The 72,089-nt window shown below is 35.1% G+C and overlaps 2 protein-coding genes across 2 annotated transcripts; one reads left to right on the forward strand and one right to left on the reverse strand.

Annotated features, from left to right (window-relative positions):
- The first annotated feature begins 20,615 nt into the window (after window positions 1-20,615).
- On the forward strand, window positions 20,616-27,258 carry LOC141380839 (uncharacterized). The gene is made up of 4 exons (XM_073942388.1): window positions 20,616-21,375; window positions 21,496-21,918; window positions 22,162-22,233; window positions 25,297-27,258. Exons 1-4 carry the CDS (start codon window positions 20,632-20,634, stop codon window positions 26,383-26,385), a joined length of 2,328 nt encoding a protein of 775 aa, XP_073798489.1. The 5' UTR covers window positions 20,616-20,631; the 3' UTR covers window positions 26,386-27,258.
- On the reverse strand, window positions 26,398-29,142 carry LOC141380840 (uncharacterized). The gene is made up of 2 exons (XM_073942389.1): window positions 28,235-29,142; window positions 26,398-27,937 (listed from the first exon to the last, which is right to left on the reverse strand). The coding sequence occupies exons 1-2, from the start codon at window positions 29,135-29,137 to the stop codon at window positions 27,611-27,613; spliced, it is 1,230 nt and encodes a 409-aa protein (XP_073798490.1). The 5' UTR covers window positions 29,138-29,142; the 3' UTR covers window positions 26,398-27,610.
- Window positions 29,143-72,089: the final 42,947 nt, after the last annotated feature.

Below are 72,089 nucleotides of genomic sequence, written 5' to 3' on the forward strand. Positions count from 1 at the left end.
CAACTTGCTTTAATATGTTTAACAGTGCATGAATTGTTGTCTAAAACAAAAAAGAATGATGCATTTTATGGCTGGATCTGGTTTTATCACATTCTGAATTGAACGTTGAAAATGAGCTTTTCAGAGCCAGCAGAGGTCAAAATAAGCAGTAATGCAAACTCAGTCAGAGACAGATTTTCACTTGCAACTTGCTTTAACATGTTTAACAGTGCATGAAATGTTGTCTAAAACAAAAAAGAATGGTGCATTTTATGGCTGGATCTGTTTTTATCACTTTCTGAATTGGACGTTGAAAATGAGCTTATCTCAGCCAGCAGAGAGGTCAAATCACAGTAATGCAAACTCAGTCAGAGACATTAATTTTCACCTGCTACTTGCTTTAACATGTTTAACAGTGCATGAAATGTTGTCTAAAACAAAAAAGAATGATGCATTTTATGGCTGGATCTGGTTTTATCACATTCTGAATTGAACGTTGAAAATGAGCTTTTCAGAGCCAGCAGAGGTCAAAATAAGCAGTAATGCAAACTCAGTCAGAGACATAGATTTTCACTTGCAACTTGCTTTAACATGTTTAACAGTGCATGAATTGTTGTCTAAAACAAAAAAGAATGATGCATTTTATGGCTGGATCTGTTTTATCACTTTCTGAATTGCACGTTGAAAATGAGCTTATCTCAGCCAGCAGAGAGGTCAAATCACAGTAATGCAAACTCAGTCAGAGACATAGATTTTCACTTGCAACTTGCTTTAACATGTTTAACAGAGCATGAATTGTTGTCTAAAACAAAAAAGAATGATGCATTTTATGGCTGGATCTGTTTTTATCACTTTCTGAATTGCACGTTGAAAATGAGCTTATCTCAGCCAGCAGAGAGGTCAAATCACAGTAATGCAAACTCAGTCAGAGACATAGATTTTCACTTGCAACTTGCTTTAACATGTTTAACAATGCATGAATTGTTGTCTAAAACAAAAAAGAATGATGCATTTTATGGCTGGATCTGTTTTATCACTTTCTGAATTGCACGATGAAAATGAGCTTATCTCAGCCAGCAGAGAGGTCAAATCACAGTAATGCAAACTCAGTCAGAGACATAGATTTTCACTTGCAACTTGCTTTAACATGTTTAACAGTGCATGAATTATTGTCTAAAACAAAAAAGAATGATGCATTTTATGGCTGGATCTGGTTTTATCACATTCTGAATTGAATGTTGAAAATGAGCTTTTCAGAGCCAGCAGAGGTCAAAATAAGCAGTAATGCAAACTCAGTCAGAGACATAGATTTTCACTTGCAACTTGCTTTAACATGTTTAACAATGCATGAATTGTTGTCTAAAACAAAAAAGAATGATGCATTTTATGGCTGGATCTGTTTTATCACTTTCTGAATTGGACGTTGAAAATGAGCTTATCTCAGCGAGCAGAGAGGTCAAATCACAGTAATGCAAACTCAGTCAGAGACATTAATTTTCACCTGCAACTTGCTTTAACATGTTTAACAGTGCATGAAATGTTGTCTAAAACAAAAAAGAATGATGCATTTTATGGCTGGATCTGTTTTATCACTTTCTGAATTGGACGTTGAAAATGAGCTTATCTCAGCCAGCAGAGAGGTCAAATCACAGTAATGCAAACTCAGTCAGAGACATAGATTTTCACTTGCAACTTGCTTTAACATGTTTAACAGTGCATGAATTGTTGTCTAAAACAAAAAAGAATGATGCATTTTATGGCTGGATCTGTTTTTATCACTTTCTGAATTGGACGTTGAAAATGAGCTTATCTCAGCCAGCAGAGAGGTCAAATCACAGTAATGCAAACTCAGTCAGAGACATAGATTTTCACTTGCAACTTACTTTAACATGTTTAACAGTGCATGAATTGTTGTCTAAAACAAAAAAGAATGATGCATTTTATGGCTGGATCTGGTTTTATCACATTCTGAATTGAACGTTGAAAATGAGCTTTTCAGAGCCAGCAGAGGTCAAAATAAGCAGTAATGCAAACTCAGTCAGAGACATAGATTTTCACTTGCAACTTGCTTTAACATGTTTAACAATGCATGAATTGTTGTCTAAAACAAAAAAGAATGATGCATTTTATGGCTGGATCTGTTTTATCACTTTCTGAATTGGACGTTGAAAATGAGCTTATCTCAGCCAGCAGAGAGGTCAAATCACAGTAATGCAAACTCAGTCAGAGACATAGATTTTCACTTGCAACTTGCTTTAATATGTTTAACAGTGCATGAATTGTTGTCTAAAACAAAAAAGAATGATGCATTTTATGGCTGGATCTGGTTTTATCACATTCTGAATTGAACGTTGAAAATGAGCTTTTCAGAGCCAGCAGAGGTCAAAATAAGCAGTAATGCAAACTCAGTCAGAGACAGATTTTCACTTGCAACTTGCTTTAACATGTTTAACAGTGCATGAAATGTTGTCTAAAACAAAAAAGAATGGTGCATTTTATGGCTGGATCTGTTTTTATCACTTTCTGAATTGGACGTTGAAAATGAGCTTATCTCAGCCAGCAGAGAGGTCAAATCACAGTAATGCAAACTCAGTCAGAGACATTAATTTTCACCTGCAACTTGCTTTAACATGTTTAACAGTGCATGAAATGTTGTCTAAAACAAAAAAGAATGATGCATTTTATGGCTGGATCTGGTTTTATCACATTCTGAATTGAACGTTGAAAATGAGCTTTTCAGAGCCAGCAGAGGTCAAAATAAGCAGTAATGCAAACTCAGTCAGAGACATAGATTTTCACTTGCAACTTGCTTTAACATGTTTAACAGTGCATGAATTGTTGTCTAAAACAAAAAAGAATGATGCATTTTATGGCTGGATCTGTTTTTATCACTTTCTGAATTGGACGTTGAAAATGAGCTTATCTCAGCCAGCAGAGAGGTCAAATCACAGTAATGCAAACTCAGTCAGAGACATAGATTTTCACTTGCAACTTACTTTAACATGTTTAACAGTGCATGAATTGTTGTCTAAAACAAAAAAGAATGATGCATTTTATGGCTGGATCTGTTTTTATCACTTTCTGAATTGCACGTTGAAAATGAGCTTATCTCAGCCAGCAGAGAGGTCAAATCACAGTAATGCAAACTCAGTCAGAGACATAGATTTTCACTTGCAACTTGCTTTAACATGTTTAACAATGCATGAATTGTTGTCTAAAACAAAAAAGAATGATGCATTTTATGGCTGGATCTGTTTTATCACTTTCTGAATTGCACGATGAAAATGAGCTTATCTCAGCCAGCAGAGAGGTCAAATCACAGTAATGCAAACTCAGTCAGAGACATAGATTTTCACTTGCAACTTGCTTTAACATGTTTAACAGTGCATGAATTGTTGTCTAAAACAAAAAAGAATGATGCATTTTATGGCTGGATCTGGTTTTATCACATTCTGAATTGAACGTTGAAAATGAGCTTTTCAAAGCCAGCAGAGGTCAAAATAAGCAGTAATGCAAACTCAGTCAGAGACATAGATTTTCACTTGCAACTTGCTTTAACATGTTTAACAATGCATGAATTGTTGTCTAAAACAAAAAAGAATGGTGCATTTTATGGCTGGATCTGTTTTTATCACTTTCTGAATTGGACGTTGAAAATGAGCTTATCTCAGCGAGCAGAGAGGTCAAATCACAGTAATGCAAACTCAGTCAGAGACATAGATTTTCACTTGCAACTTGCTTTAACATGTTTAACAGTGCATGAATTGTTGTCTAAAACAAAAAAGAATGATGCATTTTATGGCTGGATCTGGTTTTATCACATTCTGAATTGAACGTTGAAAATGAGCTTTTCAGAGCCAGCAGAGGTCAAAATAAGCAGTAATGCAAACTCAGTCAGAGACATAGATTTTCACTTGCAACTTGCTTTAACATGTTTAACAGTGCATGAATTGTTGTCTAAAACAAAAAAGAATGATGCATTTTATGGCTGGATCTGTTTTTATCACTTTCTGAATTGGACGTTGAAAATGAGCTTATCTCAGCCAGCAGAGAGGTCAAATCACAGTAATGCAAACTCAGTCAGAGACATAGATTTTCACTTGCAACTTACTTTAACATGTTTAACAGTGCATGAATTGTTGTCTAAAACAAAAAAGAATGATGCATTTTATGGCTGGATCTGGTTTTATCACATTCTGAATTGAACGTTGAAAATGAGCTTTTCAGAGCCAGCAGAGGTCAAAATAAGCAGTAATGCAAACTCAGTCAGAGACATAGATTTTCACTTGCAACTTGCTTTAACATGTTTAACAATGCATGAATTGTTGTCTAAAACAAAAAAGAATGATGCATTTTATGGCTGGATCTGTTTTATCACTTTCTGAATTGGACGTTGAAAATGAGCTTATCTCAGCCAGCAGAGAGGTCAAATCACAGTAATGCAAACTCAGTCAGAGACATAGATTTTCACTTGCAACTTGCTTTAATATGTTTAACAGTGCATGAATTGTTGTCTAAAACAAAAAAGAATGATGCATTTTATGGCTGGATCTGGTTTTATCACATTCTGAATTGAACGTTGAAAATGAGCTTTTCAGAGCCAGCAGAGGTCAAAATAAGCAGTAATGCAAACTCAGTCAGAGACAGATTTTCACTTGCAACTTGCTTTAACATGTTTAACAGTGCATGAAATGTTGTCTAAAACAAAAAAGAATGGTGCATTTTATGGCTGGATCTGTTTTTATCACTTTCTGAATTGGACGTTGAAAATGAGCTTATCTCAGCCAGCAGAGAGGTCAAATCACAGTAATGCAAACTCAGTCAGAGACATTAATTTTCACCTGCAACTTGCTTTAACATGTTTAACAGTGCATGAAATGTTGTCTAAAACAAAAAAGAATGATGCATTTTATGGCTGGATCTGGTTTTATCACATTCTGAATTGAACGTTGAAAATGAGCTTTTCAGAGCCAGCAGAGGTCAAAATAAGCAGTAATGCAAACTCAGTCAGAGACATAGATTTTCACTTGCAACTTGCTTTAACATGTTTAACAGTGCATGAATTGTTGTCTAAAACAAAAAAGAATGATGCATTTTATGGCTGGATCTGTTTTATCACTTTCTGAATTGCACGTTGAAAATGAGCTTATCTCAGCCAGCAGAGAGGTCAAATCACAGTAATGCAAACTCAGTCAGAGACATAGATTTTCACTTGCAACTTGCTTTAACATGTTTAACAGAGCATGAATTGTTGTCTAAAACAAAAAAGAATGATGCATTTTATGGCTGGATCTGTTTTTATCACTTTCTGAATTGCACGTTGAAAATGAGCTTATCTCAGCCAGCAGAGAGGTCAAATCACAGTAATGCAAACTCAGTCAGAGACATAGATTTTCACTTGCAACTTGCTTTAACATGTTTAACAATGCATGAATTGTTGTCTAAAACAAAAAAGAATGATGCATTTTATGGCTGGATCTGTTTTATCACTTTCTGAATTGCACGATGAAAATGAGCTTATCTCAGCCAGCAGAGAGGTCAAATCACAGTAATGCAAACTCAGTCAGAGACATAGATTTTCACTTGCAACTTGCTTTAACATGTTTAACAGTGCATGAATTGTTGTCTAAAACAAAAAAGAATGATGCATTTTATGGCTGGATCTGGTTTTATCACATTCTGAATTGAATGTTGAAAATGAGCTTTTCAGAGCCAGCAGAGGTCAAAATAAGCAGTAATGCAAACTCAGTCAGAGACATAGATTTTCACTTGCAACTTGCTTTAACATGTTTAACAATGCATGAATTGTTGTCTAAAACAAAAAAGAATGATGCATTTTATGGCTGGATCTGTTTTATCACTTTCTGAATTGGACGTTGAAAATGAGCTTATCTCAGCGAGCAGAGAGGTCAAATCACAGTAATGCAAACTCAGTCAGAGACATTAATTTTCACCTGCAACTTGCTTTAACATGTTTAACAGTGCATGAAATGTTGTCTAAAACAAAAAAGAATGATGCATTTTATGGCTGGATCTGTTTTATCACTTTCTGAATTGGACGTTGAAAATGAGCTTATCTCAGCCAGCAGAGAGGTCAAATCACAGTAATGCAAACTCAGTCAGAGACATAGATTTTCACTTGCAACTTGCTTTAACATGTTTAACAGTGCATGAATTGTTGTCTAAAACAAAAAAGAATGATGCATTTTATGGCTGGATCTGTTTTATCACTTTCTGAATTGGACGTTGAAAATGAGCTTATCTCAGCCAGCAGAGAGGTCAAATCACAGTAATGCAAACTCAGTCAGAGACATAGATTTTCACTTGCAACTTGCTTTAACATGTTTAACAGTGCATGAATTGTTGTCTAAAACAAAAAAGAATGATGCATTTTATGGCTGGATCTGGTTTTATCACTTTCTGAATTGGACGTTGAAAATGAGCTTATCTCAGCCAGCAGAGAGGTCAAATCACAGTAATGCAAACTCAGTCAGAGACATAGATTTTCACTTGCAACTTGCTTTAACATGTTTAACAGTGCATGAATTGTTGTCTAAAACAAAAAAGAATGATGCATTTTATGGCTGGATCTGTTTTATCACTTTCTGAATTGGACGTTGAAAATGAGCTTATCTCAGCCAGCAGAGAGGTCAAATCACAGTAATGCAAACTCAGTCAGAGACATAGATTTTCACTTGCAACTTGCTTTAACATGTTTAACAGTGCATGAATTGTTGTCTAAAACAAAAAAGAATGATGCATTTTATGGCTGGATCTGGTTTTATCACATTCTGAATTGAACGTTGAAAATGAGCTTTTCAGAGCCAGCAGAGGTCAAAATAAGCAGTAATGCAAACTCAGTCAGAGACATAGATTTTCACTTGCAACTTGCTTTAACATGTTTAACAGTGCATGAATTGTTGTTTAAAACAAAAAAGAATGATGCATTTTATGGCTGGATCTGTTTTATCACTTTCTGAATTGGACGTTGAAAATGAGCTTATCTCAGCCAGCAGAGAGGTCAAATCACAGTAATGCAAACTCAGTCAGAGACATAGATTTTCACTTGCAACTTGCTTTAACATGTTTAACAGTGCATGAATTGTTGTCTAAAACAAAAAAGAATGATGCATTTTATGGCTGGATCTGGTTTTATCACATTCTGAATTGAATGTTGAAAATGAGCTTTTCAGAGCCAGCAGAGGTCAAAATAAGCAGTAATGCAAACTCAGTCAGAGACATAGATTTTCACTTGCAACTTGCTTTAACATGTTTAACAGTGCATGAATTGTTGTCTAAAACAAAAAAGAATGATGCATTTTATGGCTGGATCTGTTTTATCACTTTCTGAATTGGACGTTGAAAATGAGCTTATCTCAGCCAGCAGAGAGGTCAAATCACAGTAATGCAAACTCAGTCAGAGACATAGATTTTCACTTGCAACTTGCTTTAACATGTTTAACAGTGCATGAATTGTTGTCTAAAACAAAAAAGAATTATGCATTTTATGGCTGGATCTGTTTTATCACTTTCTGAATTGCACGTTGAAAATGAGCTTATCTCAGCCAGCAGAGAGGTCAAATCACAGTAATGCAAACTCAGTCAGAGACATAGATTTTCACTTGCAACTTGCTTTAACATGTTTAACAGTGCATGAATTGTTGTCTAAAACAAAAAAGAATGATGCATTTTATGGCTGGATCTGGTTTTATCACATTCTGAATTGAACGTTGAAAATGAGCTTTTCAAAGCCAGCAGAGGTCAAAATAAGCAGTAATGCAAACTCAGTCAGAGACATAGATTTTCACTTGCAACTTGCTTTAACATGTTTAACAATGCATGAATTGTTGTCTAAAACAAAAAAGAATGGTGCATTTTATGGCTGGATCTGTTTTTATCACTTTCTGAATTGGACGTTGAAAATGAGCTTATCTCAGCGAGCAGAGAGGTCAAATCACAGTAATGCAAACTCAGTCAGAGACATAGATTTTCACTTGCAACTTGCTTTAACATGTTTAACAGTGCATGAATTGTTGTCTAAAACAAAAAAGAATGATGCATTTTATGGCTGGATCTGGTTTTATCACATTCTGAATTGAACGTTGAAAATGAGCTTTTCAGAGCCAGCAGAGGTCAAAATAAGCAGTAATGCAAACTCAGTCAGAGACATAGATTTTCACTTGCAACTTGCTTTAACATGTTTAACAGTGCATGAATTGTTGTCTAAAACAAAAAAGAATGATGCATTTTATGGCTGGATCTGTTTTTATCACTTTCTGAATTGGACGTTGAAAATGAGCTTATCTCAGCCAGCAGAGAGGTCAAATCACAGTAATGCAAACTCAGTCAGAGACATAGATTTTCACTTGCAACTTACTTTAACATGTTTAACAGTGCATGAATTGTTGTCTAAAACAAAAAAGAATGATGCATTTTATGGCTGGATCTGGTTTTATCACATTCTGAATTGAACGTTGAAAATGAGCTTTTCAGAGCCAGCAGAGGTCAAAATAAGCAGTAATGCAAACTCAGTCAGAGACATAGATTTTCACTTGCAACTTGCTTTAACATGTTTAACAATGCATGAATTGTTGTCTAAAACAAAAAAGAATGATGCATTTTATGGCTGGATCTGTTTTATCACTTTCTGAATTGGACGTTGAAAATGAGCTTATCTCAGCCAGCAGAGAGGTCAAATCACAGTAATGCAAACTCAGTCAGAGACATAGATTTTCACTTGCAACTTGCTTTAATATGTTTAACAGTGCATGAATTGTTGTCTAAAACAAAAAAGAATGATGCATTTTATGGCTGGATCTGGTTTTATCACATTCTGAATTGAACGTTGAAAATGAGCTTTTCAGAGCCAGCAGAGGTCAAAATAAGCAGTAATGCAAACTCAGTCAGAGACAGATTTTCACTTGCAACTTGCTTTAACATGTTTAACAGTGCATGAAATGTTGTCTAAAACAAAAAAGAATGGTGCATTTTATGGCTGGATCTGTTTTTATCACTTTCTGAATTGGACGTTGAAAATGAGCTTATCTCAGCCAGCAGAGAGGTCAAATCACAGTAATGCAAACTCAGTCAGAGACATTAATTTTCACCTGCAACTTGCTTTAACATGTTTAACAGTGCATGAAATGTTGTCTAAAACAAAAAAGAATGATGCATTTTATGGCTGGATCTGGTTTTATCACATTCTGAATTGAACGTTGAAAATGAGCTTTTCAGAGCCAGCAGAGGTCAAAATAAGCAGTAATGCAAACTCAGTCAGAGACATAGATTTTCACTTGCAACTTGCTTTAACATGTTTAACAGTGCATGAATTGTTGTCTAAAACAAAAAAGAATGATGCATTTTATGGCTGGATCTGTTTTATCACTTTCTGAATTGCACGTTGAAAATGAGCTTATCTCAGCCAGCAGAGAGGTCAAATCACAGTAATGCAAACTCAGTCAGAGACATAGATTTTCACTTGCAACTTGCTTTAACATGTTTAACAGAGCATGAATTGTTGTCTAAAACAAAAAAGAATGATGCATTTTATGGCTGGATCTGTTTTTATCACTTTCTGAATTGCAAGTTGAAAATGAGCTTATCTCAGCCAGCAGAGAGGTCAAATCACAGTAATGCAAACTCAGTCAGAGACATAGATTTTCACTTGCAACTTGCTTTAACATGTTTAACAATGCATGAATTGTTGTCTAAAACAAAAAAGAATGATGCATTTTATGGCTGGATCTGTTTTATCACTTTCTGAATTGCACGATGAAAATGAGCTTATCTCAGCCAGCAGAGAGGTCAAATCACAGTAATGCAAACTCAGTCAGAGACATAGATTTTCACTTGCAACTTGCTTTAACATGTTTAACAGTGCATGAATTGTTGTCTAAAACAAAAAAGAATGATGCATTTTATGGCTGGATCTGGTTTTATCACATTCTGAATTGAATGTTGAAAATGAGCTTTTCAGAGCCAGCAGAGGTCAAAATAAGCAGTAATGCAAACTCAGTCAGAGACATAGATTTTCACTTGCAACTTGCTTTAACATGTTTAACAATGCATGAATTGTTGTCTAAAACAAAAAAGAATGATGCATTTTATGGCTGGATCTGTTTTATCACTTTCTGAATTGGACGTTGAAAATGAGCTTATCTCAGCGAGCAGAGAGGTCAAATCACAGTAATGCAAACTCAGTCAGAGACATTAATTTTCACCTGCAACTTGCTTTAACATGTTTAACAGTGCATGAAATGTTGTCTAAAACAAAAAAGAATGATGCATTTTATGGCTGGATCTGTTTTATCACTTTCTGAATTGGACGTTGAAAATGAGCTTATCTCAGCCAGCAGAGAGGTCAAATCACAGTAATGCAAACTCAGTCAGAGACATAGATTTTCACTTGCAACTTGCTTTAACATGTTTAACAGTGCATGAATTGTTGTCTAAAACAAAAAAGAATGATGCATTTTATGGCTGGATCTGTTTTATCACTTTCTGAATTGGACGTTGAAAATGAGCTTATCTCAGCCAGCAGAGAGGTCAAATCACAGTAATGCAAACTCAGTCAGAGACATAGATTTTCACTTGCAACTTGCTTTAACATGTTTAACAGTGCATGAATTGTTGTCTAAAACAAAAAAGAATGATGCATTTTATGGCTGGATCTGGTTTTATCACTTTCTGAATTGGACGTTGAAAATGAGCTTATCTCAGCCAGCAGAGAGGTCAAATCACAGTAATGCAAACTCAGTCAGAGACATAGATTTTCACTTGCAACTTGCTTTAACATGTTTAACAGTGCATGAATTGTTGTCTAAAACAAAAAAGAATGATGCATTTTATGGCTGGATCTGTTTTATCACTTTCTGAATTGGACGTTGAAAATGAGCTTATCTCAGCCAGCAGAGAGGTCAAATCACAGTAATGCAAACTCAGTCAGAGACATAGATTTTCACTTGCAACTTGCTTTAACATGTTTAACAGTGCATGAATTGTTGTCTAAAACAAAAAAGAATGATGCATTTTATGGCTGGATCTGGTTTTATCACATTCTGAATTGAACGTTGAAAATGAGCTTTTCAGAGCCAGCAGAGGTCAAAATAAGCAGTAATGCAAACTCAGTCAGAGACATAGATTTTCACTTGCAACTTGCTTTAACATGTTTAACAGTGCATGAATTGTTGTTTAAAACAAAAAAGAATGATGCATTTTATGGCTGGATCTGTTTTATCACTTTCTGAATTGGACGTTGAAAATGAGCTTATCTCAGCCAGCAGAGAGGTCAAATCACAGTAATGCAAACTCAGTCAGAGACATAGATTTTCACTTGCAACTTGCTTTAACATGTTTAACAGTGCATGAATTGTTGTCTAAAACAAAAAAGAATGATGCATTTTATGGCTGGATCTGGTTTTATCACATTCTGAATTGAATGTTGAAAATGAGCTTTTCAGAGCCAGCAGAGGTCAAAATAAGCAGTAATGCAAACTCAGTCAGAGACATAGATTTTCACTTGCAACTTGCTTTAACATGTTTAACAGTGCATGAATTGTTGTCTAAAACAAAAAAGAATGATGCATTTTATGGCTGGATCTGTTTTATCACTTTCTGAATTGGACGTTGAAAATGAGCTTATCTCAGCCAGCAGAGAGGTCAAATCACAGTAATGCAAACTCAGTCAGAGACATAGATTTTCACTTGCAACTTGCTTTAACATGTTTAACAGTGCATGAATTGTTGTCTAAAACAAAAAAGAATTATGCATTTTATGGCTGGATCTGTTTTATCACTTTCTGAATTGCACGTTGAAAATGAGCTTATCTCAGCCAGCAGAGAGGTCAAATCACAGTAATGCAAACTCAGTCAGAGACATAGATTTTCACTTGCAACTTGCTTTAACATGTTTAACAGTGCATGAATTGTTGTCTAAAACAAAAAAGAATGATGCATTTTATGGCTGGATCTGGTTTTATCACATTCTGAATTGAACGTTGAAAATGAGCTTTTCAAAGCCAGCAGAGGTCAAAATAAGCAGTAATGCAAACTCAGTCAGAGACATAGATTTTCACTTGCAACTTGCTTTAACATGTTTAACAATGCATGAATTGTTGTCTAAAACAAAAAAGAATGGTGCATTTTATGGCTGGATCTGTTTTTATCACTTTCTGAATTGGACGTTGAAAATGAGCTTATCTCAGCCAGCAGAGAGGTCAAATCACAGTAATGCAAACTCAGTCAGAGACATAGATTTTCACTTGCAACTTGCTTTAACATGTTTAACAGTGCATGAATTGTTGTCTAAAACAAAAAAGAATTATGCATTTTATGGCTGGATCTGTTTTATCACTTTCTGAATTGCACGTTGAAAATGAGCTTATCTCAGCCAGCAGAGAGGTCAAATCACAGTAATGCAAACTCAGTCAGAGACATAGATTTTCACTTGCAACTTGCTTTAACATGTTTAACAGTGCATGAATTGTTGTCTAAAACAAAAAAGAATGATGCATTTTATGGCTGGATCTGGTTTTATCACATTCTGAATTGAACGTTGAAAATGAGCTTTTCAAAGCCAGCAGAGGTCAAAATAAGCAGTAATGCAAACTCAGTCAGAGACATAGATTTTCACTTGCAACTTGCTTTAACATGTTTAACAATGCATGAATTGTTGTCTAAAACAAAAAAGAATGATGCATTTTATGGCTGGATCTGTTTTATCACTTTCTGAATTGGACGTTGAAAATGAGCTTATCTCAGCGAGCAGAGAGGTCAAATCACAGTAATGCAAACTCAGTCAGAGACATTAATTTTCACCTGCAACTTGCTTTAACATGTTTAACAGTGCATGAAATGTTGTCTAAAACAAAAAAGAATGATGCATTTTATGGCTGGATCTGTTTTATCACTTTCTGAATTGGACGTTGAAAATGAGCTTATCTCAGCCAGCAGAGAGGTCAAATCACAGTAATGCAAACTCAGTCAGAGACATAGATTTTCACTTGCAACTTGCTTTAACATGTTTAACAGTGCATGAATTGTTGTCTAAAACAAAAAAGAATGATGCATTTTATGGCTGGATCTGTTTTATCACTTTCTGAATTGGACGTTGAAAATGAGCTTATCTCAGCCAGCAGAGAGGTCAAATCACAGTAATGCAAACTCAGTCAGAGACATAGATTTTCACTTGCAACTTGCTTTAACATGTTTAACAGTGCATGAATTGTTGTCTAAAACAAAAAAGAATGATGCATTTTATGGCTGGATCTGGTTTTATCACTTTCTGAATTGGACGTTGAAAATGAGCTTATCTCAGCCAGCAGAGAGGTCAAATCACAGTAATGCAAACTCAGTCAGAGACATAGATTTTCACTTGCAACTTGCTTTAACATGTTTAACAGTGCATGAATTGTTGTCTAAAACAAAAAAGAATGATGCATTTTATGGCTGGATCTGTTTTATCACTTTCTGAATTGGACGTTGAAAATGAGCTTATCTCAGCCAGCAGAGAGGTCAAATCACAGTAATGCAAACTCAGTCAGAGACATAGATTTTCACTTGCAACTTGCTTTAACATGTTTAACAGTGCATGAATTGTTGTCTAAAACAAAAAAGAATGATGCATTTTATGGCTGGATCTGGTTTTATCACATTCTGAATTGAACGTTGAAAATGAGCTTTTCAGAGCCAGCAGAGGTCAAAATAAGCAGTAATGCAAACTCAGTCAGAGACATAGATTTTCACTTGCAACTTGCTTTAACATGTTTAACAGTGCATGAATTGTTGTTTAAAACAAAAAAGAATGATGCATTTTATGGCTGGATCTGTTTTATCACTTTCTGAATTGGACGTTGAAAATGAGCTTATCTCAGCCAGCAGAGAGGTCAAATCACAGTAATGCAAACTCAGTCAGAGACATAGATTTTCACTTGCAACTTGCTTTAACATGTTTAACAGTGCATGAATTGTTGTCTAAAACAAAAAAGAATGATGCATTTTATGGCTGGATCTGGTTTTATCACATTCTGAATTGAATGTTGAAAATGAGCTTTTCAGAGCCAGCAGAGGTCAAAATAAGCAGTAATGCAAACTCAGTCAGAGACATAGATTTTCACTTGCAACTTGCTTTAACATGTTTAACAGTGCATGAATTGTTGTCTAAAACAAAAAAGAATGATGCATTTTATGGCTGGATCTGTTTTATCACTTTCTGAATTGGACGTTGAAAATGAGCTTATCTCAGCCAGCAGAGAGGTCAAATCACAGTAATGCAAACTCAGTCAGAGACATAGATTTTCACTTGCAACTTGCTTTAACATGTTTAACAGTGCATGAATTGTTGTCTAAAACAAAAAAGAATTATGCATTTTATGGCTGGATCTGTTTTATCACTTTCTGAATTGCACGTTGAAAATGAGCTTATCTCAGCCAGCAGAGAGGTCAAATCACAGTAATGCAAACTCAGTCAGAGACATAGATTTTCACTTGCAACTTGCTTTAACATGTTTAACAGTGCATGAATTGTTGTCTAAAACAAAAAAGAATGATGCATTTTATGGCTGGATCTGGTTTTATCACATTCTGAATTGAACGTTGAAAATGAGCTTTTCAAAGCCAGCAGAGGTCAAAATAAGCAGTAATGCAAACTCAGTCAGAGACATAGATTTTCACTTGCAACTTGCTTTAACATGTTTAACAATGCATGAATTGTTGTCTAAAACAAAAAAGAATGGTGCATTTTATGGCTGGATCTGTTTTTATCACTTTCTGAATTGGACGTTGAAAATGAGCTTATCTCAGCCAGCAGAGAGGTCAAATCACAGTAATGCAAACTCAGTCAGAGACATAGATTTTCACTTGCAACTTGCTTTAACATGTTTAACAGTGCATGAATTGTTGTCTAAAACAAAAAAGAATTATGCATTTTATGGCTGGATCTGTTTTATCACTTTCTGAATTGCACGTTGAAAATGAGCTTATCTCAGCCAGCAGAGAGGTCAAATCACAGTAATGCAAACTCAGTCAGAGACATAGATTTTCACTTGCAACTTGCTTTAACATGTTTAACAGTGCATGAATTGTTGTCTAAAACAAAAAAGAATGATGCATTTTATGGCTGGATCTGGTTTTATCACATTCTGAATTGAACGTTGAAAATGAGCTTTTCAAAGCCAGCAGAGGTCAAAATAAGCAGTAATGCAAACTCAGTCAGAGACATAGATTTTCACTTGCAACTTGCTTTAACATGTTTAACAATGCATGAATTGTTGTCTAAAACAAAAAAGAATGGTGCATTTTATGGCTGGATCTGTTTTTATCACTTTCTGAATTGGACGTTGAAAATGAGCTTATCTCAGCGAGCAGAGAGGTCAAATCACAGTAATGCAAACTCAGTCAGAGACATAGATTTTCACTTGCAACTTGCTTTAACATGTTTAACAGTGCATGAATTGTTGTCTAAAACAAAAAAGAATGATGCATTTTATGGCTGGATCTGGTTTTATCACATTCTGAATTGAACGTTGAAAATGAGCTTTTCAGAGCCAGCAGAGGTCAAAATAAGCAGTAATGCAAACTCAGTCAGAGACATAGATTTTCACTTGCAACTTGCTTTAACATGTTTAACAGTGCATGAATTGTTGTCTAAAACAAAAAAGAATGATGCATTTTATGGCTGGATCTGTTTTTATCACTTTCTGAATTGGACGTTGAAAATGAGCTTATCTCAGCCAGCAGAGAGGTCAAATCACAGTAATGCAAACTCAGTCAGAGACATAGATTTTCACTTGCAACTTACTTTAACATGTTTAACAGTGCATGAATTGTTGTCTAAAACAAAAAAGAATGATGCATTTTATGGCTGGATCTGGTTTTATCACATTCTGAATTGAACGTTGAAAATGAGCTTTTCAGAGCCAGCAGAGGTCAAAATAAGCAGTAATGCAAACTCAGTCAGAGACATAGATTTTCACTTGCAACTTGCTTTAACATGTTTAACAATGCATGAATTGTTGTCTAAAACAAAAAAGAATGATGCATTTTATGGCTGGATCTGTTTTATCACTTTCTGAATTGGACGTTGAAAATGAGCTTATCTCAGCCAGCAGAGAGGTCAAATCACAGTAATGCAAACTCAGTCAGAGACATAGATTTTCACTTGCAACTTGCTTTAATATGTTTAACAGTGCATGAATTGTTGTCTAAAACAAAAAAGAATGATGCATTTTATGGCTGGATCTGGTTTTATCACATTCTGAATTGAACGTTGAAAATGAGCTTTTCAGAGCCAGCAGAGGTCAAAATAAGCAGTAATGCAAACTCAGTCAGAGACAGATTTTCACTTGCAACTTGCTTTAACATGTTTAACAGTGCATGAAATGTTGTCTAAAACAAAAAAGAATGGTGCATTTTATGGCTGGATCTGTTTTTATCACTTTCTGAATTGGACGTTGAAAATGAGCTTATCTCAGCCAGCAGAGAGGTCAAATCACAGTAATGCAAACTCAGTCAGAGACATTAATTTTCACCTGCAACTTGCTTTAACATGTTTAACAGTGCATGAAATGTTGTCTAAAACAAAAAAGAATGATGCATTTTATGGCTGGATCTGGTTTTATCACATTCTGAATTGAACGTTGAAAATGAGCTTTTCAGAGCCAGCAGAGGTCAAAATAAGCAGTAATGCAAACTCAGTCAGAGACATAGATTTTCACTTGCAACTTGCTTTAACATGTTTAACAGTGCATGAATTGTTGTCTAAAACAAAAAAGAATGATGCATTTTATGGCTGGATCTGTTTTATCACTTTCTGAATTGCACGTTGAAAATGAGCTTATCTCAGCCAGCAGAGAGGTCAAATCACAGTAATGCAAACTCAGTCAGAGACATAGATTTTCACTTGCAACTTGCTTTAACATGTTTAACAGAGCATGAATTGTTGTCTAAAACAAAAAAGAATGATGCATTTTATGGCTGGATCTGTTTTTATCACTTTCTGAATTGCACGTTGAAAATGAGCTTATCTCAGCCAGCAGAGAGGTCAAATCACAGTAATGCAAACTCAGTCAGAGACATAGATTTTCACTTGCAACTTGCTTTAACATGTTTAACAATGCATGAATTGTTGTCTAAAACAAAAAAGAATGATGCATTTTATGGCTGGATCTGTTTTATCACTTTCTGAATTGCACGATGAAAATGAGCTTATCTCAGCCAGCAGAGAGGTCAAATCACAGTAATGCAAACTCAGTCAGAGACATAGATTTTCACTTGCAACTTGCTTTAACATGTTTAACAGTGCATGAATTGTTGTCTAAAACAAAAAAGAATGATGCATTTTATGGCTGGATCTGGTTTTATCACATTCTGAATTGAATGTTGAAAATGAGCTTTTCAGAGCCAGCAGAGGTCAAAATAAGCAGTAATGCAAACTCAGTCAGAGACATAGATTTTCACTTGCAACTTGCTTTAACATGTTTAACAATGCATGAATTGTTGTCTAAAACAAAAAAGAATGATGCATTTTATGGCTGGATCTGTTTTATCACTTTCTGAATTGGACGTTGAAAATGAGCTTATCTCAGCGAGCAGAGAGGTCAAATCACAGTAATGCAAACTCAGTCAGAGACATTAATTTTCACCTGCAACTTGCTTTAACATGTTTAACAGTGCATGAAATGTTGTCTAAAACAAAAAAGAATGATGCATTTTATGGCTGGATCTGTTTTATCACTTTCTGAATTGGACGTTGAAAATGAGCTTATCTCAGCCAGCAGAGAGGTCAAATCACAGTAATGCAAACTCAGTCAGAGACATAGATTTTCACTTGCAACTTGCTTTAACATGTTTAACAGTGCATGAATTGTTGTCTAAAACAAAAAAGAATGATGCATTTTATGGCTGGATCTGTTTTATCACTTTCTGAATTGGACGTTGAAAATGAGCTTATCTCAGCCAGCAGAGAGGTCAAATCACAGTAATGCAAACTCAGTCAGAGACATAGATTTTCACTTGCAACTTGCTTTAACATGTTTAACAGTGCATGAATTGTTGTCTAAAACAAAAAAGAATGATGCATTTTATGGCTGGATCTGGTTTTATCACTTTCTGAATTGGACGTTGAAAATGAGCTTATCTCAGCCAGCAGAGAGGTCAAATCACAGTAATGCAAACTCAGTCAGAGACATAGATTTTCACTTGCAACTTGCTTTAACATGTTTAACAGTGCATGAATTGTTGTCTAAAACAAAAAAGAATGATGCATTTTATGGCTGGATCTGTTTTATCACTTTCTGAATTGGACGTTGAAAATGAGCTTATCTCAGCCAGCAGAGAGGTCAAATCACAGTAATGCAAACTCAGTCAGAGACATAGATTTTCACTTGCAACTTGCTTTAACATGTTTAACAGTGCATGAATTGTTGTCTAAAACAAAAAAGAATGATGCATTTTATGGCTGGATCTGGTTTTATCACATTCTGAATTGAACGTTGAAAATGAGCTTTTCAGAGCCAGCAGAGGTCAAAATAAGCAGTAATGCAAACTCAGTCAGAGACATAGATTTTCACTTGCAACTTGCTTTAACATGTTTAACAGTGCATGAATTGTTGTTTAAAACAAAAAAGAATGATGCATTTTATGGCTGGATCTGTTTTATCACTTTCTGAATTGGACGTTGAAAATGAGCTTATCTCAGCCAGCAGAGAGGTCAAATCACAGTAATGCAAACTCAGTCAGAGACATAGATTTTCACTTGCAACTTGCTTTAACATGTTTAACAGTGCATGAATTGTTGTCTAAAACAAAAAAGAATGATGCATTTTATGGCTGGATCTGGTTTTATCACATTCTGAATTGAATGTTGAAAATGAGCTTTTCAGAGCCAGCAGAGGTCAAAATAAGCAGTAATGCAAACTCAGTCAGAGACATAGATTTTCACTTGCAACTTGCTTTAACATGTTTAACAGTGCATGAATTGTTGTCTAAAACAAAAAAGAATGATGCATTTTATGGCTGGATCTGTTTTATCACTTTCTGAATTGGACGTTGAAAATGAGCTTATCTCAGCCAGCAGAGAGGTCAAATCACAGTAATGCAAACTCAGTCAGAGACATAGATTTTCACTTGCAACTTGCTTTAACATGTTTAACAGTGCATGAATTGTTGTCTAAAACAAAAAAGAATTATGCATTTTATGGCTGGATCTGTTTTATCACTTTCTGAATTGCACGTTGAAAATGAGCTTATCTCTACGGAACCCCGGAAGGGACGTAGTGGGGGAGAAAAAAAATGGGTGGGTGAAAAAAAAAATGGGTGAAAGAAAAAAAAAATGGGTGGGAGGAAAATATATATTTCTAAGTTTTTTGCGTTCTCTCGCAAAGTTTTGCGTTCCCTCGCAAAGATGTTTTGCGTTCCCTCGCAAAGATGTTTTGCGTTATCTCGCAAAGATGTTTTGCGTTCCCTCGCAAAGATGTTTTGCGTTATCTCGCAAAGATGTTTTGCGTTCCCTCGCAAAGTTGTTTTGCGTTCCCTCGCAAAGATGTTTTGCGTTATCTCGCAAAGTTGTTTTGCGTTCCCTCGCAAAGATGTTTTGCGTTATCTCGCAAAGATGTTTTGCGTTCCCTCGCAAAGATGTTTTGCGTTATCTCGCAAAGATGTTTTGCGTTCCCTCGCAAAGATGTTTTGCGTTATCTCGCAAAGTTGTTTTATGTTCGCCCGCGAGACGTGTATTCTCACGAGACACTTGTTCGCGGTTGTTTTCATTTGGTGTTTGCACTTGCACAGCGTCAACATCACTTCACTTTAATGATCTTGAATGTTAACACTCCGCAGTTGGATCGGAGAAAGGTCATACTTTTGCGGTGAGTTATCATATTAAACTCTTTTTGATTGGATTGCGTGGAAGATCCTTTGAGTAAGTTAAACTAACTTAAACTTTTATGTGATTGATTGTCATCTCATCACAACGGAGACGCAGCTAGCGCTAATTGTTGTAGCTCTATGATGGAGGATGATCTACAACAGTTTTTGAGGTCAAGAGACGTCCCAGAACAGGACATCATTCTCATGAAAAGGGACAAGGTTAGTAATGTTTCATTAAAAGCAAGTTTTAGCAATTACGTTAACAACATACACAACCCTGTAACGTGTATCCCTGTATATGTAAACATTTAATAATATCCTTAAATATGGCCACATTTATTACACAGATATTAATAAAGGTGTCATTTAGGTTCTATGTCTGTGTAAGTTTGCACATAATTAAAATGATTATATTACCTTGTTTTATTTAGAACTGTCCTTTTGAAACTTTACATAACCGAACATACATTTATTCCACAATAACATAAATACAACCGTGGCTGTTCAAAAATATGCTAACAGATTCACTTAACAGGAACTGCAAGTAGGTATTGTCTATATAGATTAACTGTACCCTCAATATTAATAATTAACTTCATTCTAGAACTATGTCTTGTGAAGTAATTAAAACATTTTTTGTAAATGATTAAAATAATAAACATTGCAATATACACATTTTTTATATTTATAAAGTTTTAGTGCATAAATTCATGTTCTTTCAAAAGCCACCCATATATTAAATTAAATCTTCAATCACCGCTTTTTCAGATTGACAAGTCTGTGCTGTCTGTCATGACTGATGAGCAAATGGCAAAGTATGTTAGTTCATATGGTGACCGACTAGCTATCGTCTCCTTCTGTCAACAAACAGCAGCCTCCTCTGATAAAGAATCCCTTTTAAAGAACCTGAGAGACAAAATTGAAGCAAGGAAACTTGGTTCATCTAAAACTTTCCGAGGAAAAAGGTGTGTTATCCCTAAGGAAAGGAATGCCATGGCAAGAAACAAAAATTCATCTGCAGAAAGAACCACCAGGAGAATTGAAATTGGATGGCTTCACTATGGTCGTAATGGATACCAGCAAGTGAGGACCAATAATGGTGGTGGGACAAGACATTTGACAGTTCAAAAAGAGACAACTGTTGAACAAATAATGGAAATGGGAAAGAATCTTTTTTTTCCAAATGGGGAGTCTCCAAAAGGTCCAGAAGCAGACTTCACATTTCATGTTTGTGATTTCAAAAGAAACCCAATTGTTTTGGACAGTACTGTTGGAAATCTGTATGAACAAACCAAGCTGAAATTGTTGAGGTTTTATATTTGCACTAAACAAGAGGTTTACCTCACAGACGAAGAATCTTTATCTGAAGAAGATAAAGATGGGTTTAATGACCACTCATTACGACAGGATGGATCAGACAGTGATACAGAAAGACCTGCTGCATCATTGTCATCGCATGGATGTGATAGTGATGTTGATCATGCAAGCACACACTTACTGGATTATAGACTTTCATCTAATGAAAAAAGCAAGAAGGTATTTTGCACTTAAAAATAGATTAAGAACAGAGCTGTTCAAGATTTGATTTAGAATAAATGTTAGTAATTTAGTGTAATGTTTATGTTTAGTAATATTAGTAAATTTTTTGTTTCTCAGAGACGAGTGACAACAGAAACCCAGAGACCAGGGGAATTGGAGGATGTTGCACAAAGTGGCTTTACCGCAGATGCACCTAGCACTTCATACTGCTTTCATTCACTCTTGAATGATATCAAAAAAGCACATGTCGTCCAAAGAGTCGCAAGCAGCTCAAGTGATGAGGAGACTGGTAAATTGTTCAATTACAGTTTGCAGCAATCAAAAAGTCCACAGGATTTACATGAGCACTGTGATTTTCAAAGAGACTGTGAATTGATTGACTTGACAAATCAGATCCCTCCATTACAAAACAACAGAGTTGAATCTCTTGGATTTGATATGGAAGAGACAGTTGAGTGGAGGGAAGGGGATGAACTTGGAAACAGAATTGAAGATGAAGAAATTGTAGTAACATGGGATCTGAGAGAGGAAATCATTGAGGTAATGTAATCCTGATTAGCAAAGTGTCTCTGTAAAAAAAAGTTATATTTAAATTTAAAGCCTTAAAACTATACTAGATTTAGTTTTTATAAACTTAAGGGGCATTATTATAGGTACAATACATCAGATATACTATGCTTTGTGCTTATTAAGTTACATTAGAATTGACAACATTGAACTATATTGACACAGACTTTTTGGTGACAATTTCATACTTTCTTTTTTGGTATATAATTCATCCAGAATGCTGAGCTGACTGACGCTGAAAATGAGGAGCCATCACTACCCTTAAGTAACAGCCATCATGTATTGCAGGTATGACTTACAAAACATGTTTTTAAAGTTTTCCTTTCTTGTAAGCACTTTAGAACATAGATAATCAGGCTCTATACACCAACACAATGGATTTGAAATGAAATGAACAAGATGTGCTTCACTTGAAATCAAAAGTTTACATACACTTTTTACTTTTTAGAATCTTGAAACATGCTATTTATTGTACAACACTAAGAGAGCTCATATAAACTGCATTTTTCGATTAAGTACTGACCTGAGTAAGATAAACAAAATTATGTATACACAAAAGTCACACAAAAGCAGTTAATATACAGTTTAGATACATTGAAGTCCATGAGAGAAAGTAGTACGTAAATGTATACATTATATTTAAAATTGTGTTGTATCCTGAATGTTATTGAGTGCCTTTTTTGTGCTAAATAGTTAAACTGCCTGCTTGATATTCAGAGAATTCCTCGAGGTCACACAGATTCAGCAATGTGTGTATTTGAACCCTTTCCAATGTTGACTGGTTTATAGATTGATCTTTAAAATAAAAGAAAAACATATGCAATTACTGACAACTACAGAATGTTTAAATGCTCACTGATACTCCAGAGAAAACAGCATGTATTAAGAGCATCGTTTTTTGTTTTCTTTGTTTATGAAGCATCAGTGAGCATTTCTTTAACAAGAATTCTTTAACAGTTACATATGAATATCTCAGTGTAAAAACAAGGATTTAAAATCATACAGTCATTTTTAGAAAGGGTTCTAATGCACACAGTTGTTGGAAAAACTAAGATGTTGTGATCTCTGAAGGATTTCTGAAGAACAGCAGGCAATTGAACAATTCAGGTAAAACAAGAGACTCGAAATTATTGCAAAAAAGTAGAACGTCCAGGAAACCACAGAGTATTAGGAAGTAAGTGTGCATTAAACGGTAATTTTTGTAAATTCAGCTTATTTTTTGTGAATATTACAGTGGCCAGCAAAAATGAGTACACCCCTCACAGATCTATATCTAATTCGTATTTTGTTTAGGATGCTTTAGAATATATTTACATGTTCATAAACATTATTAGCCAGTACCAAAGTCAAAACTTAAACTAATGAAACAAAAAGGTAAGATCACCGTTTCAAAATTAATTCAAAATTAGAACACCCAATTGAATATGTTGTGAAACATATAAAAGTTTTAATAAACAGGAAAAATCAAGATAAACATAAACATGAATTTATTTGTTAGATTGTTGTGGTTGTTTTGTTGCAATAACTTGTTATAAAAAATGTGTTTTCTTCCTATTCCTAAAAATCTTAGGTGACTAAACTTTTATTTTAATTGATATAACTGTATAATAAAAGGTAAATAAAAGTTTACTTTAAATGGACCAACGTATATCTATTGTCTATATTCACTGACAATTTAATAAAAAATATTAGCTTTCAACAGGGGATGCATTCATTTATGCTGAGCACTGTATGTGAATGTCTTTTATTTGGAAAATTTATTTTTCAGGTCAGTACTATACGGTACATAAAATATCAGTTATGAGTCTTTTTATTTTGGTACTATGATGAACATTTCCTCAATGTACATGCAGTTTCAAATAAATGAAGAATAGCATATTTTGGTAACACTCTACAATAAGGTTGTATTACTTAATGTTCATTAATGCATTATTTAACATCCATTAACAGTAAGCATCACATCTGTTGAACATTACTTAATCTTTGTTAATGTTAACTAAATGTATATAAATGTATAATTAAATTTTAAACATTAACTTATAGTGAACAAAGTCTTCATTCAGTGTTAAAGAATCTTTATAAATGTTAACTTACTCATGTTATAATCTTTACATTAACAGCTTAATTAGTTGCGTCAGTTACATGTGTACTTTTACACACACTAATGCATTTGTTCCGGGGCCAGATAACATGACCTAACAATGCGAAACACATCTATGTAGCAAAACTAAATTTATATAAACTATAAACATATTGATGTGTTAGTTAATGCATCGGTTAACACATAAGTTAACATGAACAAATAATTAACAGATGTTAGTAACACATTAGATAATGTTGGAGTAGGGTAAACTGCAATAAGGTTCTTAATTCATTTTACTTATGCTTTGTTAGTGTTGAATCATGTAAGTAAAAAGTCAACAAACATGAATAACATTGCTGTTTTGGTGCATTAAAAAAAAGTAAAACATCTGCTTGCATGATATTCATGTTTCTTGATTCACTAACATCATAACAAAGCATTTGTTAAGGTAATTGTAAACTTTATTGTAGGGTACAGTACTTAAACATTATCTAATGTGTTACAAATATTTGTTCATCGTTTTATGTTAATAATGCATTAACTAATAACTAAATAACACAGTAACATGTTTAGTTAACATCAATAAAAATATAGTTTAACAAATGTGTTTTTCACTGTTAATTCATGTCAACTAATCAATTAACTAATACAATCTTATTGTTAAGTGCTACCCATATTTTAAAGTGAGAGTAATTAATCCTTCGATTGCATACAGAATATAATTAGTATAGGTCAAAGACTATAGATAATTTAAAAATGCATAGGCTAAGAACCAACCTTTTGAAACCTAGCTAAAACCTGAAATTATCATTATTAAATTTTTAATTGTCAATGCTGTTCCTAAATTAGATGTCACTCCAAACCTGTGACTTTTCTCCTGTGTCTAAAAATGTCTGGCAAATTGGCAGCTTATAGAATATGACTGGAATGATTACTCGACTGTTTGTGTAAAATATATCTTAAATCATTACTCCAGTGATAATTTCTGTTCTCAGCTTTTAAATGCAACTACATTGTATCTTCAGCAAATTAAATGTTTTGAAGACAATTGAAAAACCTAGAACTACACTAAATACTCATCCAAATCTAACTAAAATAAGTATATAAATGATCAAAAAGAGTACACAATGACACAAAAGAGTTTAGAACAACATTAGGGTTAGAAAAGCATTTTACTATACATATTGCTTGAATACTTATGAATACAGAAATTAAAAAAAAAAGTTTAAATATTTTTCGTAAATATTTTTATTTTTACTTTCATCTAGATGGGTTCCGAAATGCCTTCAACCCCAGACAGTCTGCCATCCCATTTAAGAGACCAAATTTCTTCTTCATTTGGAAACTCTGCAAATCTAACAGAAGTGCAAGCTTTAATACACAGGGTAAAGGTGGTAGAAGATCTTTTGTCTGTGTTCATGGACAGAAGCATAATTCAGTCTACTTTGAAAATGGAATTTGTAAATGAGATTGCTGTAGATGATGCTGGAGTATCCAGAGAAGTTTACACTGCATTCTGGGATCAGTTTCTTGAGCAGTGTGAAGGGGAAGATGAGCGTGTTCCAAGACTGAGACCAGATTTCTCTGAACCTGAATGGGAGGCAGTAGGACGGATCTGGGTAAAAGGATTTCTTGACCTTGGTGTACTGCCTGTGAGACTTGCCAGTGCTTTCATACTAGCATGCATGTATGGAATTGACTCAGTGGATGATGAGTTATTGTTGTCATCTTTCCACAACTACCTCTCTTTGACAGAACGAACTGCCATTGCAAAGGCTTATGAGGGCACGCTGGATGAATCAGACGAAGAGGATTTGCTTGACCTCTTCACGAGAATGGGCTCTCACAGAATCCCTTTTAAAAACTTGCAAAATATGAAAATTGCCATCCAAACAATGGCTCATAAAGCCATACTTCAAGAGCCCAAGTTCATAATAGACTGTTTCTCAAAAAACATGCCATTGGCACTGCTGAAAATACCAGACCAGAAAAGTCTAGTGTCTCTGTACGAGAAAAAGAAGGCCACTGGCAAAAAAGTAGCGCAGCTACTGCAAACAACACAGGATGTCCGGTCTCAGAAAGAACAGATGGTATTCCATCATCTGCAACGTTATGTCAGAAACGCAGACCAAACCAAAGCAGAAAAATTTCTGCGGTTCTGCACTGGCTCTTCCGTCATATGTGTTGAACAGATCAAGGTAAGCTTCAATGCTGAATCTGGCCTTAGCAGAAGGCCAGTAGCTCATACATGTGGCGCTACACTTGACTTGCCATACACTTACAGTTCATACCCAGACCTCCGCACAGAGCTTGATAACATTCTGTCTAGTGATTGCTTCGAAATGAACATCCTGTGAATTTTTTTTTTTCAGGATAGTTTATTGTGTTCATGGTACATTTATGGAACAATCTGTAACTTTTATTAACCTGTTGGTAGCTGTATCAGTGGTACCTGTGTAGATTTTTATACCATGGGGAAAAGGAACACTCATATTTTGTTTAACTATTGATTGGAATTCACCCCATATAGTATTAATTTGTTTTTCATTTGATTGTCAGGAAAATTAAACTTTTATTTTGAATTGATTGGCTAAAACAATCTTTATATGATGCAATGTCATTATTGTTAGTGTAGAAATAATTCTGAATCATATTTTGGTTAATTGCATAAAATTGAAGTTTATCCATATAAAGTGGACAAAGTGGTATGTATTCTTGCATAATTTCACTTTAACAGTTCATTGCAGCAAATATTACAGACGCATTGTTTTGTATGCATTACTTTCTCTCTAAAAAAAGGGTAAACAATTTGAGATTATATATTTAAATATATTTGTGCTGCTCAAAGTTTTTCAATGGAAATTTTAACTAGTGTTCCGTTTTCTCGAACTTAATTGTTAGTAAGAAGTTTTTTGAAATTGAACCTTGTTTATTCTAAAAGGTTTAAACTGTTTACATGGTTATAGAGATTCGAAAGGTTTGAAATTGACAGATTTAGCCATAGCCGTTCAATAGTTATAAAGTTTTAAAATATTGATTATTTACCTTAATACAGTTTAAAGTTGTTTTTTAATTGAAACAACACTGGGAATTATACAAATGTTTTATTTTTATTTTTTTATTCACTGCAATACAACATTGTGAGTAAGGAAAGTTATTGGAATCTTTAATCTTTATTTATGTTCTGTCCTGTTATATACAGCTTTGTTTACAATAAAGTATTATGCAAATGTTTGTTTCATTTTTAATGAGTTTGTCATTTCAAGACACATCAATGTTCTCTCTACAGTACACATTTAAGTACTTTAAACAATTCATCAATATTACAGGGTTGCCCAGGAGAAAGTCTACAGCAGGGATGTCAAACTCAATTCCTGGAGAGCCGCAGCCCAGCAAAGTTTAGTTCCAACCCTTATTAAACACACCAGATCAAACTAATTGAGTCATTCAGGCTTGTTTAAAACCTACAGGTAAGTGTGTTGAAGCAGGGCTGGAACTAAACTGTGCAGGGCTGCGGCTCTTGAGGAATTGAGTTTGACACCCCTGGTCTACAGGCTTTGTAAACTTTTAGTTATAAAGGACTTACAGCAATGTCTTGATCGTATCTCTTAAGTGCATGTACAAATTCACAGCTTGAAATGGATCTCTTGGAACGTTCAACTGAGACTCAAACATGATAATATTACACAGGCTATTTACATCTGGATCACATGGTATGGGGCGTCGGAAAGTGCATTCATTTTTGCACAACTGAATACTTTCACTGTCAGCTGAGGTGAGGAAGTCTCTGGTCTGGTACAGTTCAGGCAGTCCATACATTACATTGGGCCGACCACTGGGGCTGCTGATGTTCTTCGATTGCCGAATTGTGTGTGCATTCCACACCTGTGCAGTGTCATCCAGCTCATCCTTTAAAACGTTACAAGAATAAAAAATATATATTATAATTATTAATAATAAAAACAACTATAATTTTCACTTTACATATAAATAAATTACAAAAATAAGAATACACTTTACAGACAAATAAATCAACATATTGTGTATTAAATTCTAAATAATAAACGTTTTGTGTCATTATAAGCGTTTTGTTGTATTATAGGTTTTGTATTTTGTGTGCGTTGTTTGGGACTCCGTGAGGTGAGTAATGACATCACTTTCAGTTTGTTTCATACTTAAAACACATATATGCATCTTTAAACTTACTTGAATGAGTCCCATGCAGCAGAACTGGAGCAAACTTTTGTCCAAAAATCCTCCATCGAAGAATCCCTTGTCTCTGAGATCAGCAAACAGGGAAATCCAGAATTCCACACATTCCTTTCGCAGAACACCCCACCAGTGCTCAATCCTCTGATTAGCTGTACTTGCACCTTCCAAATAGCTGTCGAGGCTTTCATCTTCGTGACTTACATAGAGAAAACGTTGAAAGTCTCTAACGTGACCATTTTCAGTCCCAAGATCCCCCCTAACAACTCTAGGGCATCCTCCCAAACGCTCCACTGCTTCCATATAATATGCTCCAATAAGTTTTGGATCACTGCTGGTTGTGTACGCGTTCAGCCAAATAATCTTACGCGAAAACCCATCAATACAGCCATTTATACAAACACCATATGGTTTCAGTTTATCGTATGAGTCCAAATGCCATATAAAGTTTGGTCCCTTAGCAAAGTAGTTGCGCCTCCTGAGCCGTCTTGCTCTCCTCACTGAAACACCTACAGGGTCCAGTTCCTTCAGCACAAAGCGCACATCTTCTTTTCTCACACGTAGACCATTTTCTCTACATTTCGTGTACATCCATCGGTACCCATGAAGTTGCCCAGAGAATTGCAGCTGATTTTGGATGAAATCAACAAGAACAGCTAAAGCAGAGTACCTTTTCCGTCGAGACAGTCCTTTTTCGCGCAATATCCTTTTCAAATGTCTTTCACTTATATCAAAACCGTGCCTTAAACTAAGCATTGAGCATATATCTTTATACTTAAGCCCAAGTTCAAAATAAAGCTCTATGAAGCCGTCCATCGTGAACGCAAGGAGCCTAAAATGAAGAAAGAGGAAGTGTTGTTTTGAACAGAAAGTGTTTATTTGCGAGATAACGCAAAACATCTTTGCGAGGGAACGCAAAACAACTTTGCGAGGGAACGCAAAACATCTTTGCGAGGGAACGCAAAACAACTTTGCGAGGGAACGCAAAACATCTTTGCGAGATAACGCAAAACATCTTTGCGAGGGAACGCAAAACATCTTTGCGAGGGAACGCAAAACATCTTTGCGAGGGAACGCAAAACATCTTTGCGAGATAACGCAAAACATCTTTGCGAGATAACGCAAAACATCTTTGCGAGGGAACGCAAAACTTTGCGAGAGAACGCAAAAAACTTAGAAATATATATTTTCCTCCCACCCATTTTTTTTTCTTTCACCCATTTTTTTTTTCACCCACCCATTTTTTTTCTCCCCCACTACGTCCCTTCCGGGGTTCCGTATATCTCAGCCAGCAGAGAGGTCAAATCACAGTAATGCAAACTCAGTCAGAGACATAGATTTTCACTTGCAACTTGCTTTAACATGTTTAACAGTGCATGAATTGTTGTCTAAAACAAAAAAGAATGATGCATTTTATGGCTGGATCTGGTTTTATCACATTCTGAATTGAACGTTGAAAATGAGCTTTTCAAAGCCAGCAGAGGTCAAAATAAGCAGTAATGCAAACTCAGTCAGAGACATAGATTTTCACTTGCAACTTGCTTTAACATGTTTAACAATGCATGAATTGTTGTCTAAAACAAAAAAGAATGGTGCATTTTATGGCTGGATCTGTTTTTATCACTTTCTGAATTGGACGTTGAAAATGAGCTTATCTCAGCGAGCAGAGAGGTCAAATCACAGTAATGCAAACTCAGTCAGAGACATAGATTTTCACTTGCAACTTGCTTTAACATGTTTAACAGTGCATGAATTGTTGTCTAAAACAAAAAAGAATGATGCATTTTATGGCTGGATCTGGTTTTATCACATTCTGAATTGAACGTTGAAAATGAGCTTTTCAGAGCCAGCAGAGGTCAAAATAAGCAGTAATGCAAACTCAGTCAGAGACATAGATTTTCACTTGCAACTTGCTTTAACATGTTTAACAGTGCATGAATTGTTGTCTAAAACAAAAAAGAATGATGCATTTTATGGCTGGATCTGTTTTTATCACTTTCTGAATTGGACGTTGAAAATGAGCTTATCTCAGCCAGCAGAGAGGTCAAATCACAGTAATGCAAACTCAGTCAGAGACATAGATTTTCACTTGCAACTTACTTTAACATGTTTAACAGTGCATGAATTGTTGTCTAAAACAAAAAAGAATGATGCATTTTATGGCTGGATCTGGTTTTATCACATTCTGAATTGAACGTTGAAAATGAGCTTTTCAGAGCCAGCAGAGGTCAAAATAAGCAGTAATGCAAACTCAGTCAGAGACATAGATTTTCACTTGCAACTTGCTTTAACATGTTTAACAATGCATGAATTGTTGTCTAAAACAAAAAAGAATGATGCATTTTATGGCTGGATCTGTTTTATCACTTTCTGAATTGGACGTTGAAAATGAGCTTATCTCAGCCAGCAGAGAGGTCAAATCACAGTAATGCAAACTCAGTCAGAGACATAGATTTTCACTTGCAACTTGCTTTAATATGTTTAACAGTGCATGAATTGTTGTCTAAAACAAAAAAGAATGATGCATTTTATGGCTGGATCTGGTTTTATCACATTCTGAATTGAACGTTGAAAATGAGCTTTTCAGAGCCAGCAGAGGTCAAAATAAGCAGTAATGCAAACTCAGTCAGAGACAGATTTTCACTTGCAACTTGCTTTAACATGTTTAACAGTGCATGAAATGTTGTCTAAAACAAAAAAAGAATGGTGCATTTTATGGCTGGATCTGTTTTTATCACTTTCTGAATTGGACGTTGAAAATGAGCTTATCTCAGCCAGCAGAGAGGTCAAATCACAGTAATGCAAACTCAGTCAGAGACATTAATTTTCACCTGCAACTTGCTTTAACATGTTTAACAGTGCATGAAATGTTGTCTAAAACAAAAAAGAATGATGCATTTTATGGCTGGATCTGGTTTTATCACATTCTGAATTGAACGTTGAAAATGAGCTTTTCAGAGCCAGCAGAGGTCAAAATAAGCAGTAATGCAAACTCAGTCAGAGACATAGATTTTCACTTGCAACTTGCTTTAACATGTTTAACAGTGCATGAATTGTTGTCTAAAACAAAAAAGAATGATGCATTTTATGGCTGGATCTGTTTTATCACTTTCTGAATTGCACGTTGAAAATGAGCTTATCTCAGCCAGCAGAGAGGTCAAATCACAGTAATGCAAACTCAGTCAGAGACATAGATTTTCACTTGCAACTTGCTTTAACATGTTTAACAGAGCATGAATTGTTGTCTAAAACAAAAAAGAATGATGCATTTTATGGCTGGATCTGTTTTTATCACTTTCTGAATTGCACGTTGAAAATGAGCTTATCTCAGCCAGCAGAGAGGTCAAATCACAGTAATGCAAACTCAGTCAGAGACATAGATTTTCACTTGCAACTTGCTTTAACATGTTTAACAATGCATGAATTGTTGTCTAAAACAAAAAAGAATGATGCATTTTATGGCTGGATCTGTTTTATCACTTTCTGAATTGCACGATGAAAATGAGCTTATCTCAGCCAGCAGAGAGGTCAAATCACAGTAATGCAAACTCAGTCAGAGACATAGATTTTCACTTGCAACTTGCTTTAACATGTTAAACAGTGCATGAATTGTTGTCTAAAACAAAAAAGAATGATGCATTTTATGGCTGGATCTGGTTTTATCACATTCTGAATTGAATGTTGAAAATGAGCTTTTCAGAGCCTGCAGAGGTCAAAATAAGCAGTAATGCAAACTCAGTCAGAGACATAGATTTTCACTTGCAACTTGCTTTAACATGTTTAACAATGCATGAATTGTTGTCTAAAACAAAAAAGAATGATGCATTTTATGGCTGGATCTGTTTTATCACTTTCTGAATTGGACGTTGAAAATGAGCTTATCTCAGCGAGCAGAGAGGTCAAATCACAGTAATGCAAACTCAGTCAGAGACATTAATTTTCACCTGCAACTTGCTTTAACATGTTTAACAGTGCATGAAATGTTGTCTAAAACAAAAAAGAATGATGCATTTTATGGCTGGATCTGTTTTATCACTTTCTGAATTGGACGTTGAAAATGAGCTTATCTCAGCCAGCAGAGAGGTCAAATCACAGTAATGCAAACTCAGTCAGAGACATAGATTTTCACTTGCAACTTGCTTTAACATGTTTAACAGTGCATGAATTGTTGTCTAAAACAAAAAAGAATGATGCATTTTATGGCTGGATCTGTTTTATCACTTTCTGAATTGGACGTTGAAAATGAGCTTATCTCAGCCAGCAGAGAGGTCAAATCACAGTAATGCAAACTCAGTCAGAGACATAGATTTTCACTTGCAACTTGCTTTAACATGTTTAACAGTGCATGAATTGTTGTCTAAAACAAAAAAGAATGATGCATTTTATGGCTGGATCTGGTTTTATCACTTTCTGAATTGGACGTTGAAAATGAGCTTATCTCAGCCAGCAGAGAGGTCAAATCACAGTAATGCAAACTCAGTCAGAGACATAGATTTTCACTTGCAACTTGCTTTAACATGTTTAACAGTGCATGAATTGTTGTCTAAAACAAAAAAGAATGATGCATTTTATGGCTGGATCTGTTTTATCACTTTCTGAATTGGACGTTGAAAATGAGCTTATCTCAGCCAGCAGAGAGGTCAAATCACAGTAATGCAAACTCAGTCAGAGACATAGATTTTCACTTGCAACTTGCTTTAACATGTTTAACAGTGCATGAATTGTTGTCTAAAACAAAAAAGAATGATGCATTTTATGGCTGGATCTGGTTTTATCACATTCTGAATTGAACGTTGAAAATGAGCTTTTCAGAGCCAGCAGAGGTCAAAATAAGCAGTAATGCAAACTCAGTCAGAGACATAGATTTTCACTTGCAACTTGCTTTAACATGTTTAACAGTGCATGAATTGTTGTTTAAAACAAAAAAGAATGATGCATTTTATGGCTGGATCTGTTTTATCACTTTCTGAATTGGACGTTGAAAATGAGCTTATCTCAGCCAGCAGAGAGGTCAAATCACAGTAATGCAAACTCAGTCAGAGACATAGATTTTCACTTGCAACTTGCTTTAACATGTTTAACAGTGCATGAATTGTTGTCTAAAACAAAAAAGAATGATGCATTTTATGGCTGGATCTGGTTTTATCACATTCTAAATTGAATGTTGAAAATGAGCTTTTCAGAGCCAGCAGAGGTCAAAATAAGCAGTAATGCAAACTCAGTCAGAGACATAGATTTTCACTTGCAACTTGCTTTAACATGTTTAACAGTGCATGAATTGTTGTCTAAAACAAAAAAGAATGATGCATTTTATGGCTGGATCTGTTTTATCACTTTCTGAATTGGACGTTGAAAATGAGCTTATCTCAGCCAGCAGAGAGGTCAAATCACAGTAATGCAAACTCAGTCAGAGACATAGATTTTCACTTGCAACTTGCTTTAACATGTTTAACAGTGCATGAATTGTTGTCTAAAACAAAAAAGAATTATGCATTTTATGGCTGGATCTGTTTTATCACTTTCTGAATTGCACGTTGAAAATGAGCTTATCTCAGCCAGCAGAGAGGTCAAATCACAGTAATGCAAACTCAGTCAGAGACATAGATTTTCACTTGCAACTTGCTTTAACATGTTTAACAGTGCATGAATTGTTGTCTAAAACAAAAAAGAATGATGCATTTTATGGCTGGATCTGGTTTTATCACATTCTGAATTGAACGTTGAAAATGAGCTTTTCAAAGCCAGCAGAGGTCAAAATAAGCAGTAATGCAAACTCAGTCAGAGACATAGATTTTCACTTGCAACTTGCTTTAACATGTTTAACAATGCATGAATTGTTGTCTAAAACAAAAAAGAATGGTGCATTTTATGGCTGGATCTGTTTTTATCACTTTCTGAATTGGACGTTGAAAATGAGCTTATCTCAGCGAGCAGAGAGGTCAAATCACAGTAATGCAAACTCAGTCAGAGACATAGATTTTCACTTGCAACTTGCTTTAACATGTTTAACAGTGCATGAATTGTTGTCTAAAACAAAAAAGAATGATGCATTTTATGGCTGGATCTGGTTTTATCACATTCTGAATTGAACGTTGAAAATGAGCTTTTCAGAGCCAGCAGAGGTCAAAATAAGCAGTAATGCAAACTCAGTCAGAGACATAGATTTTCACTTGCAACTTGCTTTAACATGTTTAACAGTGCATGAATTGTTGTCTAAAACAAAAAAGAATGATGCATTTTATGGCTGGATCTGTTTTTATCACTTTCTGAATTGGACGTTGAAAATGAGCTTATCTCAGCCAGCAGAGAGGTCAAATCACAGTAATGCAAACTCAGTCAGAGACATAGATTTTCACTTGCAACTTACTTTAACATGTTTAACAGTGCATGAATTGTTGTCTAAAACAAAAAAGAATGATGCATTTTATGGCTGGATCTGGTTTTATCACATTCTGAATTGAACGTTGAAAATTAGCTTTTCAGAGCCAGCAGAGGTCAAAATAAGCAGTAATGCAAACTCAGTCAGAGACATAGATTTTCACTTGCAACTTGCTTTAACATGTTTAACAATGCATGAATTGTTGTCTAAAACAAAAAAGAATGATGCATTTTATGGCTGGATCTGTTTTATCACTTTCTGAATTGGACGTTGAAAATGAGCTTATCTCAGCCAGCAGAGAGGTCAAATCACAGTAATGCAAACTCAGTCAGAGACATAGATTTTCACTTGCAACTTGCTTTAATATGTTTAACAGTGCATGAATTGTTGTCTAAAACAAAAAAGAATGATGCATTTTATGGCTGGATCTGGTTTTATCACATTCTGAATTGAACGTTAAAAATGAGCTTTTCAGAGCCAGCAGAGGTCAAAATAAGCAGTAATGCAAACTCAGTCAGAGACATAGATTTTCACTTGCAACTTGCTTTAACATGTTTAACAGTGCATGAAATGTTGTCTAAAACAAAAAAGAATGGTGCATTTTATGGCTGGATCTGTTTTTATCACTTTCTGAATTGGACGTTGAAAATGAGCTTATCTCAGCCAGCAGAGAGGTCAAATCACAGTAATGCAAACTCAGTCAGAGACATTAATTTTCACCTGCAACTTGCTTTAACATGTTTAACAGTGCATGAAATGTTGTCTAAAACAAAAAAGAATGATGCATTTTATGGCTGGATCTGGTTTTATCACATTCTGAATTGAACGTTGAAAATGAGCTTTTCAGAGCCAGCAGAGGTCAAAATAAGCAGTAATGCAAACTCAGTCAGAGACATAGATTTTCACTTGCAACTTGCTTTAACATGTTTAACAGTGCATGAATTGTTGTCTAAAACAAAAAAGAATGATGCATTTTATGGCTGGATCTGTTTTATCACTTTCTGAATTGCACGTTGAAAATGAGCTTATCTCAGCCAGCAGAGAGGTCAAATCACAGTAATGCAAACTCAGTCAGAGACATAGATTTTCACTTGCAACTTGCTTTAACATGTTTAACAGAGCATGAATTGTTGTCTAAAACAAAAAAGAATGATGCATTTTATGGCTGGATCTGTTTTTATCACTTTCTGAATTGCACGTTGAAAATGAGCTTATCTCAGCCAGCAGAGAGGTCAAATCACAGTAATGCAAACTCAGTCAGAGACATAGATTTTCACTTGCAACTTGCTTTAACATGTTTAACAATGCATGAATTGTTGTCTAAAACAAAAAAGAATGATGCATTTTATGGCTGGATCTGTTTTATCACTTTCTGAATTGGACGTTGAAAATGAGCTTATCTCAGCCAGCAGAGAGGTCAAATCACAGTAATGCAAACTCAGTCAGAGACATAGATTTTCACTTGCAACTTGCTTTAACATGTTTAACAGTGCATGAATTGTTGTCTAAAACAAAAAAGAATGATGCATTTTATGGCTGGATCTGGTTTTATCACATTCTGAATTGAATGTTGAAAATGAGCTTTTCAGAGCCAGCAGAGGTCAAAATAAGCAGTAATGCAAACTCAGTCAGAGACATAGATTTTCACTTGCAACTTGCTTTAACATGTTTAACAATGCATGAATTGTTGTCTAAAACAAAAAAGAATGATGCATTTTATGGCTGGATCTGTTTTATCACTTTCTGAATTGGACGTTGAAAATGAGCTTATCTCAGCGAGCAGAGAGGTCAAATCACAGTAATGCAAACTCAGTCAGAGACATTAATTTTCACCTGCAACTTGCTTTAACATGTTTAACAGTGCATGAAATGTTGTCTAAAACAAAAAAGAATGATGCATTTTATGGCTGGATCTGTTTTATCACTTTCTGAATTGGACGTTGAAAATGAGCTTATCTCAGCCAGCAGAGAGGTCAAATCACAGTAATGCAAACTCAGTCAGAGACATAGATTTTCACTTGCAACTTGCTTTAACATGTTTAACAGTGCATGAATTGTTGTCTAAAACAAAAAAGAATGATGCATTTTATGGCTGGATCTGGTTTTATCACTTTCTGAATTGGACGTTGAAAATGAGCTTATCTCAGCCAGCAGAGAGGTCAAATCACAGTAATGCAAACTCAGTCAGAGACATAGATTTTCACTTGCAACTTGCTTTAACATGTTTAACAGTGCATGAATTGTTGTCTAAAACAAAAAAGAATGATGCATTTTATGGCTGGATCTGTTTTATCACTTTCTGAATTGGACGTTGAAAATGAGCTTATCTCAGCCAGCAGAGAGGTCAAATCACAGTAATGCAAACTCAGTCAGAGACATAGATTTTCACTTGCAACTTGCTTTAACATGTTTAACAGTGCATGAATTGTTGTCTAAAACAAAAAAGAATGATGCATTTTATGGCTGGATCTGGTTTTATCACATTCTGAATTGAACGTTGAAAATGAGCTTTTCAGAGCCAGCAGAGGTCAAAATAAGCAGTAATGCAAACTCAGTCAGAGACATAGATTTTCACTTGCAACTTGCTTTAACATGTTTAACAGTGCATGAATTGTTGTTTAAAACAAAAAAGAATGATGCATTTTATGGCTGGATCTGTTTTATCACTTTCTGAATTGGACGTTGAAAATGAGCTTATCTCAGCCAGCAGAGAGGTCAAATCACAGTAATGCAAACTCAGTCAGAGACATAGATTTTCACTTGCAACTTGCTTTAACATGTTTAACAGTGCATGAATTGTTGTCTAAAACAAAAAAGAATGATGCATTTTATGGCTGGATCTGGTTTTATCACATTCTGAATTGAATGTTGAAAATGAGCTTTTCAGAGCCAGCAGAGGTCAAAATAAGCAGTAATGCAAACTCAGTCAGAGACATAGATTTTCACTTGCAACTTGCTTTAACATGTTTAACAGTGCATGAATTGTTGTCTAAAACAAAAAAGAATGATGCATTTTATGGCTGGATCTGTTTTATCACTTTCTGAATTGGACGTTGAAAATGAGCTTATCTCAGCCAGCAGAGAGGTCAAATCACAGTAATGCAAACTCAGTCAGAGACATAGATTTTCACTTGCAACTTGCTTTAACATGTTTAACAGTGCATGAATTGTTGTCTAAAACAAAAAAGAATTATGCATTTTATGGCTGGATCTGTTTTATCACTTTCTGAATTGCACGTTGAAAATGAGCTTATCTCAGCCAGCAGAGAGGTCAAATCACAGTAATGCAAACTCAGTCAGAGACATAGATTTTCACTTGCAACTTGCTTTAACATGTTTAACAGTGCATGAATTGTTGTCTAAAACAAAAAAGAATGATGCATTTTATGGCTGGATCTGGTTTTATCACATTCTGAATTGAACGTTGAAAATGAGCTTTTCAAAGCCAGCAGAGGTCAAAATAAGCAGTAATGCAAACTCAGTCAGAGACATAGATTTTCACTTGCAACTTGCTTTAACATGTTTAACAATGCATGAATTGTTGTCTAAAACAAAAAAGAATGGTGCATTTTATGGCTGGATCTGTTTTTATCACTTTCTGAATTGGACGTTGAAAATGAGCTTATCTCAGCGAGCAGAGAGGTCAAATCACAGTAATGCAAACTCAGTCAGAGACATAGATTTTCACCTGCAACTTGCTTTAACATGTTTAACAGTGCATGAAATGTCTAAAACAAAAAAGAATGATGCATTTTATGGCTGGATCTGGTTTTATCACATTCTGAATTGAACGTTGAAAATGAGCTTTTCAGAGCCAGCAGAGGTCAAAATAAACAGTAATGCAAACTCAGTCAGAGACATAGATTTTCACTTGCAACTTGCTTTAACATGTTTAACAGTGCATGAATTGTTGTTTAAAACAAAAAAGAATGATGCATTTTATGGCTGGATCTGTTTTATCACTTTCTGAATTGGACGTTGAAAATGAGCTTATCTCAGCCAGCAGAGAGGTCAAATCACAGTAATGCAAACTCAGTCAGAGACATAGATTTTCACTTGCAACTTGCTTTAACATGTTTAACAGTGCATGAATTGTTGTCTAAAACAAAAAAGAATGATGCATTTTATGGCTGGATCTGGTTTTATCACATTCTGAATTGAACGTTGAAAATGAGCTTTTCAGAGCCAGCAGAGGTCAAAATAAGCAGTAATGCAAACTCAGTCAGAGACATAGATTTTCACTTGCAACTTGCTTTAACATGTTTAACAGTGCATGAATTGTTGTCTAAAACAAAAAAGAATGATGCATTTTATGGCTGGATCTGTTTTTATCACTTTCTGAATTGCACGTTGAAAATGAGCTTATCTCAGCCAGCAGAGAGGTCAAATCACAGTAATGCAAACTCAGTCAGAGACATAGATTTTCACTTGCAACTTGCTTTAACATGTTTAACAATGCATGAATTGTTGTCTAAAACAAAAAAGAATGATGCATTTTATGGCTGGATCTGTTTTATCACTTTCTGAATTGCACGATGAAAATGAGCTTATCTCAGCCAGCAGAGAGGTCAAATCACAGTAATGCAAACTCAGTCAGAGACATAGATTTTCACTTGCAACTTGCTTTAACATGTTTAACAATGCATGAATTGTTGTCTAAAACAAAAAAGAATGATGCATTTTATGGCTGGATCTGTTTTATCACTTTCTGAATTGGACGTTGAAAATGAGCTTATCTCAGCCAGCAGAGAGGTCAAATCACAGTAATGCAAACTCAGTCAGAGACATAGATTTTCACTTGCAACTTGCTTTAATATGTTTAACAGTGCATGAATTGTTGTCTAAAACAAAAAAGAATGATGCATTTTATGGCTGGATCTGGTTTTATCACATTCTGAATTGAACGTTGAAAATGAGCTTTTCAGAGCCAGCAGAGGTCAAAATAAGCAGTAATGCAAACTCAGTCAGAGACAGATTTTCACTTGCAACTTGCTTTAACATGTTTAACAGTGCATGAAATGTTGTCTAAAACAAAAAAGAATGGTGCATTTTATGGCTGGATCTGTTTTTATCACTTTCTGAATTGGACGTTGAAAATGAGCTTATCTCAGCCAGCAGAGAGGTCAAATCACAGTAATGCAAACTCAGTCAGAGACATTAATTTTCACCTGCAACTTGCTTTAACATGTTTAACAGTGCATGAAATGTTGTCTAAAACAAAAAAGAATGATGCATTTTATGGCTGGATCTGGTTTTATCACATTCTGAATTGAACGTTGAAAATGAGCTTTTCAGAGCCAGCAGAGGTCAAAATAAGCAGTAATGCAAACTCAGTCAGAGACATAGATTTTCACTTGCAACTTGCTTTAACATGTTTAACAGTGCATGAATTGTTGTCTAAAACAAAAAAGAATGATGCATTTTATGGCTGGATCTGTTTTATCACTTTCTGAATTGCACGTTGAAAATGAGCTTATCTCAGCCAGCAGAGAGGTCAAATCACAGTAATGCAAACTCAGTCAGAGACATAGATTTTCACTTGCAACTTGCTTTAACATGTTTAACAGAGCATGAATTGTTGTCTAAAACAAAAAAGAATGATGCATTTTATGGCTGGATCTGTTTTTATCACTTTCTGAATTGCACGTTGAAAATGAGCTTATCTCAGCCAGCAGAGAGGTCAAATCACAGTAATGCAAACTCAGTCAGAGACATAGATTTTCACTTGCAACTTGCTTTAACATGTTTAACAATGCATGAATTGTTGTCTAAAACAAAAAAGAATGATGCATTTTATGGCTGGATCTGTTTTATCACTTTCTGAATTGCACGATGAAAATGAGCTTATCTCAGCCAGCAGAGAGGTCAAATCACAGTAATGCAAACTCAGTCAGAGACATAGATTTTCACTTGCAACTTGCTTTAACATGTTTAACAGTGCATGAATTGTTGTCTAAAACAAAAAAGAATGATGCATTTTATGGCTGGATCTGGTTTTATCACATTCTGAATTGAATGTTGAAAATGAGCTTTTCAGAGCCAGCAGAGGTCAAAATAAGCAGTAATGCAAACTCAGTCAGAGACATAGATTTTCACTTGCAACTTGCTTTAACATGTTTAACAATGCATGAATTGTTGTCTAAAACAAAAAAGAATGATGCATTTTATGGCTGGATCTGTTTTATCACTTTCTGAATTGGACGTTGAAAATGAGCTTATCTCAGCCAGCAGAGAGGTCAAATCACAGTAATGCAAACTCAGTCAGAGACATAGATTTTCACTTGCAACTTGCTTTAACATGTTTAACAGTGCATGAATTGTTGTCTAAATCAAAAAAGAATGATGCATTTTATGGCTGGATCTGTTTTATCACTTTCTGAATTGCACGTTGAAAATGAGCTTATCTCAGCCAGCAGAGAGGTCAAATCACAGTAATGCAAACTCAGTCAGAGACATAGATTTTCACTTGCAACTTGCTTTAACATGTTTAACAGTGCATGAATTGTTGTCTAAAACAAAAAAGAATGATGCATTTTATGGCTGGATCTGGTTTTATCACATTCTGAATTGAACGTTGAAAATGAGCTTTTCAAAGCCAGCAGAGTTCAAAATAAGCAGTAATGCAAACTCAGTCAGAGACATAGATTTTCACTTGCAACTTGCTTTAACATGTTTAACAATGCATGAATTGTTGTCTAAAACAAAAAAGAATGGTGCATTTTATGGCTGGATCTGTTTTTATCACTTTCTGAATTGGACGTTGAAAATGAGCTTATCTCAGCGAGCAGAGAGGTCAAATCACAGTAATGCAAACTCAGTCAGAGACATAGATTTTCACCTGCAACTTGCTTTAACATGTTTAACAGTGCATGAAATGTTGTCTAAAACAAAAAAGAATGATGCATTTTATGGCTGGATCTGGTTTTATCACATTCTGAATTGAACGTTGAAAATGAGCTTTTCAGAGCCAGCAGAGGTCAAAATAAGCAGTAATGCAAACTCAGTCAGAGACATAGATTTTCACCTGCAACTTGCTTTAACATGTTTAACAGTGCATGAATTGTTGTTTAAAACAAAAAAGAATGATGCATTTTATGGCTGGATCTGTTTTATCACTTTCTGAATTGGACGTTGAAAATGAGCTTATCTCAGCCAGCAGAGAGGTCAAATCACAGTAATGCAAACTCAGTCAGAGACATAGATTTTCACTTGCAACTTGCTTTAACATGTTTAACAGTGCATGAATTGTTGTCTAAAACAAAAAAGAATGATGCATTTTATGGCTGGATCTGGTTTTATCACATTCTGAATTGAACGTTGAAAATGAGCTTTTCAGAGCCAGCAGAGGTCAAAATAAGCAGTAATGCAAACTCAGTCAGAGACATAGATTTTCACTTGCAACTTGCTTTAACATGTTTAACAGTGCATGAATTGTTGTCTAAAACAAAAAAGAATGATGCATTTTATGGCTGGATCTGTTTTTATCACTTTCTGAATTGGACGTTGAAAATGAGCTTATCTCAGCCAGCAGAGAGGTCAAATCACAGTAATGCAAACTCAGTCAGAGACATAGATTTTCACTTGCAACTTGCTTTAACATGTTTAACAGTGCATGAAATGTTGTCTAAAACAAAAAAGAATGGTGCATTTTATGGCTGGATCTGTTTTTATCACTTTCTGAATTGGACGTTGAAAATGAGCTTATCTCAGCCAGCAGAGAGGTCAAATCACAGTAATGCAAACTCAGTCAGAGACATTAATTTTCACCTGCAACTTGCTTTAACATGTTTAACAGTGCATGAAATGTTGTCTAAAACAAAAAAGAATGATGCATTTTATGGCTGGATCTGGTTTTATCACATTCTGAATTGAACGTTGAAAATGAGCTTTTCAGAGCCAGCAGAGGTCAAAATAAGCAGTAATGCAAACTCAGTCAGAGACATAGATTTTCACTTGCAACTTGCTTTAACATGTTTAACAGTGCATGAATTGTTGTCTAAAACAAAAAAGAATGATGCATTTTATGGCTGGATCTGTTTTATCACTTTCTGAATTGCACGTTGAAAATGAGCTTATCTCAGCCAGCAGAGAGGTCAAATCACAGTAATGCAAACTCAGTCAGAGACATAGATTTTCACTTGCAACTTGCTTTAACATGTTTAACAGAGCATGAATTGTTGTCTAAAACAAAAAAGAATGATGCATTTTATGGCTGGATCTGTTTTTATCACTTTCTGAATTGCACGTTGAAAATGAGCTTATCTCAGCCAGCAGAGAGGTCAAATCACAGTAATGCAAACTCAGTCAGAGACATAGATTTTCACTTGCAACTTGCTTTAACATGTTTAACAATGCATGAATTGTTGTCTAAAACAAAAAAGAATGATGCATTTTATGGCTGGATCTGTTTTATCACTTTCTGAATTGCACGATGAAAATGAGCTTATCTCAGCCAGCAGAGAGGTCAAATCACAGTAATGCAAACTCAGTCAGAGACATAGATTTTCACTTGCAACTTGCTTTAACATGTTTAACAGTGCATGAATTGTTGTCTAAAACAAAAAAGAATGATGCATTTTATGGCTGGATCTGGTTTTATCACATTCTGAATTGAATGTTGAAAATGAGCTTTTCAGAGCCAGCAGAGGTCAAAATAAGCAGTAATGCAAACTCAGTCAGAGACATAGATTTTCACTTGCAACTTGCTTTAACATGTTTAACAATGCATGAATTGTTGTCTAAAACAAAAAAGAATGATGCATTTTATGGCTGGATCTGTTTTATCACTTTCTGAATTGGACGTTGAAAATGAGCTCATCTCAGCCAGCAGAGAGGTCAAATCACAGTAATGCAAACTCAGTCAGAGACATAGATTTTCACTTGCAACTTGCTTTAACATGTTTAACAGTGCATGAATTGTTGTCTAAATCAAAAAAGAATGATGCATTTTATGGCTGGATCTGTTTTATCACTTTCTGAATTGCACGTTGAAAATGAGCTTATCTCAGCCAGCAGAGAGGTCAAATCACAGTAATGCAAACTCAGTCAGAGACATAGATTTTCACTTGCAACTTGCTTTAACATGTTTAACAGTGCATGAATTGTTGTCTAAAACAAAAAAGAATGATGCATTTTATGGCTGGATCTGGTTTTATCACATTCTGAATTGAACGTTGAAAATGAGCTTTTCAAAGCCAGCAGAGGTCAAAATAAGCAGTAATGCAAACTCAGTCAGAGACATAGATTTTCACTTGCAACTTGCTTTAACATGTTTAACAATGCATGAATTGTTGTCTAAAACAAAAAAGAATGGTGCATTTTATGGCTGGATCTGTTTTTATCACTTTCTGAATTGGACGTTGAAAATGAGCTTATCTCAGCGAGCAGAGAGGTCAAATCACAGTAATGCAAACTCAGTCAGAGACATAGATTTTCACCTGCAACTTGCTTTAACATGTTTAACAGTGCATGAAATGTTGTCTAAAACAAAAAAGAATGATGCATTTTATGGCTGGATCTGGTTTTATCACATTCTGAATTGAACGTTGAAAATGAGCTTTTCAGAGCCAGCAGAGGTCAAAATAAGCAGTAATGCAAACTCAGTCAGAGACATAGATTTTCACCTGCAACTTGCTTTAACATGTTTAACAGTGCATGAATTGTTGTTTAAAACAAAAAAGAATGATGCATTTTATGGCTGGATCTGTTTTATCACTTTCTGAATTGGACGTTGAAAATGAGCTTATCTCAGCCAGCAGAGAGGTCAAATCACAGTAATGCAAACTCAGTCAGAGACATAGATTTTCACTTGCAACTTGCTTTAACATGTTTAACAGTGCATGAATTGTTGTCTAAAACAAAAAAGAATGATGCATTTTATGGCTGGATCTGGTTTTATCACATTCTGAATTGAACGTTGAAAATGAGCTTTTCAGAGCCAGCAGAGGTCAAAATAAGCAGTAATGCAAACTCAGTCAGAGACATAGATTTTCACTTGCAACTTGCTTTAACATGTTTAACAGTGCATGAATTGTTGTCTAAAACAAAAAAGAATGATGCATTTTATGGCTGGATCTGTTTTTATCACTTTCTGAATTGGACGTTGAAAATGAGCTTATCTCAGCCAGCAGAGAGGTCAAATCACAGTAATGCAAACTCAGTCAGAGACATAGATTTTCACTTGCAACTTGCTTTAACATGTTTAACAGTGCATGATTTGTTGTCTAAAACAAAAAAGAATGATGCATTTTATGGCTGGATCTGTTTTTTTCACTTTCTGAATTGGACGTTGAAAATGAGCTTATCTCAGCCAGCAGAGAGGTCAAATCACAGTAATGCAAACTCAGTCAGAGACATAGATTTTCACTTGCAACTTGCTTTAACATGTTTAACAGTGCATGAATTGTTGTCTAAAACAAAAAAGAATGATGCATTTTATGGCTGGATCTGGTTTTATCACATTCTGAATTGAACGTTGAAAATGAGCTTTTCAGAGCCAGCAGAGGTCAAAATAAGCAGTAATGCAAACTCAGTCAGAGACATAGATTTTCACTTGCAACTTGCTTTAACATGTTTAACAGTGCATGAATTGTTGTTTAAAACAAAAAAGAATGATGCATTTTATGGCTGGATCTGTTTTATCACTTTCTGAATTGGACGTTGAAAATGAGCTTATCTCAGCCAGCAGAGAGGTCAAATCACAGTAATGCAAACTCAGTCAGAGACATAGATTTTCACTTGCAACTTGCTTTAACATGTTTAACAGAGCATGAATTGTTGTCTAAAACAAAAAAGAATGATGCATTTTATGGCTGGATCTGGTTTTATCACATTCTGAATTGAACGTTGAAAATGAGCTTTTCAGAGCCAGCAGAGGTCAAAATAAGCAGTAATGCAAACTCAGTAAGAGACATAGATTTTCACTTGCAACTTGCTTTAACATGTTTAACAATGCATGAATTGTTGTCTAAAACAAAAAAGAATGATGCATTTTATGGCTGGATCTGTTTTATCACTTTCTGAACTGGACGTTGAAAATGAGCTTATCTCAGCCAGCAGAGAGGTCAAATAACAGTAATGCAAACTCAGTCAGAGACATAGATTTTCACTTGCAACTTGCTTTAACATGTTTAACAGTGCATGAATTGTTGTCTAAAACAAAAAAGAATGATGCATTTTATGGCTGGATCTGTTTTATCACTTTCTGAATTGCACGTTGAAAATGAGCTTATCTCAGCCAGCAGAGAGGTCAAATCACAGTAATGCAAACTCAGTCAGAGACATAGATTTTCACTTGCAACTTGCTTTAACATGTTTAACAGTGCATGAATTGTCTAAAACAAAAAAGAATGATGCATTTTATGGCTGGATCTGGTTTTATCACATTCTGAATTGAACGTTGAAAATGAGCTTTTCAAAGCCAGCAGAGGTCAAAATAAGCAGTAATGCAAACTCAGTCAGAGACATAGATTTTCACTTGCAACTTGCTTTAACATGTTTAACAATGCATGAATTGTTCTCTAAAACAAAAAAGAATGATGCATTTTATGGCTGGATCTGTTTTTATCACTTTCTGAATTGGACGTTGAAAATGAGCTTATCTCAGCCAGCAGAGAGGTCAAATCACAGTAATGCAAACTCAGTCAGAGACATAGATTTTCACCTGCAACTTGCTTTAACATGTTTAACAGTGCATGATTTGTTGTCTAAAACAAAAAAGAATGATGCATTTTATGGCTGGATCTGTTTTTATCACTTTCTGAATTGGACGTTGAAAATGAGCTTATCTCAGCCAGCAGAGAGGTCAAATCACAGTAATGCAAACTCAGTCAGAGACATAGATTTTCACTTGCAACTTGCTTTAACATGTTTAACAGTACATGAATTGTTGTCTAAAACAAAAAAGAATGATGCATTTTATGGCTGGATCTGGTTTTATCACATTCTGAATTGAACGTTGAAAATGAGCTTTTCAGAGCCAGCAGAGGTCAAAATAAGCAGTAATGCAAACTCAGTCAGAGACATAGATTTTCACTTGCAACTTGCTTTAACATGTTTAACAGTGCATGAATTGTTGTTTAAAACAAAAAAGAATGATGCATTTTATGGCTGGATCTGTTTTATCACTTTCTGAATTGGACGTTGAAAATGAGCTTATCTCAGCCAGCAGAGAGGTCAAATCACAGTAATGCAAACTCAGTCAGAGACATAGATTTTCACTTGCAACTTGCTTTAACATGTTTAACAGTGCATGAATTGTTGTCTAAAACAAAAAAGAATGATGCATTTTATGGCTGGATCTGGTTTTATCACATTCTGAATTGAACGTTGAAAATGAGCTTTTCAGAGCCAGCAGAGGTCAAAATAAGCAGTAATGCAAACACAGTCAGAGACATAGATTTTCACTTGCAACTTGCTTTAACATGTTTAACAGTGCATGAATTGTTGTCTAAAACAAAAAAGAATGATGCATTTTATGGCTGGATCTGTTTTTATCACTTTCTGAATTGGACGTTGAAAATGAGCTTATCTCAGCCAGCAGAGAGGTCAAATCACAGTAATGCAAACTCAGTCAGAGACATAGATTTTCACTTGCAACTTACTTTAACATGTTTAACAGTGCATGAATTGTTGTCTAAAACAAAAAAGAATGATGCATTTTATGGCTGGATCTGGTTTTATCACATTCTGAATTGAACGTTGAAAATGAGCTTTTCAGAGCCAGCAGAGGTCAAAATAAGCAGTAATGCAAACTCAGTCAGAGACATAGATTTTCACTTGCAACTTGCTTTAACATGTTTAACAATGCATGAATTGTTGTCTAAAACAAAAAAGAATGATGCATTTTATGGCTGGATCTGTTTTATCACTTTCTGAATTGGACGTTGAAAATGAGCTTATCTCAGCCAGCAGAGAGGTCAAATCACAGTAATGCAAACTCAGTCAGAGACATAGATTTTCACTTGCAACTTGCTTTAATATGTTTAACAGTGCATGAATTGTTGTCTAAAACAAAAAAGAATGATGCATTTTATGGCTGGATCTGGTTTTATCACATTCTGAATTGAACGTTGAAAATGAGCTTTTCAGAGCCAGCAGAGGTCAAAATAAGCAGTAATGCAAACTCAGTCAGAGACATAGATTTTCACTTGCAACTTGCTTTAACATGTTTAACAGTGCATGAAATGTTGTCTAAAACAAAAAAGAATGGTGCATTTTATGGCTGGATCTGTTTTTATCACTTTCTGAATTGGACGTTGAAAATGAGCTTATCTCAGCCAGCAGAGAGGTCAAATCACAGTAATGCAAACTCAGTCAGAGACATTAATTTTCACCTGCAACTTGCTTTAACATGTTTAACAGTGCATGAAATGTTGTCTAAAACAAAAAAGAATGATGCATTTTATGGCTGGATCTGTTTTATCACATTCTGAATTGAACGTTGAAAATGAGCTTTTCAGAGCCAGCAGAGGTCAAAATAAGCAGTAATGCAAACTCAGTCAGAGACATAGATTTTCACTTGCAACTTGCTTTAACATGTTTAACAGTGCATGAATTGTTGTCTAAAACAAAAAAGAATGATGCATTTTATGGCTGGATCTGTTTTATCACTTTCTGAATTGCACGTTGAAAATGAGCTTATCTCAGCCAGCAGAGAGGTCAAATCACAGTAATGCAAACTCAGTCAGAGACATAGATTTTCACTTGCAACTTGCTTTAACATGTTTAACAGAGCATGAATTGTTGTCTAAAACAAAAAAGAATGATGCATTTTATGGCTGGATCTGTTTTTATCACTTTCTGAATTGCACGTTGAAAATGAGCTTATCTCAGCCAGCAGAGAGGTCAAATCACAGTAATGCAAACTCAGTCAGAGACATAGATTTTCACTTGCAACTTGCTTTAACATGTTTAACAATGCATGAATTGTTGTCTAAAACAAAAAAGAATGATGCATTTTATGGCTGGATCTGTTTTATCACTTTCTGAATTGCACGATGAAAATGAGCTTATCTCAGCCAGCAGAGAGGTCAAATCACAGTAATGCAAACTCAGTCAGAGACATAGATTTTCACTTGCAACTTGCTTTAACATGTTTAACAGTGCATGAATTGTTGTCTAAAACAAAAAAGAATGATGCATTTTATGGCTGGATCTGGTTTTATCACATTCTGAATTGAATGTTGAAAATGAGCTTTTCAGAGCCAGCAGAGGTCAAAATAAGCAGTAATGCAAACTCAGTCAGAGACATAGATTTTCACTTGCAACTTGCTTTAACATGTTTAACAATGCATGAATTGTTGTCTAAAACAAAAAAGAATGATGCATTTTATGGCTGGATCTGTTTTATCACTTTCTGAATTGGACGTTGAAAATGAGCTTATCTCAGCCAGCAGAGAGGTCAAATCACAGTAATGCAAACTCAGTCAGAGACATAGATTTTCACTTGCAACTTGCTTTAACATGTTTAACAGTGCATGAATTGTTGTCTAAATCAAAAAAGAATGATGCATTTTATGGCTGGATCTGTTTTATCACTTTCTGAATTGCACGTTGAAAATGAGCTTATCTCAGCCAGCAGAGAGGTCAAATCACAGTAATGCAAACTCAGTCAGAGACATAGATTTTCACTTGCAACTTGCTTTAACATGTTTAACAGTGCATGAATTGTTGTCTAAAACAAAAAAGAATGATGCATTTTATGGCTGGATCTGGTTTTATCACATTCTGAATTGAACGTTGAAAATGAGCTTTTCAAAGCCAGCAGAGGTCAAAATAAGCAGTAATGCAAACTCAGTCAGAGACATAGATTTTCACTTGCAACTTGCTTTAACATGTTTAACAATGCATGAATTGTTGTCTAAAACAAAAAAGAATGGTGCATTTTATGGCTGGATCTGTTTTTATCACTTTCTGAATTGGACGTTGAAAATGAGCTTATCTCAGCGAGCAGAGAGGTCAAATCACAGTAGTGCAAACTCAGTCAGAGACATAGATTTTCACCTGCAACTTGCTTTAACATGTTTAACAGTGCATGAAATGTTGTCTAAAACAAAAAAGAATGATGCATTTTATGGCTGGATCTGGTTTTATCACATTCTGAATTGAACGTTGAAAATGAGCTTTTCAGAGCCAGCAGAGGTCAAAATAAGCAGTAATGCAAACTCAGTCAGAGACATAGATTTTCACCTGCAACTTGCTTTAACATGTTTAACAGTGCATGAATTGTTGTTTAAAACAAAAAAGAATGATGCATTTTATGGCTGGATCTGTTTTATCACTTTCTGAATTGGACGTTGAAAATGAGCTTATCTCAGCCAGCAGAGAGGTCAAATCACAGTAATGCAAACTCAGTCAGAGACATAGATTTTCACTTGCAACTTGCTTTAACATGTTTAACAGTGCATGAATTGTTGTCTAAAACAAAAAAGAATGATGCATTTTATGGCTGGATCTGGTTTTATCACATTCTGAATTGAACGTTGAAAATGAGCTTTTCAGAGCCAGCAGAGGTCAAAATAAGCAGTAATGCAAACTCAGTCAGAGACATAGATTTTCACTTGCAACTTGCTTTAACATGTTTAACAGTGCATGAATTGTTGTCTAAAACAAAAAAGAATGATGCATTTTATGGCTGGATCTGTTTTTATCACTTTCTGAATTGGACGTTGAAAATGAGCTTATCTCAGCCAGCAGAGAGGTCAAATCACAGTAATGCAAACTCAGTCAGAGACATAGATTTTCACTTGCAACTTGCTTTAACATGTTTAACAGTGCATGAATTGTTGTCTAAATCAAAAAAGAATGATGCATTTTATGGCTGGATCTGTTTTATCACTTTCTGAATTGCACGTTGAAAATGAGCTTATCTCAGCCAGCAGAGAGGTCAAATCACAGTAATGCAAACTCAGTCAGAGACATAGATTTTCACTTGCAACTTGCTTTAACATGTTTAACAGTGCATGAATTGTTGTCTAAAACAAAAAAGAATGATGCATTTTATGGCTGGATCTGGTTTTATCACATTCTGAATTGAACGTTGAAAATGAGCTTTTCAAAGCCAGCAGAGGTCAAAATAAGCAGTAATGCAAACTCAGTCAGAGACATAGATTTTCACTTGCAACTTGCTTTAACATGTTTAACAATGCATGAATTGTTGTCTAAAACAAAAAAGAATGGTGCATTTTATGGCTGGATCTGTTTTTATCACTTTCTGAATTGGACGTTGAAAATGAGCTTATCTCAGCGAGCAGAGAGGTCAAATCACAGTAATGCAAACTCAGTCAGAGACATAGATTTTCACCTGCAACTTGCTTTAACATGTTTAACAGTGCATGAAATGTTGTCTAAAACAAAAAAGAATGATGCATTTTATGGCTGGATCTGGTTTTATCACATTCTGAATTGAACGTTGAAAATGAGCTTTTCAGAGCCAGCAGAGGTCAAAATAAGCAGTAATGCAAACTCAGTCAGAGACATAGATTTTCACCTGCAACTTGCTTTAACATGTTTAACAGTGCATGAATTGTTGTTTAAAACAAAAAAGAATGATGCATTTTATGGCTGGATCTGTTTTATCACTTTCTGAATTGGACGTTGAAAATGAGCTTATCTCAGCCAGCAGAGAGGTCAAATCACAGTAATGCAAACTCAGTCAGAGACATAGATTTTCACTTGCAACTTGCTTTAACATGTTTAACAGTGCATGAATTGTTGTCTAAAACAAAAAAGAATGATGCATTTTATGGCTGGATCTGGTTTTATCACATTCTGAATTGAACGTTGAAAATGAGCTTTTCAGAGCCAGCAGAGGTCAAAATAAGCAGTAATGCAAACTCAGTCAGAGACATAGATTTTCACTTGCAACTTGCTTTAACATGTTTAACAGTGCATGAATTGTTGTCTAAAACAAAAAAGAATGATGCATTTTATGGCTGGATCTGTTTTTATCACTTTCTGAATTGGACGTTGAAAATGAGCTTATCTCAGCCAGCAGAGAGGTCAAATCACAGTAATGCAAACTCAGTCAGAGACATAGATTTTCACTTGCAACTTGCTTTAACATGTTTAACAGTGCATGATTTGTTGTCTAAAACAAAAAAGAATGATGCATTTTATGGCTGGATCTGTTTTTTTCACTTTCTGAATTGGACGTTGAAAATGAGCTTATCTCAGCCAGCAGAGAGGTCAAATCACAGTAATGCAAACTCAGTCAGAGACATAGATTTTCACTTGCAACTTGCTTTAACATGTTTAACAGTGCATGAATTGTTGTCTAAAACAAAAAAGAATGATGCATTTTATGGCTGGATCTGGTTTTATCACATTCTGAATTGAACGTTGAAAATGAGCTTTTCAGAGCCAGCAGAGGTCAAAATAAGCAGTAATGCAAACTCAGTCAGAGACATAGATTTTCACTTGCAACTTGCTTTAACATGTTTAACAGAGCATGAATTGTTGTCTAAAACAAAAAAGAATGATGCATTTTATGGCTGGATCTGTTTTATCACTTTCTGAATTGCACGTTGAAAATGAGCTTATCTCAGCCAGCAGAGAGGTCAAATCACAGTAATGCAAACTCAGTCAGAGACATAGATTTTCACTTGCAACTTGCTTTAACATGTTTAACAGAGCATGAATTGTTGTCTAAAACAAAAAAGAATGATGCATTTTATGGCTGGATCTGTTTTTATCACTTTCTGAATTGCACGTTGAAAATGAGCTTATCTCAGCCAGCAGAGAGGTCAAATCACAGTAATGCAAACTCAGTCAGAGACATAGATTTTCACTTGCAACTTGCTTTAACATGTTTAACAATGCATGAATTGTTGTCTAAAACAAAAAAGAATGATGCATTTTATGGCTGGATCTGTTTTATCACTTTCTGAATTGCACGATGAAAATGAGCTTATCTCAGCCAGCAGAGAGGTCAAATCACAGTAATGCAAACTCAGTCAGAGACATAGATTTTCACTTGCAACTTGCTTTAACATGTTTAACAGTGCATGAATTGTTGTCTAAAACAAAAAAGAATGATGCATTTTATGGCTGGATCTGGTTTTATCACATTCTGAATTGAATGTTGAAAATGAGCTTTTCAGAGCCAGCAGAGGTCAAAATAAGCAGTAATGCAAACTCAGTCAGAGACATAGATTTTCACTTGCAACTTGCTTTAACATGTTTAACAATGCATGAATTGTTGTCTAAAACAAAAAAGAATGATGCATTTTATGGCTGGATCTGTTTTATCACTTTCTGAATTGGACGTTGAAAATGAGCTTATCTCAGCCAGCAGAGAGGTCAAATCACAGTAATGCAAACTCAGTCAGAGACATAGATTTTCACTTGCAACTTGCTTTAATATGTTTAACAGTGCATGAATTGTTGTCTAAAACAAAAAAGAATGATGCATTTTATGGCTGGATCTGGTTTTATCACATTCTGAATTGAACGTTGAAAATGAGCTTTTCAGAGCCAGCAGAGGTCAAAATAAGCAGTAATGCAAACTCAGTCAGAGACATAGATTTTCACTTGCAACTTGCTTTAACATGTTTAACAGTGCATGAAATGTTGTCTAAAACAAAAAAGAATGGTGCATTTTATGGCTGGATCTGTTTTTATCACTTTCTGAATTGGACGTTGAAAATGAGCTTATCTCAGCCAGCAGAGAGGTCAAATCACAGTAATGCAAACTCAGTCAGAGACATTAATTTTCACCTGCAACTTGCTTTAACATGTTTAACAGTGCATGAAATGTTGTCTAAAACAAAAAAGAATGATGCATTTTATGGCTGGATCTGTTTTATCACATTCTGAATTGAACGTTGAAAATGAGCTTTTCAGAGCCAGCAGAGGTCAAAATAAGCAGTAATGCAAACTCAGTCAGAGACATAGATTTTCACTTGCAACTTGCTTTAACATGTTTAACAGTGCATGAATTGTTGTCTAAAACAAAAAAGAATGATGCATTTTATGGCTGGATCTGTTTTATCACTTTCTGAATTGCACGTTGAAAATGAGCTTATCTCAGCCAGCAGAGAGGTCAAATCACAGTAATGCAAACTCAGTCAGAGACATAGATTTTCACTTGCAACTTGCTTTAACATGTTTAACAGAGCATGAATTGTTGTCTAAAACAAAAAAGAATGATGCATTTTATGGCTGGATCTGTTTTTATCACTTTCTGAATTGCACGTTGAAAATGAGCTTATCTCAGCCAGCAGAGAGGTCAAATCACAGTAATGCAAACTCAGTCAGAGACATAGATTTTCACTTGCAACTTGCTTTAACATGTTTAACAATGCATGAATTGTTGTCTAAAACAAAAAAGAATGATGCATTTTATGGCTGGATCTGTTTTATCACTTTCTGAATTGCACGATGAAAATGAGCTTATCTCAGCCAGCAGAGAGGTCAAATCACAGTAATGCAAACTCAGTCAGAGACATAGATTTTCACTTGCAACTTGCTTTAACATGTTTAACAGTGCATGAATTGTTGTCTAAAACAAAAAAGAATGATGCATTTTATGGCTGGATCTGGTTTTATCACATTCTGAATTGAATGTTGAAAATGAGCTTTTCAGAGCCAGCAGAGGTCAAAATAAGCAGTAATGCAAACTCAGTCAGAGACATAGATTTTCACTTGCAACTTGCTTTAACATGTTTAACAATGCATGAATTGTTGTCTAAAACAAAAAAGAATGATGCATTTTATGGCTGGATCTGTTTTATCACTTTCTGAATTGGACGTTGAAAATGAGCTTATCTCAGCCAGCAGAGAGGTCAAATCACAGTAATGCAAACTCAGTCAGAGACATAGATTTTCACTTGCAACTTGCTTTAACATGTTTAACAGTGCATGAATTGTTGTCTAAATCAAAAAAGAATGATGCATTTTATGGCTGGATCTGTTTTATCACTTTCTGAATTGCACGTTGAAAATGAGCTTATCTCAGCCAGCAGAGAGGTCAAATCACAGTAATGCAAACTCAGTCAGAGACATAGATTTTCACTTGCAACTTGCTTTAACATGTTTAACAGTGCATGAATTGTTGTCTAAAACAAAAAAGAATGATGCATTTTATGGCTGGATCTGGTTTTATCACATTCTGAATTGAACGTTGAAAATGAGCTTTTCAAAGCCAGCAGAGGTCAAAATAAGCAGTAATGCAAACTCAGTCAGAGACATAGATTTTCACTTGCAACTTGCTTTAACATGTTTAACAATGCATGAATTGTTGTCTAAAACAAAAAAGAATGGTGCATTTTATGGCTGGATCTGTTTTTATCACTTTCTGAATTGGACGTTGAAAATGAGCTTATCTCAGCGAGCAGAGAGGTCAAATCACAGTAGTGCAAACTCAGTCAGAGACATAGATTTTCACCTGCAACTTGCTTTAACATGTTTAACAGTGCATGAAATGTTGTCTAAAACAAAAAAGAATGATGCATTTTATGGCTGGATCTGGTTTTATCACATTCTGAATTGAACGTTGAAAATGAGCTTTTCAGAGCCAGCAGAGGTCAAAATAAGCAGTAATGCAAACTCAGTCAGAGACATAGATTTTCACCTGCAACTTGCTTTAACATGTTTAACAGTGCATGAATTGTTGTTTAAAACAAAAAAGAATGATGCATTTTATGGCTGGATCTGTTTTATCACTTTCTGAATTGGACGTTGAAAATGAGCTTATCTCAGCCAGCAGAGAGGTCAAATCACAGTAATGCAAACTCAGTCAGAGACATAGATTTTCACTTGCAACTTGCTTTAACATGTTTAACAGTGCATGAATTGTTGTCTAAAACAAAAAAGAATGATGCATTTTATGGCTGGATCTGGTTTTATCACATTCTGAATTGAACGTTGAAAATGAGCTTTTCAGAGCCAGCAGAGGTCAAAATAAGCAGTAATGCAAACTCAGTCAGAGACATAGATTTTCACTTGCAACTTGCTTTAACATGTTTAACAGTGCATGAATTGTTGTCTAAAACAAAAAAGAATGATGCATTTTATGGCTGGATCTGTTTTTATCACTTTCTGAATTGGACGTTGAAAATGAGCTTATCTCAGCCAGCAGAGAGGTCAAATCACAGTAATGCAAACTCAGTCAGAGACATAGATTTTCACTTGCAACTTGCTTTAACATGTTTAACAGTGCATGAATTGTTGTCTAAATCAAAAAAGAATGATGCATTTTATGGCTGGATCTGTTTTATCACTTTCTGAATTGCACGTTGAAAATGAGCTTATCTCAGCCAGCAGAGAGGTCAAATCACAGTAATGCAAACTCAGTCAGAGACATAGATTTTCACTTGCAACTTGCTTTAACATGTTTAACAGTGCATGAATTGTTGTCTAAAACAAAAAAGAATGATGCATTTTATGGCTGGATCTGGTTTTATCACATTCTGAATTGAACGTTGAAAATGAGCTTTTCAAAGCCAGCAGAGGTCAAAATAAGCAGTAATGCAAACTCAGTCAGAGACATAGATTTTCACTTGCAACTTGCTTTAACATGTTTAACAATGCATGAATTGTTGTCTAAAACAAAAAAGAATGGTGCATTTTATGGCTGGATCTGTTTTTATCACTTTCTGAATTGGACGTTGAAAATGAGCTTATCTCAGCGAGCAGAGAGGTCAAATCACAGTAATGCAAACTCAGTCAGAGACATAGATTTTCACCTGCAACTTGCTTTAACATGTTTAACAGTGCATGAAATGTTGTCTAAAACAAAAAAGAATGATGCATTTTATGGCTGGATCTGGTTTTATCACATTCTGAATTGAACGTTGAAAATGAGCTTTTCAGAGCCAGCAGAGGTCAAAATAAGCAGTAATGCAAACTCAGTCAGAGACATAGATTTTCACCTGCAACTTGCTTTAACATGTTTAACAGTGCATGAATTGTTGTTTAAAACAAAAAAGAATGATGCATTTTATGGCTGGATCTGTTTTATCACTTTCTGAATTGGACGTTGAAAATGAGCTTATCTCAGCCAGCAGAGAGGTCAAATCACAGTAATGCAAACTCAGTCAGAGACATAGATTTTCACTTGCAACTTGCTTTAACATGTTTAACAGTGCATGAATTGTTGTCTAAAACAAAAAAGAATGATGCATTTTATGGCTGGATCTGGTTTTATCACATTCTGAATTGAACGTTGAAAATGAGCTTTTCAGAGCCAGCAGAGGTCAAAATAAGCAGTAATGCAAACTCAGTCAGAGACATAGATTTTCACTTGCAACTTGCTTTAACATGTTTAACAGTGCATGAATTGTTGTCTAAAACAAAAAAGAATGATGCATTTTATGGCTGGATCTGTTTTTATCACTTTCTGAATTGGACGTTGAAAATGAGCTTATCTCAGCCAGCAGAGAGGTCAAATCACAGTAATGCAAACTCAGTCAGAGACATAGATTTTCACTTGCAACTTGCTTTAACATGTTTAACAGTGCATGATTTGTTGTCTAAAACAAAAAAGAATGATGCATTTTATGGCTGGATCTGTTTTTTTCACTTTCTGAATTGGACGTTGAAAATGAGCTTATCTCAGCCAGCAGAGAGGTCAAATCACAGTAATGCAAACTCAGTCAGAGACATAGATTTTCACTTGCAACTTGCTTTAACATGTTTAACAGTGCATGAATTGTTGTCTAAAACAAAAAAGAATGATGCATTTTATGGCTGGATCTGGTTTTATCACATTCTGAATTGAACGTTGAAAATGAGCTTTTCAGAGCCAGCAGAGGTCAAAATAAGCAGTAATGCAAACTCAGTCAGAGACATAGATTTTCACTTGCAACTTGCTTTAACATGTTTAACAGAGCATGAATTGTTGTCTAAAACAAAAAAGAATGATGCATTTTATGGCTGGATCTGTTTTATCACTTTCTGAATTGCACGTTGAAAATGAGCTTATCTCAGCCAGCAGAGAGGTCAAATCACAGTAATGCAAACTCAGTCAGAGACATAGATTTTCACTTGCAACTTGCTTTAACATGTTTAACAGAGCATGAATTGTTGTCTAAAACAAAAAAGAATGATGCATTTTATGGCTGGATCTGTTTTTATCACTTTCTGAATTGCACGTTGAAAATGAGCTTATCTCAGCCAGCAGAGAGGTCAAATCACAGTAATGCAAACTCAGTCAGAGACATAGATTTTCACTTGCAACTTGCTTTAACATGTTTAACAATGCATGAATTGTTGTCTAAAACAAAAAAGAATGATGCATTTTATGGCTGGATCTGTTTTATCACTTTCTGAATTGCACGATGAAAATGAGCTTATCTCAGCCAGCAGAGAGGTCAAATCACAGTAATGCAAACTCAGTCAGAGACATAGATTTTCACTTGCAACTTGCTTTAACATGTTTAACAGTGCATGAATTGTTGTCTAAAACAAAAAAGAATGATGCATTTTATGGCTGGATCTGGTTTTATCACATTCTGAATTGAATGTTGAAAATGAGCTTTTCAGAGCCAGCAGAGGTCAAAATAAGCAGTAATGCAAACTCAGTCAGAGACATAGATTTTCACTTGCAACTTGCTTTAACATGTTTAACAATGCATGAATTGTTGTCTAAAACAAAAAAGAATGATGCATTTTATGGCTGGATCTGTTTTATCACTTTCTGAATTGGACGTTGAAAATGAGCTTATCTCAGCCAGCAGAGAGGTCAAATCACAGTAATGCAAACTCAGTCAGAGACATAGATTTTCACTTGCAACTTGCTTTAACATGTTTAACAGTGCATGAATTGTTGTCTAAATCAAAAAAGAATGATGCATTTTATGGCTGGATCTGTTTTATCACTTTCTGAATTGCACGTTGAAAATGAGCTTTTCAGAGCCAGCAGAGGTCAAAATAAGCAGTAATGCAAACTCAGTCAGAGACATAGATTTTCACCTGCAACTTGCTATAACATGTTTAACAGTGCATGAATTGTTGTTTAAAACAAAAAAGAATGATGCATTTTATGGCTGGATCTGTTTTATCACTTTCTGAATTGGACGTTGAAAATGAGCTTATCTCAGCCAGCAGAGAGGTCAAATCACAGTAATGCAAACTCAGTCAGAGACATAGATTTTCACTTGCAACTTGCTTTAACATGTTTAACAGTGCATGAATTGTTGTCTAAAACAAAAAAGAATGATGCATTTTATGGCTGGATCTGGTTTTATCACATTCTGAATTGAACGTTGAAAATGAGCTTTTCAGAGCCAGCAGAGGTCAAAATAAGCAGTAATGCAAACTCAGTCAGAGACATAGATTTTCACTTGCAACTTGCTTTAACATGTTTAACAGTGCATGAATTGTTGTCTAAAACAAAAAAGAATGATGCATTTTATGGCTGGATCTGTTTTTATCACTTTCTGAATTGGACGTTGAAAATGAGCTTATCTCAGCCAGCAGAGAGGTCAAATCACAGTAATGCAAACTCAGTCAGAGACATAGATTTTCACTTGCAACTTGCTTTAACATGTTTAACAGTGCATGAATTGTTGTCTAAATCAAAAAAGAATGATGCATTTTATGGCTGGATCTGTTTTATCACTTTCTGAATTGCACGTTGAAAATGAGCTTATCTCAGCCAGCAGAGAGGTCAAATCACAGTAATGCAAACTCAGTCAGAGACATAGATTTTCACTTGCAACTTGCTTTAACATGTTTAACAGTGCATGAATTGTTGTCTAAAACAAAAAAGAATGATGCATTTTATGGCTGGATCTGGTTTTATCACATTCTGAATTGAACGTTGAAAATGAGCTTTTCAAAGCCAGCAGAGGTCAAAATAAGCAGTAATGCAAACTCAGTCAGAGACATAGATTTTCACTTGCAACTTGCTTTAACATGTTTAACAATGCATGAATTGTTGTCTAAAACAAAAAAGAATGGTGCATTTTATGGCTGGATCTGTTTTTATCACTTTCTGAATTGGACGTTGAAAATGAGCTTATCTCAGCGAGCAGAGAGGTCAAATCACAGTAATGCAAACTCAGTCAGAGACATAGATTTTCACCTGCAACTTGCTTTAACATGTTTAACAGTGCATGAAATGTTGTCTAAAACAAAAAAGAATGATGCATTTTATGGCTGGATCTGGTTTTATCACATTCTGAATTGAACGTTGAAAATGAGCTTTTCAGAGCCAGCAGAGGTCAAAATAAGCAGTAATGCAAACTCAGTCAGAGACATAGATTTTCACCTGCAACTTGCTTTAACATGTTTAACAGTGCATGAATTGTTGTTTAAAACAAAAAAGAATGATGCATTTTATGGCTGGATCTGTTTTATCACTTTCTGAATTGGACGTTGAAAATGAGCTTATCTCAGCCAGCAGAGAGGTCAAATCACAGTAATGCAAACTCAGTCAGAGACATAGATTTTCACTTGCAACTTGCTTTAACATGTTTAACAGTGCATGAATTGTTGTCTAAAACAAAAAAGAATGATGCATTTTATGGCTGGATCTGGTTTTATCACATTCTGAATTGAACGTTGAAAATGAGCTTTTCAGAGCCAGCAGAGGTCAAAATAAGCAGTAATGCAAACTCAGTCAGAGACATAGATTTTCACTTGCAACTTGCTTTAACATGTTTAACAGTGCATGAATTGTTGTCTAAAACAAAAAGGAATGATGCATTTTATGGCTGGATCTGTTTTTATCACTTTCTGAATTGGACGTTGAAAATGAGCTTATCTCAGCCAGCAGAGAGGTCAAATCACAGTAATGCAAACTCAGTCAGAGACATAGATTTTCACTTGCAACTTGCTTTAACATGTTTAACAGTGCATGATTTGTTGTCTAAAACAAAAAAGAATGATGCATTTTATGGCTGGATCTGTTTTTTTCACTTTCTGAATTGGACGTTGAAAATGAGCTTATCTCAGCCAGCAGAGAGGTCAAATCACAGTAATGCAAACTCAGTCAGAGACATAGATTTTCACTTGCAACTTGCTTTAACATGTTTAACAGTGCATGAATTGTTGTCTAAAACAAAAAAGAATGATGCATTTTATGGCTGGATCTGGTTTTATCACATTCTGAATTGAACGTTGAAAATGAGCTTTTCAGAGCCAGCAGAGGTCAAAATAAGCAGTAATGCAAACTCAGTCAGAGACATAGATTTTCACTTGCAACTTGCTTTAACATGTTTAACAGTGCATGAATTGTTGTTTAAAACAAAAAAGAATGATGCATTTTATGGCTGGATCTGTTTTATCACTATCTGAATTGGACGTTGAAAATGAGCTTATCTCAGCCAGCAGAGAGGTCAAATCACAGTAATGCAAACTCAGTCAGAGAAATAGATTTTCACTTGCAACTTGCTTTAACATGTTTAACAGTGCATGAATTGTTGTCTAAAACAAAAAAGAATGATGCATTTTATGGCTGGATCTGGTTTTATCACATTCTGAATTGAACGTTGAAAATGAGCTTTTCAGAGCCAGCAGAGGTCAAAATAAGCAGTAATGCAAACTCAGTAAGAGACATAGATTTTCACTTGCAACTTGCTTTAACATGTTTAACAATGCATGAATTGTTGTCTAAAACAAAAAAGAATGATGCATTTTATGGCTGGATCTGTTTTATCACTTTCTGAATTGGATGTTGAAAATGAGCTTATCTCAGCCAGCAGAGAGGTCAAATCACAGTAATGCAAACTCAGTCAGAGACATAGATTTTCACTTGCAACTTGCTTTAACATGTTTAACAGTGCATGAATTGTTGTCTAAAACAAAAAAGAATGATGCATTTTATGGCTGGATCTGTTTTATCACTTTCTGAATTGCACGTTGAAAATGAGCTTATCTCAGCCAGCAGAGAGGTCAAATCACAGTAATGCAAACTCAGTCAGAGACATAGATTTTCACTTGCAACTTGCTTTAACATGTTTAACAGTGCATGAATTGTCTAAAACAAAAAAGAATGATGCATTTTATGGCTGGATCTGGTTTTATCACATTCTGAATTGAACGTTGAAAATGAGCTTTTCAAAGCCAGCAGAGGTCAAAATAAGCAGTAATGCAAACTCAGTCAGAGACATAGATTTTCACTTGCAACTTGCTTTAACATGTTTAACAATGCATGAATTGTTGTCTAAAACAAAAAAGAATGATGCATTTTATGGCTGGATCTGTTTTTATCACTTTCTGAATTGGACGTTGAAAATGAGCTTATCTCAGCCAGCAGAGAGGTCAAATCACAGTAATGCAAACTCAGTCAGAGACATAGATTTTCACCTGCAACTTGCTTTAACATGTTTAACAGTGCATGAAATGTTGTCTAAAACAAAAAAGAATGATGCATTTTATGGCTGGATCTGTTTTATCACTTTCTGAATTGGACGTTGAAAATGAGCTTATCTCAGCCAGCAGAGTGGTCAAATCACAGTAATGCAAACTCAGTCAGAGACATAGATTTTCACTTGCAACTTGCTTTAACATGTTTAACAGTGCATGAATTGTTGTCTAAAACAAAAAAGAATGATGCATTTTATGGCTGGATCTGGTTTTATCACATTCTGAATTGAACGTTGAAAATGAGCTTTTCAGAGCCAGCAGAGGTCAAAATAAGCAGTAATGCAAACTCAGTCAGAGACATAGATTTTCACTTGCAACTTGCTTTAACATGTTTAACAGTGCATGAATTGTTGTCTAAAACAAAAAAGAATGATGCATTTTATGGCTGGATCTGTTTTTATCACTTTCTGAATTGGACGTTGAAAATGAGCTTATCTCAGCCAGCAGAGAGGTCAAATCACAGTAATGCAAACTCAGTCAGAGACATAGATTTTCACTTGCAACTTGCTTTAACATGTTTAACAGTGCATGAATTGTTGTCTAAAACAAAAAAGAATGATGCATTTTATGGCTGGATCTGTTTTATCACTTTCTGAATTGCACGTTGAAAATGAGCTTATCTCAGCCAGCAGAGAGGTCAAATCACAGTAATGCAAACTCAGTCAGAGACATAGATTTTCACTTGCAACTTGCTTTAACATGTTTAACAGTGCATGAATTGTTGTCTAAAACAAAAAAGAATGATGCATTTTATGGCTGGATCTGGTTTTATCACATTCTGAATTGAACGTTGAAAATGAGCTTTTCAGAGCCAGCAGAGGTCAAAATAAGCAGTAATGCAAACTCAGTCAGAGACATATATTTTCACTTGCAACTTTCTTTAACATGTTTAACAATGCATGAATTGTTGTCTAAAACAAAAAAGAATGGTGCATTTTATGGCTGGATCTGTTTTTATCACTTTCTGAATTGGACGTTGAAAATGAGCTTATCTCAGCGAGCAGAGAGGTCAAATCACAGTAATGCAAACTCAGTCAGAGACATAGATTTTCACCTGCAACTTGCTTTAACATGTTTAACAGTGCATGAAATGTTGTCTAAAACAAAAAAGAATGATGCATTTTATGGCTGGATCTGTTTTATCACTTTCTGAATTGGACGTTGAAAATGAGCTTATCTCAGCCAGCAGAGTGGTCAAATCACAGTAATGCAAACTCAGTCAGAGACATAGATTTTCAATTGCAACTTACTTTAGCATGTTTAACAGTGCATGAATTGTTGTCTAAAACAAAAAAGAATGATGCATTTTATGGCTGGATCTGGTTTTATCACATTCTGAATTGAACGTTGAAAATGAGCTTTTCAGAGCCAGCAGAGGTCAAAATAAGCAGTAATGCAAACTCAGTCAGAGACATAGATTTTCACTTGCAACTTGCTTTAACATGTTTAACAGTGCATGAATTGTTGTCTAAAACAAAAAAGAATGATGCATTTTATGGCTGGATCTGTTTTTATCACTTTCTCAATTGGACGTTGAAAATGAGCTTATCTCAGCCAGCAGAGAGGTCAAATCACAGTAATGCAAACTCAGTCAGAGACATAGATTTTCACTTGCAACTTACTTTAACATGTTTAACAGTGCATGAATTGTTGTCTAAAACAAAAAAGAATGATGCATTTTATGGCTGGATCTGGTTTTATCACATTCTGAATTGAACGTTGAAAATGAGCTTTTCAGAGCCAGCAGAGGTCAAAATAAGCAGTAATGCAAACTCAGTCAGAGACATAGATTTTCACTTGCAACTTGCTTTAACATGTTTAACAGTGCATGAAATGTTGTCTAAAACAAAAAACAATGGTGCATTTTATGGCTGGATCTGTTTTTATCACTTTCTGAATTGGACGTTGAAAATGAGCTTATCTCAGCGAGCAGAGAGGTCAAATCACAGTAATGCAAACTCAGTCAGAGACATTAATTTTCACCTGCAACTTGCTTTAACATGTTTAACAGTGCATGAAATGTTGTCTAAAACAAAAAAGAATGATGCATTTTATGGCTGGATCTGGTTTTATCACATTCTGAATTGAACGTTGAAAATGAGCTTTTCAGAGCCAGCAGAGGTCAAAATAAGCAGTAATGCAAACTCAGTCAGAGACATAGATTTTCACTTGCAACTTTGCTTTAACATGTTTAACAGTGCATGAAATGTTGTCTAAAACAAAAAAGAATGGTGCATTTTATGGCTGGATCTGTTTTTATCACTTTCTGAATTGGACGTTGAAAATGAGCTTATCTCAGCGAGCAGAGAGGTCAAATCACAGTAATGCAAACTCAGTCAGAGACATTAATTTTCACCTGCAACTTGCTTTAACATGTTTAACAGTGCATGAATTTTTGTCTAAAACAAAAAAGAATGATGCATTTTATGGCTGGATCTGTTTTATCACTTTCTGAGTTGGACGTTGAAAATGAGCTTATCTCAGCCAGCAGAGAGGTCAAATCACAGTAATGCAAACTCAGTCAGAGACATAGATTTTCACTTGCAACTTGCTTTAACATGTTTAACAATGCATGAATTGTTGTCTAAAACAAAAAAGAATGATGCATTTTATGGCTGGATCTGTTTTTATCACTTTCTGAATTGGACGTTGAAAATGAGCTTATCTCAGCCAGCAGAGAGGTCAAATCACAGTAATGCAAACTCAGTCAGAGACATAGATTTTCACTTGCAACTTGCTTTAACATGTTTAACAGTGCATGAATTGTTGTCTAAAACAAAAAAGAATGATGCATTTTATGGCTGGATCTGTTTTATCACTTTCTGAATTGCACGTTGAAAATGAGCTTATCTCAGCCAGCAGAGAGGTCAAATCACAGTAATGCAAACTCAGTCAGAGACAAAGATTTTCACTTGCAACTTGCTTTAACATGTTTAACAGTGCATGAATTGTTGTCTAAAACAAAAAAGAATGATGCATTTTATGGCTGGATCTGGTTTTATCACATTCTGAATTGAACGTTGAAAATGAGCTTTTCAGAGCCAGCAGAGGTCAAAATAAGCAGTAATAAAAACTCAGTCAGAGACATAGATTTTCACTTGCAACTTGCTTTAACATGTTTAACAGTGCATGAAATGTTGTCTAAAACAAAAAAGAATGGTGCATTTTATGGCTGGATCTGTTTTTATCACTTTCTGAATTGGACGTTGAAAATGAGCTTATCTCAGCGAGCAGAGAGGTCAAATCACAGTAATGCAAACTCAGTCAGAGACATTAATTTTCACCTGCAACTTGCTTTAACATGTTTAACAGTGCATGAAATGTTGTCTAAAACAAAAAAGAATGATGCATTTTATGGCTGGATCTGTTTTATCACTTTCTGAATTGGACGTTGAAAATGAGCTTATCTCAGCCAGCAGAGAGGTCAAATCACAGTAATGCAAACTCAGTCAGAGACATAGATTTTCACTTGCAACTTGCTTTAACATGTTTAACAGTGCATGAATTGTTGTCTAAAACAAAAAAGAATGATGCATTTTATGGCTGGATCTGGTTTTATCACATTCTGAATTGAACGTTGAAAATGAGCTTTTCAGAGCCAGCAGAGGTCAAAATAAGCAGTAATGCAAACTCAGTCAGAGACATAGATTTTCACTTGCAACTTGCTTTAACATGTTTAACAGTGCATGAATTGTTGTTTAAAACAAAAAAGAATGATGCATTTTATGGCTGGATCTGTTTTATCACTTTCTGAATTGGACGTTGAAAATGAGCTTATCTCAGCCAGCAGAGAGGTCAAATCACAGTAATGCAAACTCAGTCAGAGACATAGATTTTCACTTGCAACTTGCTTTAACATGTTTAACAGTGCATGAATTGTTGTCTAAAACAAAAAAGAATGATGCATTTTATGGCTGGATCTGGTTTTATCACATTCTGAATTGAATGTTGAAAATGAGCTTTTCAGAGCCAGCAGAGGTCAAAATAAGCAGTAATGCAAACTCAGTCAGAGACATAGATTTTCACTTGCAACTTGCTTTAACATGTTTAACAATGCATGAATTGTTGTCTAAAACAAAAAAGAATGATGCATTTTATGGCTGGATCTGTTTTATCACTTTCTGAATTGGACGTTGAAAATGAGCTTATCTCAGCCAGCAGAGAGGTCAAATCACAGTAATGCAAACTCAGTCAGAGACATAGATTTTCACTTGCAACTTGCTTTAACATGTTTAACAGTGCATGAATTGTTGTCTAAAACAAAAAAGAATGATGCATTTTATGGCTGGATCTGGTTTTATCACATTCTGAATTGAACGTTGAAAATGAGCTTTTCAGAGCCAGCAGAGGTCAAATCACAGTAATGCAAACTCAGTCAGAGACATAGATTTTCACTTGCAACTTGCTTTAACATGTTTAACAGTGCATGAATTGTTGTCTAAAACAAAAAAGAATGGTGCATTTTATGGCTGGATCTGTTTTTATCACTTTCTGAATTGGACGTTGAAAATGAGCTTATCTCAGCGAGCAGAGAGGTCAAATCACAGTAATGCAAACTCAGTCAGAGACATAGATTTTCACCTGCAACTTGCTTTAACATGTTTAACAGTGCATGAAATGTTGTCTAAAACAAAAAAGAATGATGCATTTTATGGCTGGATCTGTTTTATCACTTTCTGAGTTGGACGTTGAAAATGAGCTTATCTCAGCCAGCAGAGAGGTCAAATCACAGTAATGCAAACTCAGTCAGAGACATAGATTTTCACTTGCAACTTGCTTTAACATGTTTAACAGTGCATGAATTGTTGTCTAAAACAAAAAAGAATGATGCATTTTATGGCTGGATCTGTTTTTATCACTTTCTGAATTGGACGTTGAAAATGAGCTTATCTCAGCCAGCAGAGAGGTCAAATCACAGTAATGCAAACTCAGTCAGAGACATAGATTTTCACTTGCAACTTGCTTTAACATGTTTAACAGTGCATGAATTGTTGTCTAAAACAAAAAAGAATGATGCATTTTATGGCTGGATCTGGTTTTATCACATTCTGAATTGAATGTTGAAAATGAGCTTTTCAGAGCCAGCAGAGGTCAAAATAAGCAGTATTGCAAACTCAGTCAGAGACATAGATTTTCACTTGCAACTTGCTTTAACATGTTTAACAATGCATGAATTGTTGTCTAAAACAAAAAAGAATGATGCATTTTATGGCTGGATCTGTTTTATCACTTTCTGAATTGGACGTTGAAAATGAGCTTATCTCAGCCAGCAGAGAGGTCAAATCACAGTAATGCAAACTCAGTCAGAGACATAGATTTTCACTTGCAACTTGCTTTAACATGTTTAACAGTGCATGAATTGTTGTCTAAAACAAAAAAGAATGATGCATTTTATGGCTGGATCTGGTTTTATCACATTCTGAATTGAACGTTGAAAATGAGCTTTTCAGAGCCAGCAGAGGTCAAAATAAGCAGCAATGCAAAATCAGTCAGAGACATAGATTTTCACTTGCAACTTGCTTTAACATGTTTAACAGTGCATGAAATGTTGTCTAAAACAAAAAAGAATGGTGCATTTTATGGCTGGATCTGTTTTTATCACTTTCTGAATTGGACGTTGAAAATGAGCTTATCTCAGCGAGCAGAGAGGTCAAATCACAGTAATGCAAACTCAGTCAGAGACATAGATTTTCACCTGCAACTTGCTTTAACATGTTTAACAGTGCATGAAATGTTGTCTAAAACAAAAAAGAATAATGCATTTTATGGCTGGATCTGTTTTATCACTTTCTGAATTGGACGTTGAAAATGAGCTTATGTCAGCCAGCAGAGAGGTCAAATCACAGTAATGCAAACTCAGTCAGAGACATAGATTTTCACTTGCAACTTGCTTTAACATGTTTAACAGTGCATGAATTGTTGTCTTAAACAAAAAAGAATGATGCATTTTATGGCTGGATCTGTTTTATCACTTTCTGAATTGGACGTTGAAAATGAGCTTATCTCAGCCAGCAGAGAGGTCAAATCACAGTAATGCAAACTCAGTCAGAGACATAGATTTTCACTTGCAACTTGCTTTAACATGTTTAACAGTGCATGAATTGTTGTCAGTCAGAGACGTAGATTTTCACTTGCAACTTGCTTTAACATGTTTAACAGTGCATGAATTGTTGTCTAAAACAAAAAAGAATGATGCATTTTATGGCTGGATCTGTTTTATCACTTTCTGAATTGGACGTTGAAAATGAGCTTATCTCAGCCAGCAGAGAGGTCAAATCACAGTAATGCAAACTCAGTCAAAGACATAGATTTTCACTTGCAACTTGCTTTAACATGTTTAACAGTGCATGAAATGTTGTCTAAAACAAAAAAGTATGGTGCATTTTATGGCTGGATCTGGTTTTATCACATTCTGAATTGAACGTTGAAAATGAGCTTTTCAGAGCCAGCAGAGGTCAAAATAAGCAGTAATGCAAACTCAGTCAGAGACATAGATTTTCACTTGCAACTTGCTTTAACATGTTTAACAGTGCATGAATTGTTGTTTAAAACAAAAAAGAATGATGCATTTTATGGCTGGATCTGTTTTATCACTTTCTGAATTGGACGTTGAAAATGAGCTTATCTCAGCCAGCAGAGAGGTCAAATCACAGTAATGCAAACTCAGTCAGAGACATAGATTTTCACTTGCAACTTGCTTTAACATGTTTAACAGTGCATGAATTGTTGTCTAAAACAAAAAAGAATGATGCATTTTATGGCTGGATCTGTTTTATCACTTTCTGAATTGGACGTTGAAAATGAGCTTATCTCAGCCAGCAGAGAGGTCAAATCACAGTAATGCAAACTCAGTCAGAGACATAGATTTTCACTTGCAACTTGCTTTAACATGTTTAACAGTGCATGAATTGTTGTCTAAAACAAAAAAGAATGATGCATTTTATGGCTGGATCTGGTTTTATCACATTCTGAATTGAATGTTGAAAATGAGCTTTTCAGAGCCAGCAGAGGTCAAAATAAGCAGTATTGCAAACTCAGTCAGAGACATAGATTTTCACTTGCAACTTGCTTTAACATGTTTAACAATGCATGAATTGTTGTCTAAAACAAAAAAGAAAGATGCATTTTATGGCTGGATCTGTTTTATCACTTTCTGAATTGGACGTTGAAAATGAACTTATCTCAGCCAGCAGAGAGGTCAAATCACAGTAATGCAAACTCAGTCAGAGACATAGATTTTCACTTGCAACTTGCTTTAACATGTTTAACAGTGCATGAATTGTTGTCTAAAACAAAAAAGAATGATGCATTTTATGGCTGGATCTGGTTTTATCACATTCTGAATTGAACGTTGAAAATGAGCTTTTCAGAGCCAGCAGAGGTCAAAATAAGCAGCAATGCAAACTCAGTCAGAGACATAGATTTTCACTTGCAACTTGCTTTAACATGTTTAACAGTGCATGAATTGTTGTCTAAAACAAAAAAGAATGATGCATTTTATGGCTGGATCTGTTTTTATCACTTTCTGAATTGGACGTTGAAAATGAGCTTATCTCAGCCAGCAGAGAGGTCAAATCACAGTAATGCAAACTCAGTCAGAGACATAGATTTTCACTTGCAACTTGCTTTAACATGTTTAACAGTGCATGAATTGTTGTCTAAAACAAAAAAGAATGATGCATTTTATGGCTGGATCTGGTTTTATCACATTCTGAATTGAATGTTGAAAATGAGCTTTTCAGAGCCAGCAGAGGTCAAAATAAGCAGTATTGCAAACTCAGTCAGAGACATAGATTTTCACTTGCAACTTGCTTTAAGATGTTTAACAATGCATGAATTGTTGTCTAAAACAAAAAAGAATGATGCATTTTATGGCTGGATCTGTTTTATCACTTTCTGAATTGGACGTTGAAAATGAGCTTATCTCAGCCAGCAGAGAGGTCAAATCACAGTAATGCAAACTCAGTCAGAGACATAGATTTTCACTTGCAACTTGCTTTAACATGTTTAACAGTGCATGAATTGTTGTCTAAAACAAAAAAGAATGATGCATTTTATGGCTGGATCTGGTTTTATCACATTCTGAATTGAACGTTGAAAATGAGCTTTTCAGAGCCAGCAGAGGTCAAAATAAGCAGCAATGCAAACTCAGTCAGAGACATAGATTTTCACTTGCAACTTGCTTTAACATGTTTAACAGTGCATGAAATGTTGTCTAAAACAAAAAAGAATGGTGCATTTTATGGCTGGATCTGTTTTTATCACTTTCTGAATTGGACGTTGAAAATGAGCTTATCTCAGCGAGCAGAGAGGTCAAATCACAGTAATGCAAACTCAGTCAGAGACATAGATTTTCACCTGCAACTTGCTTTAACATGTTTAACAGTGCATGAAATGTTGTCTAAAACAAAAAAGAATAATGCATTTTATGGCTGGATCTGTTTTATCACTTTCTGAATTGGACGTTGAAAATGAGCTTATGTCAGCCAGCAGAGAGGTCAAATCACAGTAATGCAAACTCAGTCAGAGACATAGATTTTCACTTGCAACTTGCTTTAACATGTTTAACAGTGCATGAATTGTTGTCTTAAACAAAAAAGAATGATGCATTTTATGGCTGGATCTGTTTTATCACTTTCTGAATTGGACGTTGAAAATGAGCTTATCTCAGCCAGCAGAGAGGTCAAATCACAGTAATGCAAACTCAGTCAGAGACATAGATTTTCACTTGCAACTTGCTTTAACATGTTTAACAGTGCATGAATTGTTTTCAGTAAGAGACGTAGATTTTCACTTGCAACTTGCTTTAACATGTTTAACAGTGCATGAATTGTTGTCTAAAACAAAAAAGAATGATGCATTTTATGGCTGGATCTGTTTTATCACTTTCTGAATTGGACGTTGAAAATGAGCTTATCTCAGCCAGCAGAGAGGTCAAATCACAGTAATGCAAACTCAGTCAAAGACATAGATTTTCACTTGCAACTTGCTTTAACATGTTTAACAGTGCATGAAATGTTGTCTAAAACAAAAAAGTATGGTGCATTTTATGGCTGGATCTGGTTTTATCACATTCTGAATTGAACGTTGAAAATGAGCTTTTCAGAGCCAGCAGAGGTCAAAATAAGCAGTAATGCAAACTCAGTCAGAGACATAGATTTTCACTTGCAACTTGCTTTAACATGTTTAACAGTGCATGAATTGTTGTTTAAAACAAAAAAGAATGATGCATTTTATGGCTGGATGTGTTTTATCACTTTCTGAATTGGACGTTGAAAATGAGCTTATCTCAGCCAGCAGAGAGGTCAAATCACAGTAATGCAAACTCAGTCAGAGACATAGATTTTCACTTGCAACTTGCTTTAACATGTTTAACAGTGCATGAATTGTTGTCTAAAACAAAAAAGAATGATGCATTTTATGGCTGGATCTGTTTTATCACTTTCTGAATTGGACGTTGAAAATGAGCTTATCTCAGCCAGCAGAGAGGTCAAATCACAGTAATGCAAACTCAGTCAGAGACATAGATTTTCACTTGCAACTTGCTTTAACATGTTTAACAGTGCATGAATTGTTGTCTAAAACAAAAAAGAATGATGCATTTTATGGCTGGATCTGGTTTTATCACATTCTGAATTGAATGTTGAAAATGAGCTTTTCAGAGCCAGCAGAGGTCAAAATAAGCAGTATTGCAAACTCAGTCAGAGACATAGATTTTCACTTGCAACTTGCTTTAACATGTTTAACAATGCATGAATTGTTGTCTAAAACAAAAAAGAAAGATGCATTTTATGGCTGGATCTGTTTTATCACTTTCTGAATTGGACGTTGAAAATGAACTTATCTCAGCCAGCAGAGAGGTCAAATCACAGTAATGCAAACTCAGTCAGAGACATAGATTTTCACTTGCAACTTGCTTTAACATGTTTAACAGTGCATGAATTGTTGTCTAAAACAAAAAAGAATGATGCATTTTATGGCTGGATCTGGTTTTATCACATTCTGAATTGAACGTTGAAAATGAGCTTTTCAGAGCCAGCAGAGGTCAAAATAAGCAGCAATGCAAACTCAGTCAGAGACATAGATTTTCACTTGCAACTTGCTTTAACATGTTTAACAGTGCATGAAATGTTGTCTAAAACAAAAAAGAATGATGCATTT

Source organism: Danio rerio, chromosome 25 (assembly GCF_049306965.1).
Source record: "Danio rerio strain Tuebingen ecotype United States chromosome 25, GRCz12tu, whole genome shotgun sequence".
Classification (NCBI taxonomy): Eukaryota; Metazoa; Chordata; class Actinopteri; order Cypriniformes; family Danionidae; genus Danio; species Danio rerio.

Excerpts from the sequence above, each read along its gene's own strand:
- LOC141380840 (XM_073942389.1), bottom strand. The coding sequence starts at position 29,137 with ATGTTTTGCGTTATCTCGCAAATAAACACTTTCTGTTCAAAACAACAC. Across the intron at positions 27,938-28,234 it reads GCTGCATGGGACTCATTCAA|GATGAGCTGGATGACACTGC; the intron begins GTAAGTTTAAAG and ends AACGTTTTAAAG.
- LOC141380839 (XM_073942388.1), top strand. The coding sequence starts at position 20,632 with ATGACTGATGAGCAAATGGCAAAGTATGTTAGTTCATATGGTGACCGA. Across the intron at positions 21,376-21,495 it reads CTAATGAAAAAAGCAAGAAG|AGACGAGTGACAACAGAAAC; the intron begins GTATTTTGCACT and ends TTTGTTTCTCAG. Across the intron at positions 22,234-25,296 it reads ACAGCCATCATGTATTGCAG|ATGGGTTCCGAAATGCCTTC; the intron begins GTATGACTTACA and ends ACTTTCATCTAG.